General features: G+C 34.0%; 1 protein-coding gene across 1 annotated transcript; it reads left to right on the top strand.

Moving 5' to 3' along the window:
* The first annotated feature begins 1,635 nt into the window (after positions 1-1,635).
* LOC102808298 (OTU domain-containing protein 7B-like) lies at positions 1,636-53,055 on the top strand. The gene is made up of 9 exons (XM_085506907.1): positions 1,636-1,766; positions 18,384-18,555; positions 33,333-33,590; positions 37,425-37,649; positions 40,002-40,100; positions 40,571-40,698; positions 41,313-41,419; positions 42,262-42,596; positions 48,311-53,055. Exons 2-9 carry the CDS (start codon positions 18,465-18,467, stop codon positions 49,663-49,665), a joined length of 2,598 nt encoding a protein of 865 aa, XP_085363033.1. The 5' UTR covers positions 1,636-1,766; positions 18,384-18,464; the 3' UTR covers positions 49,666-53,055.
* The last annotated feature ends 7,893 nt before the right edge of the window (positions 53,056-60,948 follow it).

Genomic DNA, 60,948 nt, shown 5'->3' with positions numbered 1-60,948 from the left:
GGAGTTTTTTTTTCTTCAAGTTCCAAAACAGCCAGTCCACGTGTGAAAAAACATGAGGTGAGTTTGTCGCGTCTATCTATAATAGGTCAACCATTTTAAATTTTAAATCATTGGGCGTGGGTGGAAGATTTGCAGGAAAAATTGTTAGCACATTAAAGAACATTAAAATGTGCAGGTAAGACTCTGTGGAAAATTGTACTGGTCACACTCAACCTGCCACCCCCATGATTTGAAATCGTTCATCCCTAAGAAATAAAGATGCTGTTCTACTTGTGTTACATGTAAACATTTATCAATTTAAAATATGTATAAAACCAACATTCATTTCATAGTCACTCCAGTTTTCACTTTTCTAAAATTATTTATATTTATTTATTTGAGATATCAATATGTTTCCCAATTACAGGTACTCATAAAATACAAATACAAAAATATTTACAAAAATAATATAAAATAAAAAGAAATACCTAAAGTTCAACTTATGGCATTTAAAACAGATATAGATAGAAGAAGATAGACTCGTAAACATGTCTCCTGGACCAGCAATATAAATACAATTTAAAAAGTCGAGAGATTAGTATCTTCCACGCTGTCGCAAAGAGGTAATTTGAAGGGATATACGGAGCGGAGATTTCTGGAGGGAGCATGAAAAGCAATGTTGGAAATAGTGTACGGAGAATCAAAAATATTATTAAGGCATTTAAACTGATAAAAAAACTTTTCACTCCCATAGTACTTCCGCAGACACACCGGCGACCGCCAACATAACTAAAAATAACCCTCGCTCTCAGGAGCTGAGGAATTACTAGTAGTTACGGACATAAGGGCAGCACAGACTCACGGAGGACTGTGGGGACGTAATCGCGGTCCGTCGAAGCCTACTCATAAACGCAAATACTCAGAATTGATTCGTTTTGCAATAAAATGTACTCTTTCGCAATATAACGTTATTGACTTGAAAAAAAGTTGGGGGTTACAAGCCTAAATATCAAGTAAATAATGAGATTTTTGTATTTTACAGTGTGGCTATTTTATCACTATTATAATGCCCCAGGTTTCTATGGCAAAGATATTATGTCATACCTCAAATTGTAGACTGGTGACATAGGCTTGAAAAACATATATCATTATTATTTTGTTGTCCTGAATTATTTCAAAAATCGGGGTTTTAAAAAGTGCCAAAAAGCATTTTTTTCTTTTTCATTGTGGAATTGTTCTAAAAATAGCGATTTTTGAATAATATTTAGTTTCTCAATATACGTCACTGTAACACACAAAACATTGCTTTTCATGTTGCCATGGGACAATATCTCCATGATTGTACACAATAAACTAATTAACTTTTCATGCTATTAATGACCAATTTTTACCAAAATTAAGAGCGGACTTCAACCTCTATGATGTCATGGGTATGTGTCACAAGCACGGGTTGATCCTGTTTAAACGTTTAAACTACTCGTACACTAGTGCCAGCCTGGTGACATGGCATTGTCAAGGCTAAAATATTTACGTATTAGTCACCAACATCAGTACGCAGCTGTGAAACATTTTTTGTTTGTTGACATCCCACTCAAATTCACGTTGAGGGCGGTGGCGTCCAGAAAAGTGACGTAATGAAGTCTATTTGCGCATGCGTCACTTCAGTCCTATTTTAAACAGTGCATATGAAATAACAATGCACGGTGAATTTCTCCGTAAATATAGTACCATTCGCGGTGTGGATATGTCAGGTATATCTGAAACGATCCTTAACTAGTTACATAACGGTAAGTACACGACCGATATTGAATAGTGTTGCTAGTTACGCTCTTACAGCTGTGACCACCGATGGTGATCGGACGTTGTCTGAGCCCCCATGTAACTATGTACCGCAGCTTTCCATAATTTCGTTTGGGGGCTGTCCTCTTGATGCATCGCGTCACACTAAATTGTGACTAGGTCGATGGCTAAGATTTATATTATCTGTGTTTTTCTTTCTCACTCGATTATGAACTATAGTCGAATTTAAAAATATGTTGATTTTGCTTCTCGCTTATTCGGTGACTAGGTAGTACGTAGCAATAACATGTACTGCAAGTAGGACAGTCAGCTGCTTGATTAGTTTCAATTCTGTGTTGTGCATCTTTGATTGATTATTTTGGAATGAGTATATACGTATTATTATTTCCATGTACCGATCGATATAACGCGTAGTATTTTGATCAATGGCGTTAAGTAGGCATAACCCAATCAGTTCGTTTCAGTATCTTTCATTCTATGTAAAGTCAGCTCATCCATTGCCAAGTGCACTGATACTTGACTCCTGTTTGATAATGACCTCATATCCTATCTTGTAAACAGTATGATGACTGGTACATGTATACCAACCAGACTGGTTACTGTAAAACCATTTATTTTCTCTGGTATTCAATTAATCTCACTATTTTGATTTTCAATCATTTTCACTGGCATAAGTTCATGAATTTGTTCTATTGTTATATTACATGTTTACGTTATAATTATCAAACTTTTACTTATCAGCGAAAATAGCTAAGTTAAAACCCAGTCAATAATTAATACATTTACAGTATATTTGATGTGGATTTATACTGACTGGACGGCAAGACACATGCAGCCCAGCTGGGGTCGCCAGGTTTTGCTATTTGGTGTACAATTTACGCTGGTACTGTACTTAAGCATATGTATTAGTGGAATTGTCAGTAGCCAGGTCATGTTTTGGGTAAATTATAACCATTTGGCAGAATACAAAATGTATCATTGGAGTCATAGCTAGGTTACAGATACATTTGCTTTTGTGGTCGTTGTTGGGTAACTCTTTAACCTTAGTGGTAGTTATTTATAGATATTAGTTCTGCTGGTACATGTACATCTATATTAGTAGTAAAAGCAAAATATTATTGTTTGCAGTTTTCATCAAGTGTCTACCAAATCATAAAAACTGCATTTTATAATGCTGAATTAAAAGTTATAGATTGTTGACTATTCAAACCGCCAGCCTGGCACGATCAATTGACATACTGTACCCCAGAAACTAAACAGATATTCCTGTAGGTCTTTGCATATTGATGTCATGTTTACATTTTTACCAACCAGTATGCGAATGTCTAGTAACAAATGTCACTGACTGATCAGTAATTGTTTGCAATCGATGTGACATTGTTACCGGAACAGGAACACATACATGTACATGTATATTTATTAATAACAACAGCAGTGAACATTGTCGTTGTTTTAGTTTCGTTATGAACAAGCGGTTCTTGCCAACCAGTCTCTGTGCACATGCATGCGTATGAATTGTAAACAAGTGTGTTGGCCTATACCATAGTTATACAGCATGTAGGTGGCAGTTTGGATTGAAGCCATAATCTGTCTCATCTATAGCAACAGGTTTGGAATCCCCTGTTGGTGGGTCAAGCATGGTGACTTGAGAATTGGTACAATGCATGATTTTGTTTGTGAGTATTCACTCACTGGAGATGAGGGAGGGGCAGCAGTTGTAGCCAGTTGCTTTGCAGTGAGCAGAGATTAATTAATGATCACAATGAAGTTTTTACTGACCTACACAGGTACATTGTATGTCTGAAATAAAAGCATACATTCACTAAAAATTGCATTTGTATGTCGGATTATTAAAATATGACTTATTTTGACCATAGACACACTTTTGTCTGTTACAAAAGTGCATGAAATAGTACCGATAATAACTTAAGCAAATACAGAAGTCAGATCCAGTTTAATACAAAACTAGATTTTGGAAGCCCAAATGTTTGTAAGAAATTAGCTAGACTTACATATATGCGCCACCTACTGGCTGTCTTCTACCTCTGCTGGGGATCAAATATACAGTACTGTTCGAGCATAACTTAACATTTAGCCAGATTTATACTGGCTTAAAGATAGCTTTGATTGCTTTCAAACTGCCACATATCTGTGCAAAGTAATTTACCTAAATATGTCTCATATTAGTCATATTGGTAAATACTATGAAAAATAAGTTAAAATTATTGATGCATTTATATCGATAATTTTTTATGAAAATGCAAAACCAACTGATAGTCAGCATCGGGGTTAAGTTACCGTCAGACTGTACTGTACAATCTACTGTCATGTACATGTTTTATTCACAGCAAAACCTTTGTACAATTAAATCAACTGTATTTACTATAAACCTGCACACATTTATAAAAAAAAATTATCAAGACCTGGTAATAGGATATTATTTATTTCAAACAAAAAATACATGTTTTTTGAAATGTTGTCCCAAAATTGTAGCTAGAAAAATAAATTTTGATTATTTCTATGGTTAGATATCATTAAATTCAAAACTTTTTTTGATTGTTACCTGTTTTCCAGGTATTCAAATGTATTGTAAATGCATTAATTATTCACTGGGTTTTAATTTCGCTATTTTCGCTGATAAGTAAAATCTGCTAACTTAAAAAATCTACGTGAACATGTAAAATAACAATAAAACTAACTGTTTTGTCAATTCGTGAAATTAAAATTCAAAATAGTGAAATTAAATGCCAGTGAAAATAAATGGTTTTATAGTGATCAGTCAAATTTGTGTGAGGTTGTGAGACATGGAACATTTGCCTCAAAGTTTAATTTTTTGTCCTAGGTTTTGTACTCTTGTGCGAAAAATTGTCTCACAAGAATGTAAAAAAATGCAAGTGACAATTTATTTAAGTGTGGAATAATATTTGAACAAAATAAACATTTGAGTATACTGTCCAGGGGTTTTTCTAGAAAAAATGAACAAGAGGGAGCACACATAGGCGAAGAAGTGGAGCGACCAAGCTAGCACAGAAACAACATGGCGGATCAACCTGGAAATGCCATATTGGAAAGTTTCTGCGCCATTTTAACGGTGTATCTATCGCCATTGAAATATTTTTTGAGTAATTTTAGTGTATTTTGTGCCCAGACACATTGTCAGCTTTTGTTGCTGGGACGTTTTCACAGAGAAAAATGTATTTGAGAAAGATTCCATGTTGAAAGTTCAATTGGCAATTCGATAAGAGGACCCCTGTTCCACGGTTTACATGTAAGGGGAACAAAATACTCCATTTCTGTCTCTAGATCCACATGAACTATGAGAAATTGTCTCATAGTTCCTAAACTGATGGAACAATTCTACCCTGCATATTTAATTCCTGGTGCGAACACTGCATACTAGTTCAAAGAATAGTCCACAGTACTGTTTAGCACAAATTGAAAGATATGGCACAACCAATTTTAACCAAGACCGATTACAAATCACACCATTACCACTTTCAAAACTTTTCGCTTTTAATCTGACATGGATTTGACTCTTTTTTTTTTTTTCACTAAAAATATTATTGAGGATTTATTCAAACTGGCAGTTGAATTGTGATATCGCTCCTACTGTTGTGAACAAACTAAAAAATGGTGTAGTGGAAGTGATGAACTTGAATCTGAACTTACAGAGTGACACTAAGATCATTTCAATGTGTGTGTATTACAGTGGAATGCAAATGTAGTGGCATACTGATGATCTATGTGCTGCAAAACTTTTGTCTCTGGTTTCTTTGAGGAAACAATACCTCTTAGTGATTAGTGTCCACCCATTCAGTCAAACACTGGTGAAGTATTGAAAAGGAAGAAATCATTATACTACTACTATAACTACTGCTAGTTTTCGCTTTTCATTTTTTTTTATTGGCATTTTAATCTGAAAATGGAGCCATAGGATGCATATTCTTTAATAGATTGTTCACTACAACTTTTAAAGTGAAAGTCTATGCAGGCCACATATTGGTCTGAAAAATGACCAAAAATTTAATTTTTTGTTATTTCCAAGCCCAAAATTGTAGTTTTGTGCAACAAGAATGCCATTTTCAAAAATGGTTTTGCAAAAAACCCAGTTGGTACTTTTGTTTTTATTTTTTCCCCGAAAGCTGATCCATATATAGTGCTTTTTTATATCCGAAATGTTAACCCATCTTTAGGGAGTGCCCCTTGTCTTGATTTACTTATTACAGTGTGAGATGAACAGTAGTCATAACAAACACTGCACTAGTACCTAAGTATATGCATACATGCATAGCACTGTGTCCGACTCCTTGCATATGGTAATCTGCAACACGCTCAATCTTTATTGACATGTGACTATTGAGATGTTTTCATAAGATAAGAGAATCGCTCCTACCCAGTACTACATGTATGCTAGTACAATTTCTTGAATGTCAAGATTACCATCTAGAATGTCAATAAACACTAATGTGGCACTATTTTATTTATTTTTGAAAATGACCTTATATTCACTGTCTAAATTGATAACAAACTACTTATATTGAAACAGTTTTGATAATATGTATTTATAGCACTATTAAACAAATGTTAAAGGTGGTTGTCATTAATTATGTTTGTTTGATATGGGTCCCATATTACACACAGCAATTTATACACATGCCAAGCTAATGTGTTTATTTATTACACATGATTTGACTGCACATGGTCATGACTACCTTAGCAGATTTTGTAATATTCATTCCATGGCTTACTTATTCAGGCATTTACTTATGAATATTCATTCCATGGCTTCCTTATATAGATATTCACTCATGAATATTCAAATCATGGCTTCTTAATGTAGGCATTTACTTATGAATATTCATTCCATGGCTTCCTTATATAGATATTCACTCATGAATATTCAAATCATGGCTTCTTAATGTAGGCATTTACTCATGAATATTCATTCCATGGCTTCCTTATATAGATATTCACTCATGAATATTCAAATCATGGCTTCTTAATGTAGGCATATTTACTCGTGAATATTCATTCCATGGCTTCCTTATGCAGGTATTTACTCATGAATATTTAAATTATGCCTCCCTAATACAGGCATTTACTCATGAATATTCAAATTATGCCTCCCTAATACAGACATTTACTCATGAATATTCAAATTATGCCTCCCTAATACAGGCATTTACTCATGAATATTAAAATTATGGCGTTTCAATATAGGCATTTACTCATGAATATTCAATAAGAGACTCCTTTCAGATTTTGTTGATTATAATTTTAAATATGTATTTAATTTTTCATAAATTTTATTTCATTATTTATTTGCTGGTAATTTGTTGGTTATCGTGAAATGTGTACTATAACCAAAATAGAATAAAATAGAGTCAATTAAAATGAAATAAAATAAAATAAATTCATATTTGAAAATAATGAAAAAATAAATAAATAACAAAACCCAAACTAGAATCTTATTTAAATAATCGGATTGGGCTTTGAAATAAATTTGGAGTGCATTGGATAAAACAATACATTTTCAGGCAAGAATAACTATTTTCATAACTATTTTTAGTATCAAGATTATTGTACAAAGTAGGCTCCAGTTTAATAAAATAAAATGTCATATCATGCATCCTCGTCTAGTTTGAAGGGCAATGTTATAAAGAACTTACAACTTTATGAGGATTTAAAATGATGGTGATGATAATTATAGGGCGGTGGTCGCCGAGCTCGGTTCTGTTCGTTGTGGGACTCATAGCAACATATGCAACATGTATAAAATACATTGTTTGTTTACACAAAATTTGAATAGCCCTGTGCAGTGACCATCGGCCTTTAATAATTACATTGCTCATGCATCAGGTGTTACCGTTTACATACATTATATTAATAATAATTCAATTATGGACTTGATATGAATATGCAATGCCATATTTAATTTATTAATTGATCGGCTGTTCACATGTTCATTTTCAGCTTCTTCTGAGACAAATGAACATACATGTATATTGTTTCAGTGTCCTCCTAACCAAGCCATGATATTGCAATTTAGGAGTCAATGCAGAGCTGCTCACAAGATTGTGCCTGATTGGCTATCCAACTCTAACACCAATCAGGCCAATCAGAGAGCAGCTTGTTTGTTGAAAGTTTTTTCAACGTATCAAATTCTGCCTTGTAAATACTGTAAAAAGATTAATTATTCATTGGGTTTTAATTTTGCTTATTTCGCTGACTGGAAAATGTGCTCAATTAAAACCCAGTGAATATGTAAAATTTAGCATAGAACACATTATCTAAATGATAAAACCGTGAATTTAAAACCCACTTAAATATGTCTAAAATGGTAAATCAGTGAAATTTAAACCCAGTGAAAATTAGTCATTTTACAGTATGCTTCAGTTCAATTGCAATTGATGGATGGTTCTGAAATTCTGACTAAATATTCTTCTTGAAAAAAGATTCAGGCTGCTCATGAATATTGCATTTTTCTACAACAGAAGACAAGGAAAAAACCTCATTTTTCTCCAAGGCCACAGATGCTCATCTGATGATTGTGCTTATCAGATTCTGTATCATTAATAATAATAATAATAATCTATTGTAATAATAATCTTAATTCATTTGAGTATGACTGTATGAGGAGATATGGAAGCTTAGTGGAGCTTATCAAGAACTTCTCATTGCAGTGTTTTTTATAAGACTTAGGAATGTAAGAATGTAGTGGGAGCACCACCACCCCAAAAATTATTGTATATGGATCTTGTAAATATAAGTTGTTAATTTTACCATAGACACACCTATAACATTTACGTAAGCAAATATTCTACTAATAGACCAAGTATGGTACCGGTATTAAGGTATAGATGCAGGTTCGTTGTCGCTTGGGAGTGAATTTTCTTCTTTTTTTTTTGCTTTTTATTATCCAAACAGTCTTGGCTGTTAAAATTTCACAGCATTATGAATAGTGGAACATACTCAAAAGACGATTTTAAAATATGGAAAACAGGCACAAACATACTCTCTTTTGAATGCTTAGCAAGATTTAGCAACGCTGTACTTAAATAATCAAAAAAAAAGCATGGTGAAAAAAAAGTAATGACAGGATCTCCATATTATGCACTGTATTTCACTATTTACAAAATGATAAATTTTGAACTGTTTCAGCTATTTTAATTATGAGCATTAGCAAACTTCTTACTGAGTGAATGGTTATGCAAATTAGCAATTTTCTTCACTTGTGTTTTTCAGTTTACCATGGAAGTTCAAATCTAAATAGCTCGCACAATTCTTGTTTATTTTGAGTGACACTTTCACACAACGTTTATCAGTTGTTTATTAACAAGAGGGCGTCCAGGTGTATATATAGTACGTTTTGTTTTCATGTTACAAAGTTGTCAAGTAGGATGTGTGCCGTATATTCAATCCCGGTCAGTATTTCACACTTCGAATGTCATTATCCAAGAATGCAAAGCTTTAAAAATAAGCCCAGACGTCCTTTGGTTCGTAGAGACGTTGTCAAAATAGTGCGAAAACTGACAAAAACTGTGGCAGCTAATTAATTTTCAATCTCTCTGACCAACCAGAAAACACTAACGGAGATAATGCCCGTTTTATGAAAGTGACATTAATCGTCCACAAAAATGGCTATTGTATCACGACGACATGTCAAAATCCATCATACATGGACGCAGACCATGCGAAGTTAGACGGCCAGGTTGAAATGGGCTGTAATATTTTGCTACACAAGGCTATTCGCAGTTTTAGTACTCAGTCGTTCAAACGCCGGTGAGAAAAAGTCAAAATGAAAGACAACTATTGTAAATCGAAACAGGTCTCATTCAACTACGAGCAGACGAGACGGTCGATACAAATTAAAATGAACCCTGACCTCTGGAAATACCTCATTTATAGAGTGCCTTAGTACCAGAGATCGCTGAGCACGGCCGTAAAATGTACTTTGCGTCATCGCTACAGATGCATGCTAGCTGACAAGGGGGTTTCCGATTAAGGTAACCAAGATGGCATCGCAGAGTGCGTGATTTTTCCCGCGGTGATTTTTCCCGAGCATTTTACGTTTGTGTATTTTGCCACTGAAAAGTTAGTTATCGATGACAGCACAGCAATGGTGTTTATTCATTGCATCGCAATGCTATCAGCACGGTGATTGTTACAGCGAAACGAAAAATGTATAATTAGTCAGTTTTATAATGCCTTCGGAGAAAAAATGTGTGAAAAAAATATTTAACAGTACTCCACTGGAAGCTGCCATGCTAGAAGTTTTCGACATGTTGCGAGATAAGGGTTAAAAAGTTAACTTATCATTTACAACTGTATGTTTTTTAGCTCCGCTGTCGACTTTGTCGAGCGGAGCTTATCATATGAGTGATTGTCCGTCGTCGTCGTCCGTCGTCGTCCGTGTCAATGTTTTACTGAATGCTTTGATACTTGGTGTATATGTACCTTGGGTAGACCTCTCTTAGGTTTGTTCATTTCATGTTGATATCTTCAATTTTCTAATTTTGGTGAATATTTTTGTCATTTTTGGTAAAAAGTGATATTTTCGACTTTTTGTTAAAAATCACAAGTCCAATTGCTTTGATATTACATATATAGGTACTACATGTGGACCTCTCTCAGATTTGTTCATTTTGTGATGATATCTTTAATTCTTTAATTTTAATGAATATTTTTGTCATTTTTGGTAAAAAGTGATATTTTCGACTTTTTATTGAAAACCGCAAGTTCGATTGCTTTTATAATACATATATAGGTACTACATGTGAACCTCTTTCAGATTTGTTAATTTTGTTGTGAAATCTTTAATTATTTAATTTTGATGATTATTTTTGTCATTTTTGGTGAAAAGTCCGATTGCTTTTATATTACATATACCGGTATACGTACTACGTGTGGACTTCTTTCAGATTTGTCCCTTTGCTTTTATATAAATCTTGTTCATTTTCTAATGATATCTTCAGTTCTTTAATTGTAATGTGCATTGCTAACAGCGAAGCTATCTCAGCCGAGAGGCTGCTTGTTTTTAGTTTGCAAGACTACATGTAGTTGATAGCGCTTGAGGTAAAGACAGAGTCACGGACAGGAAGTTACACATCGCGGCACCGTAACTAAGGCCAGCAACTCATTTGCATATAACATCAACAGTGACTTGTCAATCAAAGTGCAACGTAAACAAACTTTTGGGACTTTTAATCACATACGCGTGCCTCGGTTCCCTATATTTTAAAATCGATTTTTGGAGTATGTTCCAACAATGACAATGCTCCGAAATTTTAACACTATCTCGCCAAGACTGTCTGGGTAAGATAAAGCAAAAAATTGGAATGTTAAAGAGGTTCTACTTTGAAACAATTATTTTATGTGCACATGCATATAAACCATTAAAAATCGTATCCCTAATAGAAGCTGCATTCATTTTTTTTGAACAATTGAAACCCCTAAATTCACCATTTTTCATATGTGTAGATGCTGTAATAGAAACCATATGCTTTCTGTTGAATTGTACCATTTTAATAGAAGCTGTGGTTTTAATACAGATTTTATAGTACTTGCATATCTTATTTGCACACATCTCCAAAAAAAGCATGTAGACGTAAACCAAAATGGCATTTATTTAAAATAGATGTATGACTTATTTTGACCAAAAATACACCATACTATGGACATGCAATATTGATAGAGCAAATACAGTATATACCATTATGTCTTGTTTTTGCACTTAGGTGGCTGAGTGGGGTGGGTTTGGGAATGTTTGGGGGCATTTAGTTGGTACACATCTTCTCATATAAAATCGTGTAGATTAGTCAGTTTTCAACCTGTTCAAAATGTATACATGTACACACATACATGCATGTGTTACCCACCTGTATTGTAGATATACCTCATCCAATCACATCTACATTTTTTCAAACTTTACATATACATTATACCTTGGGAGACATATACATTATACACGTCCATTTGTTTCATGTCTCGGTTCAAGATGGCCTATTGGCAGCCATTAATGTTAAAAATTTATCAAATTCAAGCATTTCTACAACTCTAGAACCAAATCTTGGTAGTGTGTGGATGGATTTTGTTAAAACTTTGTACATACATACAACCTTATGGGACTCTCATGCACATTATTTTGTTTCTCAAAGTAAATTCAAAATGGCAGACTGTTGGTCATTTTGTTTAAATGAATGCTGTCCTAGAAGTATCTGTGAAGTGCCTTGACTGATCATACACTGTATTCAAACTTTATATACATTTTGTATACCTTAAATTATTTTAACTGGAATTAATTTTCATGGAAAAGACTTTTTGGTGTTTTATATAGAGTTTATTTTCAATGATTATTGAGTTAAATGTAAAATATAGGAAAAAAGGTATGGTAAATTCGCTGAATTATATTTTCATTGAATCATCCCTTCAGCAAAAATAGCAAAATAAAAGTATTTTATAATATATTATATTTTACACAGATCGGGGCAAACTACGTTTATTAATAATGTTGGTCGCATTTTACCATAGCCGCAAAGTGCACTGTCGTAAATTTTGTAATTCGATACCACAAATAGGACTATGCGTTAATGACGTAAGTATCGTCCCGTTCTACCTTAATGAATGCTGTTCCAGAGCCATAATCGCTAACATGCCTTGACTGATTGCAATCAAACTTTAAAACTACAATGCACATTATACATTGTTTATTTACTTTTTTCTAAATTCTTCCTTGAAATCCAAAAGCCAAAAATCAGTAAGGCTTTGCTCTTTCATGCTTGTGGATTAAACACAGCATTTTGTTCTTTCTTACAAATGATTTATCTCTATGGACTTTGAAATCAAATTATCCTTTGAAAATGACAAACATTATGATAATGCAATCATTATTCCTTTTTGTAATCCAAGATTTTCATTGGAAGTGGTATATGCTGTTTTTTTTTTTGCCATTGTGATTGATAATTTCCCAGGTGGCCTTCTTAGTAAACAGATTGAGATATGTTCTTTATTTAAGCAAAAACTAGCATCATAATCATCATACAATCTGTAAGCAGATTTGATGTAAACAAACAATCCATTTGTATTGTATAAATGTACACATGGGACCCATACAGTACAAGACACGATTTTACATACATTACTACCGAGTAATATTTAGAAAAACTACATTTCGATATGTCCGGCCTTTTCAAACATTTTTTGGTGAGGCTAGGGGCTGAAGTCTGAACAGTTTGATGCATGTTGCTCATCACCAGGCTATTAGCCAGGAATTTACAACTGCCACTCCAAAACAATTCAACATATTGAAAATGTACATGTAGATGGTTTTGGATATATTTTGATAAAATTATCAAAGAACAATAGGAAAAAAAATGGTAAAAAGTTGCTAGTCCAAAATCAAAGTTGCCAGTCTGTTTGGTGGGTGGACTGGTGGCTCGCTAAAACCCTGCTCATCACTGCACGAAGCTTATTTGCATACCACTCATTTGCATATTGGAATATATTCAAACTCCATGTCTCTGTCTGTTAGCACAGTTATGTTTAAGTCTTCCGGTGCTTTAATCAATTTATTAAAATGTTTTACGCCCTAAACCTGAATAAATGTTCGGTTAAAAAGATTAAAATAAACATGACTGACTTTATAAACTGACTAGAACTTTTGTGTTCTATGACTGTAAGATGAAGAGAATCAAATCCATTCAAGCCAGAAATAGTATTAAAATATTCACCAAAAAACAAAATGAATGGAGATGTTAGGAAATTCTTTTGAGTGAAAATAGTGTTTAATATTTCTTTTGCAGGTATACATGTATACGTAAACAGAATGTTATTTCTTCCTAGTGTATCACATTAATTCACTACAAAAACATTACTTTGCACAACGTAGTCTGTGTTAAAATTGTTCGTATTTACATTTTACAGAAGTCAGACATTAATAAATAGTTTGGTTGTCACATACATTTTTTTCCACTTTGTAGTTCAGTATCAGGTGAAACAACTGTGGAAAAATGGCCGTGTGTAGTGAGGTGATTAATCACAAAATTGAAGGCTGTCTGTGGCATACATGTAGCTTGTTTGTAGGTACTATTGCATAAAGCACAAAGACCTACAGAAAGGTGATTGGCTTACTGTATACTCCAACCCATCTTGGGCCTATCAATAGTTCCCCCAAAAATTTAATTTAAGTATTAGTGATGAAAAATAGTTCTGAAGGTGTGGTGGTTTGTAAATAATAAAATCCTGTTAGTATTCAATAAAAAGTATCTTCAAAGTTGTCTAAATAATGAATACAACATTATATATTGACTGTGGTGCTTTACTTTATCCAAGTAGTCATTATTATTGTAGATTTTGCTAGGCACTATGTCTGAGAAGGATTTTAATTTAAAATTGACAACCCGATCTAATAATTTATATTTTGCAAATAGCTGCGTTGTATTTGCACTAGTTAGAAGTATCTGCGCTTACATAAATATCCTTTTAAAACAAGCTAGCATAAACAGATCGATATAAGTTTTGCACAAATCTCACCCAAACTCATTTGTTAGTTCAGGCATACTGTACTTGTACTATATTTACTCTATTAGTTATACATATGGCATGGTCAAAAACATTTTTTTTAACCAAATTCAGTATAATAAATACATTATTTGGTTTATGTGGTCTAAAATTAACATTAAGAAATTAAATTAATGTTTACTAAATTCAGGATAATAAATACAATATTTGATTTATGTGGTCTAAAATTTATATATAGAAATTAAAGAAAAGTTATACCAACATTTTGGCATTGAAATTGGTATTTTTTTAAAAACCATGTTGAACAATTATATATTCAGACTCTATAAGGCCCTGAAGAAAGAAAATAACATTTCTGGATTTGTTTTCAAAAGTCTTTGCAATTTCACTGGTGTCCTTTCATTACCAGTTCTCAGTTTTCATCACAAATTCACAAAATCCTACACTTTCCTTTAGAAAATTGGGACAAAATACCCAATTTTTTTGAGTAAAAAGTTGTTTGTTGGCTCCAAAATTAAGGCTCATTTCCAGAAATATTGAAGAATATAAAAAAAAAGTGCATAAAAACTTTGGGGAGGAAGTCTGGTGGTGAAAAGGTTAACCCACCGGATTTTGTTCGTCTTCTCTTTTTAAAATTGTTGATCAAGCCCTCCTACTGTTTTAATTTTAACGCTATCGTGAAATTTTCGATATATGATAATTTGACAGTATTCATGAGAACAACATTTTGCAAAAGTCCCCGTGATATGCTGTCTTGAAGATCCAAACTGAAAAATTTAGCATTTGCACTGTCGCAGGAAAATCATGATCTATAAACCTCTTGTGAAATTTAATCAAATACAGTTCTGTATTTGCTCTATTAGTAGTGCATGTGCATACGTAAATGATCAAGGTATATGTGTGGTCAAAATAAGTAATTTTTTATTGATTCAGCATACAGTAAAATTTGGGTTTATGTTCTTCAATTAAAGGTGCACTTCTGATGGAGCAAATATGGTATGTCCATTTGGTCTAAAATAAGTCAGCAATTCTAAACATAGAAATGGCAAAATATTCCAGAAAAAAATATGGCGTTGAAAAAATTAAGACAGAATGTCTCAGTGGCTTTCAGTGAATCTGTCAAATCTCAAACATTATTCATTCATCAGTGAATGTCTTTATTTTCTTCAGTGTAACCTAATAAACTAGGTGTGTTTCTGAAAGAATTCTGTGGTTTGTTACAAATGCTTTGAACAGATGCTTAGAAAACACTTCTCAATTAGGGATGTACCATAAAAAAGTTTTAAGGGGGGCAAGTTTAAAACAACAAATCTGAACAGGAAAAAAATTCTACAAAAATATTATATTTACACCAACAAAATTCAGCAACTTCATCCTAGCAAACATTTTCATTTGTAGCTCAAACTAATTTGCATCTTCCCTCCCTCCCTTAGTTTGTAATGATCAAACCCTTATTGAGAAAAAATTTGATACATGTTGCATACTCTCAATGCAAATAAGGAATTCATTATATTTGTTTATATCTGATTTTATTTCTCTATATCATGATACCATGATGAATGTACATCAAAATAAACTAATCCCATTCCAGATTACTCTGTACGTTTGATGGAATATCTTCTCGATAGTTGTGGGTTAAAAGTTAACATTCCAAATGTGTTGTAATACTTAAGTTACTGACATATAAATGTACATATACATCTTCAATTAATTGTTTATGTTCAGCAATCAATATTTATTCAAATCTGATGTAGGTAGACTAGCTGTTCCAATTCTATTCAAGTTATTGTTGGTGTGTATGCCTCTAAGGGGTTCACCATTAAAAACTCTGAGGGATAAAGATGGTACTGTACATGCAGAACTACTTTGCAAATTATTTTTTATTTTGTTCAGGATGATGTTGCCTTTCCCCATCAAGTGTGCGGGATTTTTTTTTAAATAAATGTATATATCAAGTCTGAGTTTTCACTGTGCAGTTTCATTTTTGATTCACCCCCCTTAAGTTTCCAATGGTCAACCCTTAACTACATTTGACCAACTTCATAAATGTAAATAAATCAGGATCAGCTATCAATTGCTAAAGTGACATAAATAAAAGTGTATTCTCACAATGAAATTGTTGGCACTTTAGCTAAATTGAGATTCTGTTACCGGTAATTCATGCATGGAGTCAAATTCACTATAATGGCATGTAGCTATTTAAACATGTTTTACAATAGTTTACAGTGACATAGCCTGCTTTAGTAAGGTGCGCTCCAATTGGTCAACAACAACATCGCCTGTTCTAAATAATGTGTGCTCTACCTGTCAGAAGAGAGCTGCTTAAATGTAGTTTTGCAGTTTGCATTGGCTGACAACAATAAAATGTCAGTAATAAAATACAATGCATATAATACTGATGTCAGTTTTGTTTTGTGATCTGATTCAAGATGGTTGAATAGCAGCCGTTTTAGAGCCAAAAATACATCAAAATTCCATTTTTTCACAATTCCTGAACCAGCTTTTGTTTGTGCATGGATGGATTCTGTTCAAACTTGGTACATACATGTATGTTGAACATAATGGATCCTTGATAGGTGTTATTTTATTTTTCAGATTGGGTTCAATATTGCTGACGTTATATTGGGCATATGCTTATGATTGTTTTATGATTCGATTCAAAATAGCCAAATGCAGCCATTTTAAGACGAAAAATACATCAAAATGACACATTTTGACCATTCCAGAATAAACTTTGTACATATGTTAAACACAATGGGAACTTGATGCACGTCATTGTATTTTTTGGATTTGGTTTAAAATGGACGACTGGCGGCCATTTCGAACAAACATTTTTTTTTTTGTCACTGTCAAATCTAAAAGGGCTGATTGGCAGCCATCGTTTATAAACAAATGTGGATCCACAGAACCATATTTCATACATGCCTGGTCATAATATATCTAGTCATAATGTCATCTGCAAGGCATCTCCTGCACTGCCAAGGCTCATTGGTCAATTTGATTTGATTGGTTGATTGAAATTGCCCTATCATGGAGCAGCATCAATCTGAAGATTTATTTTCCTGAAAATTTGCTTGCATTGTGTTTTATGGGCAACCTATTTGCTCTATCAGTTCACATATGTTTATGTAAATTACAGTGTGTGTCTATGCTTTAGTGATCCCAACATACAATAAATGCAATTTTTGGTTTATGTGCACTTTTATTAGAGATTCGCTTTTAATAGAACAAATAAAACAATCCCAGATATTGTACATTATCTGTTTTTGATACTCACATATCTGATACACACCCATTATCATAGTACATACCTGTACTATGTACTCTACAATTTGTACTTTATTTTGCTTGGGAATTATTTTCACTGAAAATTCCCCCCACTGGTTTATTCTAAATCACCAAAAATGAAGAGGCATTATGCATGACCCATTAAGGTCACACATCCTGGTTCTTTCTGGGGTACTTATTTACAACAAATCTCCAAAAACATGCTGGATGTGTGATCATGCATAAAGTGTATTCACACACAATTTAGGACAACTGAATTTGCTATTTTCACCAAATTTTTAATTTCCAGCTAAAATAAAGTGATTCACAGTTTATTGCTTTTACTTTTACACCAGTTTAATTCATGGTTTGGAATAGGAACATCTGGGGTATTTTGTAGTTGAGTCTGGTATGCATTGACCATTGCCACTTGTATCAACCATGTGCTAAAATGTATGCAGAGAATTCGTTTTCAAGATGGCGCTGCTCGCAAAAGTTCGGCTGGATTTTATTAACCTTTAGGGATTCAATGTCATAGCAAGAGTAAGGGTGTTTGTGCCTCTGTACAAGGAGAATATTTGCTCTCTTAGTCTTAATAAATACCCATATTCAGTCAGTTATATATAAAATTGTATTATTTTACAGTATTTTATTCTGCTTTAGTTATGCAAAATACAAATTTTTCGCAAATTTCACAAGAAAGTGAAAATCATGACATTTTGTTGTAGTGAATATATTTGTGGGGTGTTACAACATCGACTTTCATAAAGTTCCCAGCAGTGAAAATTAAACGTTTTGGATTTCTGTTTTTATTTCAGAATCACTTTAAGACCATGTTTGTTGGTTAGGAGAAAAATTCAGAAAGACGGAATAGTGAGAAAATATTAACAGTTAGTAGCATGGCTCACTTGTCAGGACATGACCTAGTGTTGTCTGACTTTGTAAGACATACTAGTGCTGATCCGGGGCTGGCAAGGGATTTATTAGAAGGTAAGACTACATATGTTAACATATGATGAACAAATGTGTTGTTGACATCACTACTGCATTGTGGGAAATTATTCATTGAAAGATAAGCATGTACATTTACATTGTACTTGTTAAAGTAGCATAGTCATCTAACAGTACACGTTTAATATAGTGTTTGTCACGTTTACAAGATCTTACTTAAAACAGAACTAACGTACCCACAATCATAGTACAATGTACATAGTACAGTGTGCAAAAGAGATATGGGCAATGTGTGCAGAAAATAAAAATAGTTTAATGGATTTCTTGTCATTCCCAAGGAAGTTTATTGCCAGAACAAAGCCCTTGAGAAAATATTTCAGTGGCACAACTGTTATTATTAGTAATACGTCTGTCGCTACATGTATTTCAGTTTTTGTTTTTACTTATTTGTTTGTCCAATCAGAGGTCTTCATGAATAATTAATCATATGACATAATGTTCTGTGATATCATTTGAAACAAATTCTATTTCATTCAAATAATGAAGCGATGTTTTGTTGTGCCAAGAAATACCGGTTTCCCCCGTGATCATGCCGAGTTTAATAAGGTGCGTCGTATCTAACTAATTGCACCAAGCTCAACCTTGGGCTCGCTGTTTTGAGGTTGATCTCTTCAAAAACCTGTCTTGCAATGGGACCAATATTGAATCCTTTAAATGATGAACTAAACTTTTGTTGCCGTTTACAACATAAGCAGCATAACCTTAATATTCTTATTTTTTGAGCCAACACCATCAAGACCAATTTTGTGCTTTTTATCAAAAATTAATTAACCAACAAATGTGCAAAATTTTGCACCAAAACTTAGTGTTTGTATAGTTAAAAGAGTGCATGTATCTCTGAACTACAATGTGATTAAACCAACCTTTGTGGTACTAATTGAATACACAAGTGGTGATGTACAGGTTATTTCTTAAATAAAATTCACTTCCCAATATTTGCATATCATTAGCATATTAATACATGGGACCTGGTATATTATTATCAGGACCCACATGTTTTCGCCAATGGCGTGGCCATGTTTCGTCCATGGTAAGCCAGTGGCATGCCAGTGGTAAGGTCATTGAAGGGCTCGCCCTCAAAATAGCGAGCCCAATGTCGAGCTCGGTGTGATCAGTTAGATATGGTGCACCTTATTAAACTCAGCGATTTTTGACAATTTTTGTGACAACCCGATTTCTAAATACGTGAGTAATTTTGCCATGCATGTTAATCAGTCAGTCCCTAGTCCACCGTAGGATTACCAAGTACCAATAACCCATGGTGCCCATGCCAAGTACCAATAACCCATGGTGCCCATACCAAGTACCAATAACCCATGGTGGCCATGCCAAGTACCAATAACCCATGGTGCCCATGCCAAGTACCAATAACCCATGGTGCCCATGCCAAGTACCAATAACCCATGGTGCCCATACCAAGTACCAATAACCCATGGTGCCCATACCAAGTACCAATAACCCATGGTGCTCATACCAAGTACCAATAACCCATGGTGCTCATACCAAGTACCAATAACCCATGGTGCCCATACCAAGTACCAATAACCCATGGTGCCCATACCAAGTACCAATAACCCATGGTGCCCATACCAAGTACCAATAACCCATGGTGCCCATACCAAGTACCAATAACCCATGATGCCCATACCAAGTACCAATAACCCATGGTGCCCATACCAAGTACTAATAACCCATGGTGCCCATATCAAGTACCAATAACCCATGGTGCCCATATCAAGTACCAATAACCCATGTTGCTCATACCAAGTACCAATAACCCATGGTGCCCATACCAAGTACCAATAACCCATGGTGCCCATACCAAGTACCAATAACCCATGGTGCCCATACCAAGTACCAATAACCCATGGTGCCCATACCAAGTACCAATAACCCATGGTGCCCATACCAAGTACCAATAACCCATGGTGCCCATACCAAGTACCAATAACCCATGGTGCCCATACCAAGTACCAATAACCCATGGTGCCCATACCAAGTACCAATAACCCATGGTGCCCATACCAAGTACCAATAACCCATGGTGCCCATACCAAGTACCAATAACCCATGGTGCCCATACCAAGTACCAATAACCCATGGTGTCTATGCCAAGTACCAATAACCCATGGTGCCCATACCAAGTACCAATAACCCATGGTGCCCATACCAAGTACCAATAATCCATGGTGCCCATACCAAGTACCAACAACCCATGCATGGTGCCCATACCAAGTACCAATAATCCATGGTGCCCATACCAAGTACCAATAACCCATGCATGGTGCCTATGCCAAGTACCAATAACCCATGGTGCCTATGCGAAGTACCAAATAACCCATGGTACCTATACCAAGTACCAATAATCCATGGTGCCCATACCAAGTACTAATAACCCATGGTGCCCATACCAAGTACCAATAACCCATGGTGCCCATACCAAGTACCAATAACCCATGGTGCCCATACCAAGTACCAATATCCCATGGTGCCCATACCAAGTACCAATAACCCATGGTGCCCATACCAAGTACCAATAACCCATGGTGCCCATACCAAGTACTAATAACCCATGGTGCCCATACCAAGTACCAATAACCCATGGTGCCCATACCAAGTACCAATAATCCATGGTGCCTATGCCAAGTACCAATAACCCATGCATGGTGCCTATACCAAGTACCAATATCCCATGGTGCCCATACCAAGTACCAATAACCCATGGTGCCCATACCAAGTACCAATAACCCATGGTGCCCATACCAAGTACCAATAACCCATGCATGGTGCCTATACCAAGTACCAATATCCCATGGTGCCCATACCAAGTACCAATAACCCATGGTGCCCATACCAAGTACCAATAACCCATGGTGCCCATACCAAGTACCAATAATCCATGGTGCCTATACCAAGTACCAATAACCCATGGTACCTATACCAAGTACTAATAACCCATAGTGCCCATACCAAGTGCCAATAATCCATGGTGTCTATGAAAAAAAAGAAAATCGTTCATACCTTTGTGTAACTCACAAGTTAACAACGATGACCCATATAACCCAGGTTTTGTACAATTGACAATAGCATCTATTTCCACTGATTCATCACTTTCTATTGCTTCTATGAATATACATCACAATAGTTGTCATGAGTCAAAACTGCTTATATCACTATTGTTGATAGGAATTCTGAATTTTGAAAGATTTTTATTTTCCATAATTGACGATTTTAAATGTAGTAAAAAAAATCAATGAAATGGTCTTGTATATGGATTGACACGGCTAACAGGAAAAAAATTGGAAAATTTAACAGCACTGCAAATTCTTTCTATTTTGCTGGGTGAAAATTGTCTTCAACCCTTATCCTGCCAGCCCCATGTACTTTTACATTCACATGATCAGATACAAGCTAAATGAATGACAAAAAATAAAATTTTGCTTCTATAGAACTTTCATGTTTTTTTCTTTCGATTTCCAAATAGCTTGCCACGAGGAATAAGTAACTCAGCAAAGTGTCAAAAGTGTGTTTGTTGTATTCTTCCTCTACTATTAAAAACACATACTGCATATAAAATTCTATAAAACGGAAAAATACAAATGTACATGTATTTATAGCAACCAGGGGAATACATGAGCTCTTCCACTTGTAGTGAAAAATAATCAGTGCTCTTTCTTTCTGATTTTACTTACAGTCAGAATAGCAATTCTTTATAATTAAACTGATTGTAAGCTGAAAGTGACATGCATAAACATTTTTTCAAAAATGCAGTGTTAAAAGGCAGAAAAGTGCTCTACAAGATGTGCTCAGAATTGTATATTAATTTTTCTAAATTTATCTATTTTTGTGTACACAAAGCTGACAGCTCTTCTGTAAGCACTAATAGCTGTACCTTTTAGAGTCAATATTGTGTTAGTTGGTGCATACATGTATGAGATTACCACGAAAGTTTAGTCTACATCTTGACCATCCATCAATTCAAAATGGCCGCCAGAGTAAAGGTATTTTAACCTTTTCAACACCAGTTCCCTCTTTTCATCACAAATTTACAAAATAGTCTGCACTTTCCTTCAGAAGATTTAGACGAAAATTGTACAAATTTTTGAGTAAAAACTGAAAATTGACTCAAATTATGTCTGTCAGCTCCCAAGAAAGAAAAGAGAAAAGTGCAGAAAAATTTGGGCAAGAAAGTCTGGTGGGGAAAATGTTAATACACAGGTTAAGTACACAAAATTAAAATTTTGATATTTTTTAAAAATTCAAGATGGTCGCTTGTTCACTTACAAATGTATACTCATCAACCAGCTTGATTTACCTGCAGTGTTACAATTTATTTAACCTCTTGTTATATATTCTCAACAGCTGCAAGTAGATAAAACAAGGGTAATTACATGACTTGTTGAATCTGATATAAATGTATTTCCAAAAACTGCTGCAGATGGCGTGCAAGTCTCAGACTTTCTGTTAAATATTACCATTTTTTTTTTTATTTATATGCATGGAGCATATGGACCTAGTGATTAAATATACATGATGTAGATTGGAGGAGACTCCCAGAGACTACATAATGGTGGACAGTTGAAGAGTAATTTGTATTCTCTGTAACAAAAACGCCTCAATCATTAATAACTTACTGTATATTACATCATCCCAGTGTCCTAAACTGCTCACCAAATTCCAGTCATGCAGGATTCCTGTCTCCACTTTATCACTGCAGTCTTTACCTTGCCCTTGATAAAGATGAAAGTTATATCTGCCCTCCTCGCTATATTTCATTCCTGTTTTAAACCTTTTTTTTTTCATGTTTTTACAATAATTTGAGCAATTTTTAGTGATCATATTGGAATGTTTTAAACTTCAACATGTTAAGGTTGTTTCAACAACAACAAAATTTAGAAGTTTCTGGCACAAAAAAAAAAATTGGTCATTTACCCATTCAGGCTGTGAGGACCTTTCAAATAGAAAATACATTTATTGATTTTTGGAAACTCGTGATAATATAGGAATGTATTGGGCCATTCCAGTTTATATCTGCACCCCCCTCCCTGTTGATGAGGTCGAATTTCCAGCACTGTATAATGGGGAAAATACCCCAGAATTCCAACTGTATATGGACAAACAGAATCTGGAAATCCAGACAAGTATGGAAAAAAAAATCCTGGCAGTTATGGCTACTAAATAAAATATGGCCTAGTTTATCTCGCCACATGTTGATTGATGAGGTTTGATTTCCAACAGTATGACTAAAAAAATTCTGACTGTGTATGGTAAAAAAATTGGGCCAGTATGAAATAGTTACATGTATTACTGAAATTAGATAAGGATGGTGGCACGAATGAGCTCATCAACACCGTGAATCAGGACTAGTTTGGATTTCCATTATCAAATATAAAATTTTTAACTTGGTAAATTAGCATACATGTATGATGAGTTATATTTGGAAATCCTACTCTGTATGGTGGCACAATGGAACTCATCAACACCATAAGTAGGAACTATAGTTTGGGATTTCCATTGCTGTATGGTGAATGGTGATTTGGAAATAAAACTTTGTATGACTTATACACCCATAGAAATTATACCTTGTATGAAGTAAACCCTTGCTCATCAACAGGGGGGTGCAGATATAAACTGGAATGGCCCATTGTGACAATGGGCCATAAATTCCTTTTAAAATATACTTAAAGATGCTAAAAACTTTGTATGAACAAACAAACTTATTTTGAGTGTGTTAATGTAGAATTCTACACAAAAGTAAAATTATTGTAATTTTTTGCATATTTGATAGACATATATCAGGTTACAAATGTATAAGGGTTAAGAAATGAATTAAAATTATAGTGTCAGCTTACTTGGGAGACAATTGACAAATATATACAATGAAAATAGCATCTTTTGGCTGTTTTAGATCATTTACCATTGTTTTCTATGGCAAGGATATACACATATCTCAATATCTTCAAAATTTATGTTGAAAAAAAGATAAGTATAAGATTTGATATCTAGAAGTACATGTATTAAATAAATTGACAATATTTTTATGGGGTTTTGACATTTGACATTTTATGCATAATTTACCATTTTCTCAAAAAACAGAATGAAACAAAACAAGTTCACATACTAGTGACTAATATTAAAACAAATAATTGTAGACAGATTTTAGCATAAAATATTGTACCTGCTACTATATGCGCTAAAATCTGCACACATGTAACAGACCCATGAGTAGCATTCTACCTTAATTGTACATACGTCTCATGGGACCCCAAAGTTTGATCAGAAAAACTGCTATGTCCCTATCAGTTTCCCTGGCAACATTGCAGTATTCCTATGTACATTGACTGCTTGTGTTTGTTTTGACTTCGGCACTTTCAATTCCAACAAGCTTATGCTTCTAGACAAAACAGTCTTCACTAGAGTGCACTGAATATTTTCCTGACACACTGAGTACATGAAACAATTTTCAAATACGATTTATAGACTTAAATTCAAAATGAAATCAGGGACAGGATGGCATAAATTATATAAAATGCTGAATTATTGAATCTTAAAAGTGTTCAGTGAATTATAAATTGATTAAAAGTATACAATTTCATTTCAAATTTGAGTACATACCCCCCCTCCCATAATAGTGTAGTGGGACTTTCAATATGCAAATGAGCATGCATACTTTCTATGGTCTAAGACAAAGTCATAACAAACACAGTTGGGAAAATTGCCAGGCAGATTGATTGTAAGATAGTATTTTTCTGATGAGTTTATTTTGGCGCTGCTGTAATAATTTGTGCTATATTAATTACATGGTTGACAGAACGTGTAACATGGAACGTTTCCATGTCCACGTTAAGGGGGAAAAGGGAAACTGTAATGATCGTATTCAAAGACGTTTGGTACTTTCCCCACGTTGAGATTGCACTAATTTGCCCGCATAGAAATTTATTGAATTAATTAATATTTGAAGAAAATTAATTAAATAATTATTATTCTATTATGCTTCTAGAGCCTAGAGCCTAGAGACACCTACGATCGGAAGTATGTGTATTAATATCAGCACATTGCAAGCTGCATGTAATTGGTTAGTTGCCTTATGGGTAAATGTATAGTTTATGTGGCTGTCATACAATAACTTGGCAGATTACAAGGGTAGCTACAAACAATGAATGAAAATGCCAACATAATATACCAAGAACATATAAGATACATGAACACCACGTTGCCATATAAATTGTACATCTTGGAGAATGTTTAGCCTCGCTCCTTTGTGCAATTGGAGGCAAGAGCATGGTTCACAGAAACCGTTTTGTGCTCAGTGATGTCTATAACTTTCAATGATATTGAATGAATGCTAAAAGGATTTATAATAATTCATAATTTTAATTCATGGATGTGTGCATGTAAATGCCATAAAAATACTATAAAATCTGTATTAGAACCGCATCCCTAATAGAAGTCGCACCCATTCTTTTTGAATAATTGAGAATCAAATATTCATCATTTCTCATATGTGTAGATGCACGTATAGATGCTGTATTCTTCCTCTACTATTACAAAACAAAACTATCTGTTGCATTTTACCATTTTAATACAAGTCACAACTTCTAATACAGATTTTACAATAATATGTACCTACGGTATATCAAATACTGAGAAATCAGGCAAAGAAACACTGAATTATTGGAACAAAAATCTACACTGATACAATGTGAACTAAATAATGGCGGCCATTTGTATGTACTGTATTTGCCCTATTGCATCTCCAATAGATGTGCATATAAACCAAAAATCACCATAGAAACATCTCTGTATTTTACATAAGTGCATGCTCTACTAATAGAGCAAATACGGTATCTGTATGTATTGAAAGCTGTGAATTGCAAATTCAATAGGCCACAAGATTGTACATGTCCATTTCATAGTTCTATCTTAATCCTTTGCTACAGTTGTTACTCAATTATGTTCGATTTACATGTAAACAAACAATGTATTTTATACACACGTTGTATATCTCGCTATGACTCCCATATCGAACATGACATGGTGCGACGACTGTAATTTAGTCCCTGTTCAGGCGAAGCCTGGAAGGGGAGTACTAGTTTTACTTTCTTTCTCATTTTCAAGTTGCTGCAAGTTATCTCTCACATTTTCTCAGAGACTCTGCATCAGATGTCAATGAACAAGTCTGTGTTACAAATTCATGAATTCCTGATTTCTGATTCACAAGTTTTACCAAATGTATTCGATCGGCAGTGTATACCACTCAGACCTCAGAACCAATTTCTCAGAACCCAATTTCAAAATAGCTTCCTTATTATCGGAAGTCATCTTTTAGGTTATTAGTCCCCGTTCGGACGCAGTCCGAAAACGGGGACTTATGTTTTGACGTCTGTGTGTGCGTGCGTGCGTGCGTCTGTGCGTGCGTCCGGATTGTATCTTAGAAATGCCTGGACCAATCACAATCAAACTTCACACATACATCATGCATGATATCATACATATGCACGTCAATTTGTTTCATGATCTGATACAAGATGGCCGAATGGCGGCCATTTTTGTGCTAAAAATCATCAAAATCGAGCATTTCCCGGTTGTTTACAGATGGATTTTGTTCAAAATTTATATATACGTTGGACATTATAGGACCTTGATGCACATCATTTTGTTTTACGATCTGATTCAAGATGGTCGAATGGCGGCCATTTTTGTGCTAAAAAATCATAAAAAGCAACCATTTCTCGGCTGTTTACAGATGGATTTTGCTCAAACTTGGTATATACATTAGACATTATGGGACCTTGATGCAAATAATTTTGTTTTTCAGATAACATTCAAAATGGCCGACTGGTGGCCATTTTGTATTAATCAATGTGGTTCTCGTGCCATATTTCCAATATATTGTTTTGACTGATTATGTTCAAATTTTAAATATTCATTATACATCATGTCATAGATATATTAGTTTGACGATCCTATTCAAAATGGCCGAATGGTTGTCATTTTTGTACTAAAAAATCATCAAGTATCAAGCATTTCTGGCATTTATGGATGGATTTCGTTCAAACTTGGTACATACATTAGACATTACGGGTTCCTGATGCATGTCATTTTATTTTTCAGATCAGATTCAAAATGGCTGTCTGGCGACCATTTTGTTTTAATGAATGGGTTTCCAGACCCTGTCTGACTTGTTTTGTCTGATTATGTTCAAATTTGTAATATTCATTATACATCATGTCACAGTTATATGGATATATTGGTTTGATGATCTTTTTCAAAGTGTACTATTTTTGTGCTAAAAAAATCCTCGAATATCAAGCATTTCTTGCATTTATGGATGGATTTTGTTCAAACTTATAACACATGTTAGACATTACAGGTTCCTGATGCATGTCATTTTATTTTCAGATTGGATTCAAAATAGCTGACTGGCGGCCATTTTGTTTTAATGATTGGGCTTCTAGAGCCATATCTCTTAAATACTTTGACTGATTATATTCAAATTTTATATATTCGTTATACATCATGTTATATATATATATATATATATATACATGTATTCAAAATGGCTGATTTTGAATGCTGTTCCAGAGCAATATCTCTCAATATGGACAAGTACTTGTTTGAGGATCAGATACAAATGTCAATCATTTTAATGTTAAAAAAATCATATTCCTGACATGGTTATATTCCAGCTATATTACTATAAACAAAACTATATATCTCAAATTTGATAACTAACGGGGACTGTGCCATGCATGGCTTGTTATTAATATGACCACACCCTACCCCAAAAAATATGCAAATTAGCTAAATCCAGTTATTTCTTTTGATCTCAGCAACCATTGAGCCGATTTTGTTCATATTTGGTAGGATTGCACCTTAACACGAGTAGATGTGCTTTTGACAGTAATGATCACACCCTCTCAAAAATATGCAAATTAGATCAATGAAGTTATTTGCTCTTATCCCAGCAACTATTCGGCCAATTTTGTTCATACTTGGTAGGATTACAACTTGACACGTGTAGATGTGCTTCTGACAGTAATGACCACGCCCTTCCAAAAATATGCAAATTAGATCAATGCAGTTATTTGCTATCTCTACCACCACCGTGTCGATTTTATTCATATTTGGTATGATTATACCTTGGCACGAGTAGATGTGCTTCTGACAGTAATGACCACACCCTCCCAAAAATATGCAAATTAAAACAATGCAGTTATTTGATCTTTGATTTGACCCAGGTCCTGGTAATATACTAAGACCTTAATTAACAAAGAAGTCATGTACGTCTAGGTTCACTCAGATTTATAAATGCAGTTTCTTGAGCAAGTTTACATGTATGACAAATAGTTTTGTTGCACTTAGTAGATTCTGAACATGGGTCTGTGGAAGTTTTTAGTTGTCAGTACAAAACTAGATTATGGGTAATCACTTTATGATGAGTTGTACCCACATAGATTACATATTCATTCACCTGTTTGCAGATGTACTATATTATAAATAATCAAATAACAGGGACTGTGACATTCATGTCTTGTTTTTTTCGAAAAACAGTTTGCACTTAATGTTTTTTGGTAATTTCTTTGTTCATTTTGGACCTAAGGTACAATTTCTATACAATAATTTATAAAATAAAGTTATGCAACTCTCAGTTTTGTCACTGAATTTGCATTAATTAGCATTATCTGAGGTACAAATGTACCAAAAAATACATTTTTACTCGTATTTTACAAATACGTTTTCACGCATTTTACAAATTTGGCTTTTTTTGTCCCAATTGTCTGAAGAAAATATAAACGGGACAATTTTGTAAATTTGTGATGGAAAGTAGGATCTCGTGGTGAAAAAGTTAAGCTTTTCAATCGCTTTGTACGTAAATGAACATTGTATGTAGCCTTCTGCTGTATCATACATGCTACATTACTTTGAACTCAGGTGTTAAAATGTCAACATTGATTTCTCAACTATTACAATGTATTTGTGTTGATTTTGTTGTACTAGTACTAGTATTCCATTTGTGGCTGAAAAAAATTAATTCAGACAAATTTGATAAAGTGGTGGTGAGTATGTTGGCCATTTACTGCCACTTTTGTGTGACTGTTACAGGTTACCAGGGTAACCTACACTTTCGTCATTACAACAATAACTTTTTAGACATTTCGTTTGAGGGTGTTGTTAATTGTCTGAATTTTCCTAATTTATTTCTTATCTTCAGTCTGTGTGAGGTAGCATCGCAAAATTCTAAATTTTGTCAACAATTTGTTTCCTGCAAAAATTGTCCTGAGACATTTTAAGTATTTTTCAGTTAATTTTGGACAAAATACCGGGTAGATATAACTCCCATTGCATATAAAGGTGTTGATAAAATTTAAAAAAAAATATGAAAAAAAACTTATGCAGGTTTTATTTTGATGAAAATAGACTTTGGCTTTTAATTGGTTAAAGATAGTGAATGTGAAATTAAAAATGTTTTTATTAATTAAGACATTGAATTAATGAGATTTTTGTCACAAAGAAGAATTAGTAAATTTACAAAAAAATATACACAATGTATGTTTAATGCATATCTTGGCAATAGAATTTGTCAAGTTTTCACTATCTTACTAAAAAATAGAGCTGACATAATACTTGTTGAATTGCTTATAACTCGAAAAACTATTTTCTGTTACATGTCCTTGTTCACAGACAAGTCTACCCATGAACATGTGTTTTTAGGGTGCATTGTATCGTCGCTTTGGACGCAATTCTGGCCTCCACTTTAACCTTTGTACATCATAGTCAACTTTTGTCAGCATTCACAAAATCAAACCCATAGTTTATCCATTTGTTTCCAAAAATTGTGATCAAGAATTGTAAGCAATGTAAAATCATGTCTGTTTGATTCAAAATTAACAAAGAAATTCTAAAAAAAATGCATAAAAATTTTGGTAGCAGAAATTAATATAGCGTTCAAAAGATTAAATCACTTTCTCGCATAAAAATATTAAACATATTTATGAATTGAGATTTTAACAGTGTCTGACTCTCTTAAATCTGAAAATACAAATTTTTTGGATTGTTCCGCCTGGTGTATTGTACATGTAGCATTTGTCACCCATCACAAACATTCTTGTAATGAATTCTTTTGGATTCACAAGCCAAGCACAGTATGACATAAGTTCAAACTATCAGTGTCTCTCACAGACTTGAAATATGAAAATAAAAAAATAAAAACTGGTTTGCAGTTGTAATAACAAAATTGAAAACACAACTTCACCATTGAATGTCTACACATACTATTTGAAAATGAAATAATGGCAAACAAGCAAAAAATGGGATTTTCTTTATCAGCTTTTTCCTACATGTAAATTATAGATACAGGTATATATTACATGTATAACATACAATGCAGTCAAAATGTAACATGACTCGCAAACTCCAGCTGGCTTTGCTTTTTCATAAAAACTTACAATTTTTGAAGTACGTTATGTACATGTATCGTATTTTAATCAATATTTGTGACTTATTCCATGTAAAATCTGTCTTTGCCGTGATTTGTCAAGTCAGTGTGTTTCATGTTCTTTGGATGATGTTGAGTAGTTCAGCTATTACTGTTACCATGGCATTGATCTATATAATCACTTATGACAAAGTGCCACTTGATTTTCAGCACTTACAGTTGACACTATAGCCATAACCTGTATTAAGTTTTCAGCCACAAGAAGCTGGTCTGGATTTTAAATTATTTATTTTTTAGGGTGTTATAAAACCCCAAAAAATATACAAAACCTGAGTCAGCAAAACCATGAGATAATTGATGAGAAATAAAAAATGTTAGCTTATTTGAAGTAATTACTGACTGTTTCATGAAATTCACTTAGATACTTTTAGGTATTGGATGTGCATCTTCAATAAAAGTGCGCATAAATAAAAATTTGCATTATTGTATATTTGATACAGTATGACTTATTTTGACAATTTATAGACTCACCCCTGTCAATCATATGAATGTACATGTTAGTAAATGCGCTGCTAATAGATTAAATATGGTATGCACTACTAAGAGAGAAAATATTGTAATTGCCTAACTAAAGAATTGCAATGAAATTTTTTTGCTATAAATATGCAAAAATTTGCTCCTGGTTGAAATTAATGGTGATGAATATTGTGAAAAATAAATATTTCATTTTTTTGCACCACATAAAAAAACAGAAACACTGTATTTACTTCGAATATTTATATATTCAAGATGCCTCATCAAAAGAGGCCGCGTTTATAAAACCTAATCACCCGTTGCCCACAAATCGAAGATCAAATATGCACCTGTAAGGTGTGAATATAGTTGCTATGGTAACATGAATGAATAACTGGAAAAGTAAGCATGGATAGGGATCTGATATTTAAATGATATTAAACAATTCATAAGTAAAATTAGACTTTGCTGCTTTTAAAATCGCTCTAGGAAAATTGAAGGTCTAATCTGTGTGAGTTTCATTCTGCTGATGGGCAAAGTCTGATGTAAATGTAGAGTAATTTTGATTTCTGTATGTATACTCATTATTAACATTTCTTGTGATCTAGCATCTAGATAAGTATCATGAAAAATAAAATGTTTGGAAATTGATCTCGCAAGAAATGACTATATATATAGTTTAAGGTGAAAGATCATCATATTAGTCACATAAGTATAGAAATATAATTATAATTCATATTTTTGATGGATAGTATGAAAGGTTTCAATTACGTAAGACGGACAAACCTAGAAGTGACAGATCAACTCAATGTACTGTGTTACATGTCTGATAACAACTGATGCAACTGTCTTACTTGCACTGCAAATGAAATGGATGTTATATTATAATCAAACTATTGATAGTTGCTTGTAATTAAGGTCATTTACCCATAGCAGGTAACATACATGTATAACGACCATTATTAACAATGACAATTCTTTTAAAATCTTCCGTCACCTTAACCTGATTCCCCATCATTTTCACAATGTGTAACCTTGGTTATATACTTGATGCAACTACAGTTTAATAATAAGGCTCATTGAATTGTGCCCTCTGTGGGAGTATTTCATAGAACATGCTCAGAAGAATGTATGACTAACATTGTTCTGAAAAAAATAAAATAAGAAAACAGCATTCACTTGTGCTGAATGATTGGAATGTTCAGCTGCTAGCAAAGTGGATTGTACCATCGACAGTCTAATTGCTGTGCTGTACTAAAATATAATTCAAGGAATTCCACAAGAATACCAACTGAACGATTCTTTTGTTCTTTGACTTTGACCTCTGAGTCCTCAGTCGCAAGTATTTAGTGAAGTTTGTTCTGTATTCATGTGGGGAAGAATTAAAAACAGAAAATAAAATTCCATCTATTTGCTTTATGTAAGCTTAATGACCATATAAGTCTGCAGAACATTGACAGATTCCCAGGTTTCCAAGTAAAATTTCTAAATGCATGTCGTTATGGTAACATTGTTTTTCTCAAAAGTACAGTGTAATGCTTTTACAGCGATGCGTATCCATATATCTCTAATCTGTCTGCAGGCTGATTTCAATAAAAATGCACATACATTATGTAGACTGTAGTCAAAACATGTACAGTAATTTATTTGCAGACTTGTCCTTTTTTTCCATATTTGAAAGATGAAAGATATAAATATATATAAATATCATATTGATGCGTGCCACTGAAACTACTCTATGGCTACAGATCAACACAATATGGTCAAGTTTATTGATATTTGTTTGTTTTTGTTTTTTTTACAGCAAATAAATGGGACCTTGAAAAAGCAGTTTTAACATACAATGAATTCAAAGTAGTTGAGCCAATAGCTCCAGCCAAAGTTGCAAATAAAACTACCTCCAATGCTGGTACCAGCACTACATCTAGTACTAATAGGAATAGGAATAGCAGACTACCGCCCTCTACAGATGAACTTGAGAATGGTAGGCATATATCTGGTGGTAGGAAAGGATTTCTTGAAAGGAGTTGTGCAATTGATGCAACACCGGACTCCCCTCGAGGTAAGCTTAAACTTAAGGTCAAATGGCTGCTTTGAGCAATTTACCTGTTCTAGTTATGATGTAATAAATGACATCATCAACAATAGTAGTTCGTGAGGACATGATATTGGATTATTGATTATAGATCTGAGACCCAAATGGTCACCTACATTTCGTTAATAGTGAGAGAGCAACAAGACATTATAATTGTCATCTATGTCACCATAGTATTTTGAACAGTAGACGTGATGCCAAGAAGGAATAAAACAATATTTGAAGTGACAAAAACAAGTTTTGTGGCTCTCTCGTTCTCAATGAGATCTTTGTGGTCATTTACATCTAAAGATGGTTTGTGAATTATGTCAACTTGCTGCAGGTCTGCAAAACATATGGCATCAATAGTTTTCTATGTTACTTTTTACATGTATATGTGCATCAGTCATCACATGTATATGTTTGCATTTTTATTACTACTGTAAAATCTGTATTAGAAGCTGCGAATTCTATTAAAATGGTACAATGCAACAGAGTGGCTGTAGCTTCTATTAAGGCATCTATAAGTGCATCTACACATATGAGAAATGATGAATATTTGATTCTCAATTATTCAAAAAGAGTGGGTGCGACTTCTATTTGGGATGCGGTTCTAATACAGATTTTACGGTATTAAATTTCCATGTAATTTACATGATGTTGTATACCAAACATATTGTAATTCAATTAATTAAACATTGATTTCCACACAAAAGACAAACATTTATTTTTGTTTGACCAGTTTTGGAGAAAAGTTTCAGTGTTTACGTTAATGTAACAGCATGTGCTGTCATAGAGAATGCCCTGAGAATGCCAATGTAAAATGATGTCCTTTATTAGTGTTTAGTTCAGTGTTTCAGAAAGTTGTATTTTTGACATTGCTGGTAGGCATTTCTTGCTGTTCTCATAGCACATAATGTGTAAATAATAATTAGCCAATTTGCATAGTAAACATTTTAGTAAATGTCACATAAATTTTGATATGCAATTATTACAATTGTTGACATTTTTTAATTGGTTATGGCTAAGAACAAAATGCAATTACTTATTGTATTGATTACCTTGTATTGAAATTTTGTCATAAAAACGAGGATAGCTAGACTTCAGGAAACAAAAGATCAGTTTTACCTATCTATAGAGGGTGCTATACCATTCTTGTCAAGCATTTGTTTTTAAAGTGGATATCACCATCTTTATTGTAACACAGTCCTCAGCTTGTGTAAATCGCCCATTTTCCAAGCATGAACTGTTTTGTTTGAAAGAAGGATCGTATTGCTGGTAAGTGTTTCCAAATCAGCATTTATTCTGTGTATTCTGGCATGTACATTGTGAAATGAATTACAGATACAAAACATGCAACCGCTGCAGTCTACTCAGTGTGCATTGAAGTCATAATCTACTAAATAAATTAATTAATAAACAACCGTGAAACATTTGACATCTGTGATCATCAGATCTCTGAAATTGCAAGATATTGAAATGACATACATGTACACACAATTCACAAGTCTTGGATTCTTAAATGTGGATTTAATTAAATTTGTTTTACAAAAAAACTGTACACACAATCTGTCTAATAAGGATAACCAAAAACTAAAAACCAAAAACCACCATATTGAATCTGCAAATATTCAAACTAAAACCCTCTTGACGACAGGTTTATTTAGTTGAAAAACATGATTGGACAAATTTTGACATTTTAAAGTCAGCGTACACTGTACATGTACTCTGTTTTGATGGAGGGAATTTCAAGTTATTTTTTTTTGTTTTACAATATTAAGTACAAATGTTGTCACAATTGTAAAATAAAAATAAAATCATACTAGGAAGGTAAATTTCTAAGTATGTGTTTGCTTGTTATTGTAAAATGATGAGTGTTTTCCCTATTTTTAGCACATGTTTACTCATTTTGGGAAATGTACATAGTGTATGCACTTTGATCAAAGTATCGCCCATCATTAGGAGACTGTGTAGTGTTGACTTATTAGTTAAAATGTAATTTGAAATCTCTCCATAGTCTGTAACTGATTATTATTATCAATCTTTCCCGTCAAATAACATGTGCATGTGTTTTTCAGTGTAATGGTAATTATCTTATCAACAGCCATAACATACCAAGTCGTATAGAGTTTTGGCTCTTTCGCTGTAGTTGTTAGGCTGGCCCAGTCATGGTAATTTTATTGTTTTATACGATAATTTTATACGATAGGTTTGTAGAAACTCTCACGTTGACGCACAATTATCACGACTGGTCTGTTATGCTGCGTCCTCTGTAGTTGTCACCACGTTTTTGAGATGATAAATATGAGTAGCATGAATTTTAAGTGCCAACCAATAGGAAAAGCTGCTTTTGATCCAATCTGTTCTACACATGCATGGCCTGATGCATAGAGTATTTTGCACAAACGCACACATACTATCCTTTTTTGAAGTGTTCTACTCGCAGGTTTGACAAGTAATAGCAATGGGTATGCTGCAGAATTGATCAGTTTTGGTAATTTTGCGTCGGACCATGATTTAAGAAAAAAAATTACAACATTGCATTGGTTGTGCCAGTCTATGTACCGGTAGTTGTGTAAACACCTTGGCAGTCATATCACCAAAATCATGCAAGATTTTTGCACCTTTTAACTGTCATGTTAATGCACTGGCAGTTATAGTACCAATAACAAACCATAAACAAAGATATGTTGTATTTCAGTTCAGTCTAGTAGCATCACATAACGATATGGACAGATATTACATTACTGTCACTGCCATATTGTTCCAAACACCAAAACAGCGACATTGCCAGTCAGTTGCTGACTGGTTTGCTATTAAGTGATTAAAACTGGTTAGATCAAATCATTTGTAAGAGAGTGCAACATTTGGCTAAGTAGTATACTAGTATAAGACACTCCATTCACTATTATGCCAAACTCTATTATGCAATGCACTAGACACGCACCTGACCTGACATGTGAGACTGCCATTAGCCATTAGTCGTATATCAATTAACACAATTGTATGAAAAGTTTGAAATCTCCAGTTCATGCGTGTTTAACTGGTTCTAATCACGTAATGACTTGAGATGCATATAGCAAAACAGCCAACAACTTGCTGTAGTTATCTAAACTAATATGCAGTAGTTGAAGGACACTAGTTAAATCAACTGAAAACAAACCAAATCTTTCACAGATAGGATTTTCATCACTCATCCTCGCAGTTACATGTACAAGTCCGTTTGTCTATTTCTTTATTTGTTGGTTTTGCAAATAATTGATGAACTACCAGTAAATTGTTTTTGTTTTTTTAAACTCTAATGAAATCTTCTTATTGTGCATATAAACCAAAAATCACATTGCTGTTTACTAAATCATTAAATTATGACATATTTTGTAGTAAGTGCATGCACTACTAAGAAAATATTGATTCAGCAACACGAAAACGAAATTATGAATTGTGGAATCTAAACATATATTTCTTATTTTTTACATGCAAACATAATTCATGGTGAGAAATAAAAAAACAATTAATTGAATTATGTTTGATATCACGCTTCTATTTCAACAATGATATACATTATACATGTATACAAAGTTAATGGCATTAAGGCACAAAGTGCTTCGGGAAAAAACCTGTCTCTGAAGCGTCACGGCCCATCATGCTTTGACACTCTCAGTATGCTGGGGGGAGGGGGGGTTGCTTAAACAACTTGCAGAAGCACACTTACTAATGTAGGTATTTGAACTAATCAGAGTCTCTTAAATATCTAATTAACATAATTGTTTATTACTATCAATGCATGAATGTATTTACATTTCTGTTTTTTTTTTTTTTTAGAGAAGCGTTTAACTCGTGGCATCTCCAGAGCCAATGCCCCATTGGTGGATAGAGCGCGGCTGGAGAAAGACGGGAAAGACGAGGAAGGGCACTCGCATATATCGGTCGACACTCCAGTCTATACATTTGTGTTGCCAGACTTGACTGTTTTTAAGGATGAATACAGAGCTTTTCTAGAGAAAGATCTGATTGAGATGTCTTCGTTAGTTACACTAGAACACAATGGTGAGCTTATTTGCATATTGTTCTCATTATCGGTACACTAAGGGTAAGGAAATCAACAGCCATGTCACAAAACTCAAAAATGGTATTATATCCCTTGGGGAAAGAGACTTTTTTGCTTTTTTTCCCTTCCGGATTCTTTTTATTCATTCTTATTTTGGAGCAGTGTTTGCAATAATGGTACTGTAAAAACATTTATTTTCACTGGCATTTAATTTCTCTATTTAAATTTTTTGAGCAATTTCACTGGGTTTTGAGTTCATAAACTTGGCAGGAGTTCTATTTTATATGTTCTTGTGAATTTAATTTAGCGGAGTTTACTTATCAGCGAAAACAGTGAAATTAAAAACCAGCGAATAATTAATACATTCACAGTACATGTATATACCGGTCTCTATAACCTTTATATTGAATAGTACAGTACTATGTTGAAGAATTATGTGTATCATATTTGCAATCAAGAATGAATTTTACTCTGAATCCAGAATTTTTTTTTTTAATTTAATTTTTAATAGTGGACAGGGTTTTATTCCAATAAAAATGTTTTAGTCGGTTTCGTAATTCTCTTTAGCATTGAAACATTATCTGAACTCTAAATTATTACATGTTTTTAGAAATCGACACTTAGTAATCATTATGCACTATTTACTACTTATGTCTCAGTAGGCAGTCCTCGTACACACTATAGCACAGATGTTTATTATCTAGTCTATAAATTGAATCAGTTGGGATTGGACAGAGCCACTGATACGTGGAATAGGCTGGTTGAATTGATAAAGTAGTCTGGGAGAGTTATTCCCTTTCAATATTAAAATAATGTGAACTTTTCTTTTTTTGTAGCTGAAATGTATTGATGCTGAAAATAATCTTTTGGATCTTTTAGTTTTTGCCGCTATCTCATGATTTAATAGCATTCATTTGCAAAAGTCACTTTGACTTCATGTCTTACAATGGCACTAAATTAAAGTGATCTGGAAAACCAATTTGTTTGTACATGTGTATAAAACTTTCTTGTAACATTGCAATATTCACAGAGGAACATTGCAAGCAGTGGTATTTATGAATTTGCCTCATACTGTTGGAATGTAAGAAACCTCATTTGAATATCAAAGTCCCATTTTCAGTGTATTTGATGGCGGTGCATGAATTTGAAATAGAACTGTATGTTTGCTATCAAATGATAGTTTAATTTACTGTGTTTTTTTAGGTTTCAATAATTATATATTTTCTTATTTTACGCAATTATTTCACTCAAAATCTCATTCCATTTTGAAATGCTTAAATCCTGTTCCTGTTAAATCCTGAAATGGTTTCATTCACTCGCTCTTTAGCTATGTGTTTTCCTTTTGATAATGGATGTGCCCAGGAGCATCGGCTCATTGAATTAAAAAAGTTTGGAATTCAAAACAATCACTGCTAGCAAATGTTCCTGAGAATATTGCAATGTTGCAAGGGAAACCCAGGGTACCGGTAGTAGTTTTTGTGATCAGTTTATGTATTAAAGAACCTTTGTGATGTCTACAATTAACCTCCTAAGACTCTGAAATCTTTGCTGTGACTCCCTAGGACCCCTGTGAAATCTTCACTGTAACTTCCTCCGACCTCTGTTAAATTTTCACTGTGACTCTCCAGGATCCCTGTGAAATCTTCACTGTAACTTCCTGGGAGTAAAATCTTCTGATATATGTATTAGTATTTATCTTTATTTATTGCTTTCCTAGGCCACTGGCCCATATACAAACATATCAAACCAATGCTTAAAATGTAACAGGTACAAGTAGAATATGACAATATTCTTGGTTATTGATCACATGGAATTAAATAATAATTAATTTGTTAACAATTGTTTCCTAACTTCAAATGCTCTGAACACAAACACACAAATATTTCGTAGAATAACACCATTTGTTGCTTGAACAAGCCTTTGAAATTTATCCATGGTTGGTTGGAATGAATAAATAATGTTGGGGGATTAACTCACGTCTTAATGTGTTATAGGCTGGGCAAATCAACAGAAAATGATATTCATCCTCAACAAAATTAGCACGACATACTTTACAGACTCTTTCCGTTGAAGACAAACCTTCGCGCCGACCTTCTTCAATTCTAAGTGGTAATTGCTATGCAATTTCACAATTTTTACTGATTAAGGAAATTCATTAAACTTTGTCTTCCACAAATTTTGTATTTTTATCTGTAATAAAATTGCATAGTATAGATTTTATTTTTCGTTGATTTTTTTCTTTAGCGAAAATGTTAAATGTAATGCTGGGATTCTGGAAGCCTTCAAGAGAGGAAACTGTCATGTACAGCTGCTATGAAATTTTCTAAGCTCTGACTCATTTTCATTCACAGTTCGACTTAACTGGTGGGCCGAAACTGGAACATGCGAGAGACTGTGGCCCATGGCAACAACAGGGGATGGAAACTGCCTATTACATGCTGCATCTTTAGGTAAAGTGACTAAGTGACTACTGTAGCATGCAATGTTCTATATCTTCTTGCTGTGTTGTTTTATCTTTCTATTTCAATGTCACATGAGAATCGGCCATTTGATGATGACTTGCATCTACTTCAACTCAAACCTTATGGGTCTCTGCTGTAAAAGGTGATAAAAAAGCTTTTTATCTTTCACCCAACCTTCCACAATGGGGAATGGTATCACTGGAGACCATTGCTATAAAATATCCATTTCACTTCATGTGTTGTTTCTTCTGCGAAAATGTGTTGTCAGTATCAATAACGTTCACATACTTTACTAGAAAGTGACCAGCGCAGACAATGTGTCTGGATTTGGTGTTTGTGTCATTACCCCGATTGTCCTAAATACGTCATATGGTATGAATACCATAGAAAACTACCACAGCTGAAACATTAGGAACAAATATCACAGTTTCTCATATAATTGGTTGACTTTGTTTTAGGTTTGTGGGGCTTCCATGATAGATTGTTAACTTTACGTAAAGCACTCTACACCACCATGTCAAGTGGAAGTAAAATGGCAGCACTTAAACGCAGGTGGAGATATTACCAAACACAACTCAATAAAGAGGTATGGTTCAACTCTACTTACAGCTTCAGTGCACAGAAGAAGAATGTGCAATATTACTTTACTATCATAGTAAATAAAAAATAAATAAACAAACAAACAAATAAATAAACGATTTATTGATAAATAGATATAAACACACAAACAAATAGTAAAACACAAATTCTGAAAATGAAGACTGGCTGGATCAAAACAACTATTCATACATGTACCTGGCACTAATTGTGAGTAGATAAAAGTGCTAATTGCTGCTTAGATTCTGGCCAGATTACCAATCACAGCACAGATCAGTGTTAAAGATCTCTGAATTTCCTGATTCATTTCACTGAAAGTATATAATAAGAACAATAAATGAAAAAAAGGACTGAGCTATAGCTAAAGTCAGTGATTGCCTCTGTGGGTCTGTAAAAAAAAACACTGCTGAGCTTATTTATACCAAATAAACACTAAAATTGCATGTTATGTTACAAATGGCGCTATCAGTCTTCTGATTTAATTCTTCATTGTCATGAATACAATGTGACCACACGTGGACCAATAAATGTAACTGTGGATATATTAAAATATATTATAGATTTAGTGGTCTTTTCATTATGCGTTCCTCTTTCCATCAACAGTCGGGGTTAGTTTATAACGAGTCAGAATGGGAACAGGAATGGGACAACTTATTAAAACTGGCAAACACTGAACCAAGAAGAGGAAGACGAAGAAGCACCTTACAGAGGTAAGGAGTTATTGTCATCTTGTTTGTCATTGTTCAGTTTCCTATCACATATGTTGACCAGTGATGTACATGTATGCTGTATAATGACAATTTCCCATTGATTATGATTGTATAAGTTTAACCGATAAAACTATACAATACTGAACATTGTGTAAAACATGTCAAAGTCAAACAATATACATAAGACAAGAGTGATGCTTTGAAAAATGCATTATTTCATATTGCTTTCCACTCAGTCTCTATGATATCATGTACTATATTTGCTTCATTAGAAGACCATCACCATTAATTAAATATGTACCAATTATTGCATTTAGAAAAATTTGTTGGACATAAATCCTACTCAGATCTAAGAATTTTAGCCAGATGGTACCTGGCCTTAACTGGTCAGCAGAGAGGGCTGTTCTTCAACTTGAGCATGATTTGTTTGGGCAAATAAACCCTGATTTTTTCTAAGTTAGGTTACAATCTATTGAAGACATGTATGACTATGTATTTGGGGTAATTAATAAACAGACTTAATAATATACTTGTGGTGGGGCTGCAATGTTTTATCTGCAGACACACCTCAGTGATAAGAGTAAATAAAGTACATGTGTTACTAATAAAGCAATTATGGTCACTGAAGGAAAATTCTTGGGGTGATATGCCAAATCGATTGCTTTATCATTCATTTCATCATTTTGCTTAACCTTGTCATTAATTAATAACATGATGTAATGTTGTGTGACATCGCTCGTAATTATTAGCATAGACGATTATAGACGATGTTAGTTGCATCCCCGCATTTAAAATTGTATAGTTTTCTGGTCATCATTTTTAAGTGTTTATCTCTGTTATAGCCCGCTAATGACATTGTCTGAAGACCCAAATCAACAGTCGGAAGAAGAAGACAACTGTACATACGACAGTCTGGAGGAGTTCCATGTGTTTGTCTTAGCACACGTTTTACGCCGACCAATTATAGTGGTTGCTGATACAGTACTACGAGATGCAGATGGGGAAGCCTTCGCACCGATTCCTTTTGGCGGCATCTACTTACCGCTTGAATGTAAAGAGACTGAGTGTCAAAAATCACCACTCTTACTGACGTATGATGCAGCTCATTTCTCAGCTCTGGTTGCTATGGACAACGATACTTGGCCGCCGCATGAAGATGAAAGTAGGAAACCAAGAGGTGAAACAAATATTTTGTATTTATTTCCTGCGTCTGAGTTTCAATCGCATTTGGGTTCCTCTTCTCATTTTTTCATCAATATTAGCTAGATTTTAGTAATTTCACAAATCAAAATTGCCTGCTAGTAAACTATGTTCTTTTTAGCTCCGCTGTCGGTGTCCGTCGTCGTCCATGTAAACTTTTTACTTTTTCGACTTTTTCTTGAAAACTACAAGCCTGAATGCTTTGATACTTGGTGTATATGTACCTTGGGTAGACCTCTCTTAGGTTTCTTCATTTCGTGATGATAATTTCAATTCTCTAATTTTGGTGAATATTTTTGTCATTTTTGGTAATATTTTCGACTTCTTCTTGAAAACCACAAGTCTGATTGCTTTGATATTTAATACATCTATAGGTGGGGTATTACATGTGGGCTGCTCTCAGATTTGTTCATTTCGTGATGATATCTTTAATTCTCTAATTTTGGTGAATATTTTTGTAATTTTTGGTAAAAAGTGATATTTTCGACTTCTTGTTAAAAACCGTAAGTCCAATTGCTTTGATATTACATATATAGTTACTACATGTGGACCTCTCTCAGATTTTTTCTTCTTGTGATGATATCTTCAATTCTCTAATTTTGGTGAATATTTTTGTCATTTTTGGTAAAAAGTGGTATTTTTTACTTCTTGTTAAAAACCTATATATATATATATATATATATATATATATATATATATATATATATATATATATATATATATATATATATATATATATATATATAGGTACTACAGGTAAACCTCTCTCAGATTTGTGATGATATCTTCAATTCTCCAATTTTGATGAATATTTTTGGTGAAAAGCGATATTTTCAAATTCTTGATGAAAACAGCAAGTCTGATTGCTTTGATACTATACATATTGTTTATTTTCTAATGATATCTTCTGTTCTTTAATTGAAATGTGCATCGCTAACAGCAGAGCTATCTCATCCGACAGGCTGCTTGTTTCAAATGTTAGCTTTTTGAATACATTTCTTCTCGGGGGAACCCTGAAATATTTTGTATATCAAAGTAGGTCACTATAAAAAAGGATTATAGTGCAGAGGAAAATACTGGTTTCTCTGTCAAATCAGACATATTGATCCCATGTCCCTTCTAATTACGCTTTGTTATCTACTCAGTTAAGCATATTCGATCACCTAAAGTAAGATTTTGTTGTATCATTTAGTTTAACTGTTTTGTTACCGTCCAGACCCCACAGGAAAATACATGCAAATGAACTAAGATCTTGATTAAATATTGACGTTGAAGATTACGTCTACTTCGAAAATCACTACTCATATACGGTATTTAGTTCTAGGATTTCAAAAAATAGGGGCAAATTCCTCCATTACTTTACTAAAAAAGTGGGGGAATATTTTAAAATAAAGGGGAAATTTCCCCCTCATTCTGAATACATTGTACAAAGGAGGTTAAAATCCTGACTCGATGTTGAACTTTGCTAGTGTTCTGACACTCATTTTTTACCTTGCCCATACCATCAAAGATGGAAGGGAAAAGTATATTAAGGGAAAAATTTTGTCCGGCGTTGTTGTTGTTGTTGTTGTCGTCGTCGTCGTCGTTAATAATTGTTATTGTGTGCATAATAACTTTACTAATTCTATTCCAAAGTTTCCAAACTTGGTCACCTTATTCATCAGTATAAAGTCTTCCCTGAGTTTGAACAACAGATGTCCTGTATGAAAATATCATGCAAAAATTGAGAAAATCTGATAAAATATTTTGACTGTTTCTACTTGACTGATCACTGGTGATACACATCAAAGGTCACTGATCTCAGTGGAAATATGCATTGTTGTATGTGTTCAATGAAGCAAATGATTTATCTTGTAATAATATCCTTGGTAATGTATCTCAGAATCCCATACTGGGTTTCAAAACCAACTCATGGAGAGATTGCACAGTCTGATACACATTTGAAAACCTACTAATAAAATCTTTATAGAAAACAAGATGTCAAAAAATCAATATAAGCACTCCTATGAACTGGGTGCCTAACTTTGATCAAGATCTGAAGCTAATAGAAAATCTGTTTAGTTCAAATTTATCAAATCAAAAACAATACATAAAAAATACATTAAAATCAAAACATTTCATCCACATTTTAAAAAGAAAATTATTCTAAAATATATGTATTCTGTATTTGACAAACAGTTCATTCGACAAATGAAAACTCACAGGAATATGTTTCAGCTATTAGAACAGAATGATATAGTTTTTATAATACTAGTTTAAAAACGCACTTCAAAGATTGCAGTGTTTGAAGATGTAGATTCTCAGGAGGCAACAGTACTGTTGACTTCTCCCTCCACTGGACACCAACTTACTATTTGTTTAAAGTTGATTTGCATACAAAGCAGAGCTTGCAACATGATAGCTATTCATAAAGGGTGTTTTTTTTTTTACTTTTCATATAATACAGTAGTCACACAATGAGGCAGTTCATATTTGTCTCAGTGAATCATTAATTTTTGACAGACACCTGTACAAAATACTTGGACTAAATTCAGCTAAAATTTTCTGTTATCTTGCATGTTTTATGAATCTATTCACATCTAAATGCAGCACTTTTTTTGCAATGAGACATTTGTTTTTATACTAAAATATCTGAATTACTTTGAATAAAGCTGGAAATTATGTCCCTTAAAATAATTAAACAAATAAGGCACCAATGTTTTTGTAAGATATTTACATCTTTTAAGGACATTCGGTAGACTGATTCCCCACTGTTGGTTCAACCCCAAAACTTGTTTGTATTCAAAATTAATTATGACAATGCATATTTATATTGAAACAAACTATGATAAAGGGAATTATATTATATAACAAAGGGCAAGGTCACCAGAGTTCAACTATGTTTTTATTAGCTCCGCTGTCGACTTTGTCGAGCGGAGCTTATCATATGAGTGATTGTCCGTCGTCGTCGTCCGTGTCAATGTTTTACTTTTTCGACTTCTTCTTGAAAACTACAAGCCTGAATGCTTTGATACTTGGTGTATATGTACCTTGGGTAGACCTCTCTTAGGTTTGTTCATTTCATGTTGATATCTTCAATTCTCTAATTTTGGTGAATATTTTTGTCATTTTTGGTAAAAAGTGATATTTTCGACTTCTTGTTAAAAACCGCAAGTGCAATTGCTTTGATATTACATATATAGGTACTACATGTGGACCTCTCTCAGATTTGTTCATTTTGTAATGATATCTTTAATTCTCTAATTTTGGTGAATATTTTTGTCATTTTTGGTAAAAAGTGATATTTTCGACTTCTTGTTAAAAACCGCAAGTGCAATTGCTTTGATATTACATATATAGGTACTACATGTGGACCTCTCTCAGATTTGTTCATTTTGTAATGATATCTTTAATTCTCTAATTTTGGTGAATATTTTTATCATTTTTGGTAAAAAGTGATATTTTCGACTTCTTGTTAAAAACCGCAAGTCCAATTGCTTTGATACTACATATATAGGTACTACATGTGGACCTCTTTCAGATTTGTTCATTTTGTGATGATATCTTCAATTCTCTAATTTTGGTGAATATTTTTGTAATTTTTGGTAAAAAGTGATATTTTCGACTTCTTGTTAAAAACCACAAGTCCGATTGCTTTGATATTACATATATAGGTACTACATGTGGACCTCTCTCAGATTTGTTCATTTTGTGATGATGTCTTCAATTCTCTAATTTTCGTGAAAATTTTTGTAATTTTTGGTAAAAAGTGATATTTTCGACTTCTTGTTAAAAACCAATAGTTCAATTGCTTTGATATTACATATTTAGATACTACATGTAGACCTTTCTCAGATTTGTTCATTTCGTGATGATATCTTGGATTCTATAATTTTGGTGAATATTTTTGTCATATTTGGTAAAAAGTGATATTTTCGACTTCTTGTTAAAAACCAATAGTTCAATTGCTTTGATATTACATATTTAGATACTACATGTAGACCTTTCTCAGATTTGTTCATTTCGTGATGATATCTTGGATTCTATAATTTTGGTGAATATTTTTGTCATATTTGGTAAAAAGTGATATTTTCTACTTCTTGTTAAAAACCAAAAGTTCAATTGCTTTGATATTACATATATAGATACTACATGTAGACCTTTCTCAGATTTGTTCATTTTGTGATGATGTCTTCAATTCTCTAATTTTCGTGAATATTTTTGTAATTTCTGGTAACAAGTGATATTTTCGACTTCTTGTTAAAAACCAATAGTTCAATTGCTTTGATATTACATATTTAGATACTACATGTAGACCTTTCTCAGATTTGTTCATTTCGTGATGATATCTTGGATTCTATAATTTTGGTGAATATTTTTGTCATATTTGGTAAAAAGTGATATTTTCGACTTCTTGTTAAAAACCAAAAGTTCAATTGCTTTGATATTACATATATAGATACTACATGTAGACCTTTCTCAGATTTGTTCATTTCGTGATGATATCTTCAATTCTCTAATTTTGGTGAATATTTTAGTCATTTTTAGTAGAAAGTGATATTTCTTGTTAAAAACTGTAAGTCCGATTGCTTTGATACTATACATATTGTTCATTTTCTGATGATGTCTTCAGTTCTTTAATTGAAATGTGCATTTCTAACAGCGGAGCTATCTCAGCCGATAGGCTGCTTGTTTGGGTACACTTGCTTTGATTTTCATTCAAATCACCTGTATCCAATGATTTTGGTATACATGCTTGTTTGTCGTAGCCGATTGTTGTTTCTATTTTAAAAAATGAAGTAATTTCTTTGTAAACTCATAGTAGCTGCTGACATAGAAAGTAGAGCAAGTAAATAACACCGAATAAATAGTAAATACTACTAGTGTGTCAAATCAAAGTAAACATGTACTGTGTGCTTGACTGAAACGGATGCTCACGTACGACACCTAATTGCCTAGCTTGTTTTATTGTATTGAAAATATGTACATGTACTTTGTCAGCCATGTTGAAATAAGTATATATATATGAAATATGTACATTTCCGAGTATGTTTGGTATTTTGAAAAAATAATGAGCTACGAATGTAATTTATGTATTGCAATGTTAGGAAATTCCCAATCATTCCCAATTTGCAGATCAGATGGCAAAGGCTGTTATTGATGATTTCCGGTTGTAAATACAACATTTATGGGTGAAATAGGCTACAAATCGTGCTCATATTTTCAAATTCTATGTGGTTGGTGATTCCTTAAAATTATCAGCCAGCAAATTAGAATTTAGAATCCCCAGAAATTGAAACACTTAAAGTGTGTGGGCAGCTAGTCCTGATCAAATGTTTTATAAATTCTATAAATTGCTATACACTATGTATGTTTGTAACAAAAACAGTTCAGTTAACAGGGTTTAATGAATGACTACCTGCATATTTAAGTGAAATGCATGCAGTGATAAATTTTTAGTTTGGATTGAAAAATAAATTTTGTTGTTTTGCGTTTTGTGTATAATAATTATGACCACACAAATTATTGCAGGTCAGTCAGTGTCAAAATTTGTTTTGATCATAAAGATAGAGACAAACAAATAAAACTATTGACTTTATTGCCATATTTTTTCTGTATGAGTATTTGTTGTTTCCAGTGTTGAGGTGACGCATAACATATAAATTCTTCACTATGGCCTGATTGTAACATATTGTCTACTTTTGTTTTCAGTTGTCATTCCCCTCACTGACGCTGAGCGACAGCTGCTGCCGATCCACTTTGCTGTTGATCCTCAATTAAATTGGTTATGGGGAAAAGATGACGAGAATGACGAAAGAGTGAAATTGCTGGAAAAAACTGAGGAAGAGAAAGTCTATTTGTTGAACCGCTATCTTGATGTGGTTCTTGTGCCGGTGAGCTTCTCAGACCAAACGACTGAGAACCATAGAGACAAACCAGATGACAAATTTGAAGGTTCCAAATCTACCAACTGGTCACAAGATTCACTTGATAAAGTGCCAAAAGGAAACGGCAAAGGACCTAAACACAAAGTAGGAATAGCAAGTAACATGAAAGCCCTGTTTAAAAAGAACCTACCTGGGAAGAAAAGCAAGAAGAAAAAGAATTCTGAATGCAGCGATGACGGCTCAAGCAGTGGACAGAGCAGTTTGTCGGGTAATTCTGTGGAAAAGCATAGAGATAAAAAGTTCGAAAATGTGGATGATCTGCAACAGACAAACTTTATTGTTGCTGCAAAATTGAGCACCAAGCGACACCACTTTCAACAGGAAATGGTTGAAAATTACATGAAGCACGCTGAAGAAAGATTTCTAAAGGACAAGGACTTCAAGCATAAACATGCGCTAGAGCAGAAGAGACTACAAGACATGCGAGGGAAACCGACAAAATGCATCACACCTAAATGTGACAAGTACGGGACTGAGGATACCAATTACCTGTGCTCTTCATGCTATGCAAGGCATAAAAAAGCATCAGTCTACGCACACCCAGCGAGGTCGAACTCTTATAATCCACCAAAAGCACCTACTCCTTCTGGAGCTGATGTTGGCCTTCATGTTCCACATCAGCAACATTTAGAAAAGAGGCATAGTACATCAGAAAGTGCTTCAAACTCTCGGACTGTTATCGATGAGTACATTGATACGTTAAACGTTAAAACCCACGTAAATCAGGGATCTAGTGTCGTTACAGATATCAGTAAAGGGCCGATACCGATTACAAATCCTGCGCACTCTTTATCCACAACTAACAGTAGTCACAAACCAGATGCAGCCACTTATGAAAAGCGCTGTAGTGAGAACGATTTGAACCCAGCGATAATGGATCAGGTACATTTTGGTGCAAAAGCGTCGTATCTCACTGATTCGCCAAAAGCCGGAAATCTTACTCAGAACCCTGCCTACAAAGGTGTAACTACATCCAAGATATCAAAGAAGAAAACTGTGCCAAAGCAATGCAAAGCTCCAAATTGTGCTTTTTATGGAACGGACGAAACTGATCATTATTGCTCACGGTGCTTCCAAGAAAGGAATCGTACCCGAGCTATGATGTTTAGCACCAAGTAATGCATACTTTGTATTTACTCCTTTAGAAGTGCACCTCGCCGTGTGTGAGTACTTGTCAGCAGTATCTAAATATAACAGCAAGAATTGTTACAGAAAAATTTTCAAATATTGGCACACTTTTTACATGACTTTTTGTTGAGCAAGTACATGTACTAGTTTTAGAATACTAGATGACTATAGAGGGCAGTCTACCATGGGTAATCGAAACATGTGCATGCTGAACAAAGACTCCGGATTAGATTTGTTAATTGAAAAAAAAACAACAACAAAAACAGTTTTTATCAATGCATTTCCAGATCTCACATACATTTCTTACATTATTTCAGGTCAAACTGACTTTAATACCGGAAGTCATTTTTTATGGAGAAGGGCTATTAGTTGTCAATTTTATATTTTCAACAACTGAAATTATATTCATAGAATACTGGACGATAAATCCACTGTTGTCATAACGATTCACACATCAATTTACCTGCATGACGACTTTATCATGTTTTGTTTCCACCGTAGCCAGCTCAAAGATCACCAAAAATGGACTTCAATGGTTATAGCGCCACTTGGTGTCCAAATAAAGTTTTTAATAATTGCAGCATTCCCGAAAACATGTAGTTGCAGATCCTGATTCATTTCATAGCTTATATTTACTTATTGCATTCACCAAGTTTGTGGTGATTTTTTGGATCGTGTAATAATTTTCAGGAGCTCCACTACTGGTGGAGTGATACAATATTCATATGTTAACTGGTCAGAATGAGTTATATCTACAAACACAGTTGTGCACTTGCTTTCTCAACTGTATATGCATCATTATTTCTGCAAAATTGTAAGTTGCATCTGATACCATGATGCGAATAGTCACTCACATAGGGAATGGCACTGTCACGGGTTTACGAAACGTAGTTGTATCGGTACAGGTTTGAATAAAATTGCTTCACTTCAGTGGCACGCCCATAGATGACTAATAAGAATACTAAAATTGGTATATTAAAAAGTACTATGATTCGTACAATTTGATTTAAAAAAAAATCTGAGCTTGAAGTTAAATTGATCTTTTGTACACATTTTTAGGACGGTTATTTGGATTATGTGTGAAAATGCAAAAATGGGAGTAAAAAATTGATTGGTAGAACAATGCTGCAACAATATTACCTTAGTTTTATTAAAGACGGCAAATGAGAGAGGTGTAGAAACCCATTCATTACCGCCATCAACTCTTGTAACCAACCACAAAATACTTCCATACATGTGCTTAATTTATGTTCTGCATAAATGTTATAGATTTTTTCGGCAAAATGTTGGTGCATTTACACATTTTTATTTTTTTTTTTAAATGTCTTGGTACATTTTTGACCAAATTATAGAATTTCTCATTACCTTCATCACAATTTTTAAAAAATTATGCAGGGTTTATTTTATGAAAAGTATAAAATGTTTAACTGTGATGAGAGAAAATCTGATTGTGGAGAGGTAAACATTGAGTTTTGTTTGGCATGCATGTGTTTCGGTGATCCAAAACTCTTCATCTTTCACCAGGACCCCTTATCACTGTAGTTTTATTTTCTAAAATACTTATCTTCCTCATAATTATCTCAATAATTTACAGGCTATTGTTTGCTTTCAATGCAAGTAAATCATTTTCTAAATCTAGCCCAAGTTGAAAATTTGTATGATACTTCAAAATAATCTCCCATTTTAGTATGGATGTGCATATTATGTAAATTTATGCAAATGTTTGATATGGTGGCAAATATTGTAAGTACATTTTGTATATGTACCTACCCCGGGTAGACCTCAAATAAATGTTAATGTATCTGCTGATAATTTATGTAAATATTATAAATATGCCTAATATGTATTGTTATGTAAATGAGAATATGTACATTTAAATGTATACTGTATAGGGCTTAATTGTTTCCATCACAACCCAGTTGATTTAGAACCTAGTGAATATCCTGGCAATAAGAATCTGCTAAATTAAATCGAGCAAATATTTCCTCTTTTGCAGTAATTCCTCGGAAGCAGGATTTGTTTTACAGTACTTTTAGATAAAAACATGCCCACAATTTCTAAAGCTTGATGTTTATATTTTGGCCCTATCACGATTGGTGACAAAGTTTCACATAGTATGTAAATAAAAATTATGATTTATTAATGTGACTGTATTAGAGTCCATCTCTAAAAAATATGTAATGATTGTCATGTACTCTTTCTGCTTCTTTTTCATGGTTTCACAATGCACAGTGCTGCTTCAAGCAAGAAAAATATTTTCTATCTTTTTGAAATTTGGTCAATCATGACCATACAAGTTTTTTTCATCATAGCTATGTATCTATATCTTTTCAAGCTGTGGATTGTCTAGAAAATATTTCTTCACAAAAATATCATTTACTTTAATTGCTTTTTTAATGATTACATTAATTTACTCTGAGTTACATTACATTCAATATGGCTGTCTGTCTGTTCAACACTTATTGTGTTACAGTCAACATGGTCGCCTGTTTGCATAGCATTATTACATTACATTCAATATGGCTGCCTGTCTGCTTAGCATTACTACATTACTTTCAATATGGCTGCCTGTCTGCTTAGCATTACTACATTACATTCAATATGGCAGCCTGTCTGTTCAACACTTATTGTGTTACAGTCAACATGGTTGTCTGCCTGCATAGCATTACTACATTACATTCAATATGGCAGCCTGTCTATTCAACACTTATTGTGTTACAGTCAACATGGTTGTCTGCCTGCATAGCATTACTACATTACATTCAATATGGCAGCCTGTCTGTTCAACACTTATTGTGTTACAGTCAACATGGTCGCCTGTTTGCATAGCATTACTACATTACATTCAATATGGCTGCCTGTTTAACAAAACATTGTGTTACAGTCAACATGGTTGTCTGCCTGCTTTGCATTACTACATTACATTCAATGTGGCTGCCTGTCTGCTTAACACTCATTTTGTTAGTCAAAAAGGCCACCTGCTTGCTAAGCATTACTACATTACATTCAACATGGCTGCCTCCATGTGTGTTTTGCAGAAAGACGTAAAAGATTGTGTACACTTTTTGCTAGTGTGTCTTGGGCAAAAAATGTAACTATGAACAGCAATAAATCCTTTATTGGTATAATTTCATTTCAACAAAGAGCTTCCACGTTGTCCCAAATTGTTGTATTTACGGTATTCCAATTTTTTTGATTGGTTAATATTCATTACAATGTTTTTTCAGGGGGCAGATCTATTTGAAGGGGAGTGGGGGCAATTTATATACTCTATTCATAAGGTACTGTTCAAGTTTGAGGGTTAAATAATGAAAATATACAATTCTCTGGGCACTGTACATTAGTAGTTATTATTGATATTAAAAAAAAGCAATAACAAAACATGGTATGTGTTTTAGCTGTATGTATGCATTTTGTTCTGTTTGTTTATCTACCACAATTGAGATGGGGTGTTCTTAACAACCACATGGCTGTGAAAAGGAAACTTCACAAAATCATGGACTGTGACTCTAACTTTATCGCCAGTGCTAAAATATAAAAAGTGTCTTGGATGAAAAATAATAATTAATTAGTTAAGCAACTATTATGCTAATATTGCTATTTATTTAATGTAATATCTGCAAGAACGAAAAGTTCTAAATAAATTGCAGCTTATAGTAGCCTGCTGCAAAAGCACAAAGTGTAGCAACAGCTGTGACTCCGTGCTTCTTTATGGCTTGGGTTCGATAGCGAATAAAATCTACACTGAAGGTCCGATGAAGTCAAATTCTTGACACCAGATTGAGATTGCCCGCTAAGTCAATTACGTCACATCTAACTAACCACCATTCTTGAGTTCTTGGAACAAATTTGCTGATTAACTTTGAGACTTTCGTGTACATGTATATAAAAGATTACCAATTATCGTTGCTTGTCTTATTCAAAGAGTTATGGGTATTGAATCATGTTGCCAACTGTTGGCCATTGTATAGTCCATAGTTTAGGTAAACTGTTCACTACTCGGAGAAGTATTGAACCTCATCTTAGGTTTTGTGCATGACACTTTTACTTTAGCAGTCTGTATGGGTCTCTACAGCTATGTTTCACATGATTCAGACTTTGCTGACCATACAGGCATAACATACTGACGCAGCTCAGAAATTAAGGACCTTTCGCAGAGATAATGTTGATACCATATCTAAGTTTTAACCAACCATGACATTTAAACCAAGAGAAATTATGTCTGAGGGTAAAGGCAAGTCTAACCAGAAAGGTGAAAAGTCACCTAAATCTTATAAGTCGAATGTGTGTCAAGAGATAATTACGAGAAGATCAGATTTTTGTCTCTTACTGGTGAAGAATGTTTCATTCAGTTTATGTCAATGTTATTGTGCCTGCAATGGTTCTGATACGTTCGTCCAGGTGAATTCCGACCTATTCATAGGAGATGGGACAACTTTGCCTTTTCATTGCCTTGGATGAACCAAGGTGTAGGGGCAAATTTCTTTCACAGTTCATAAAGATAATTAAAGATTGTGCGTAACAGTTATGGCACAACGACACTGCATCTATCCTCAAACTCAATTCCTATCACAATTTTAAGTCGGCGCTATTTGCCCTCACTATCACCGTATTAGAATAGAATTCGTGGTTTTACACTACTAGTACATGTAACTCCATTTACAACAGACTTATCTGGTTACAACAAACTTATTTATGATAACAATTAAAACCAGTTAGTTATTTTTTGTTCTCAGCTAATTTCTCGTTCTACGTTATATATAGGGTGTAATGAATTCCCGGTGATACGTTCTCGCAACTTTTAATTTCGCGTTATGCGTTCTTTGACTTTATTTCGCGTTCTCTGTATTGTACGTTGAATTGCGCCACCAATAGTTTAAAATCGGTACACCTGAGTGTTTTTTTGTTTTTTTTATACACTCGTGTACTTGTATTATAAGAGAGTTCTTCCCATTGGTCAATTCTTCTTATACTGTTCTATAATGATTACAGCAAGTTACAGAAATATTGGGGCAGCCAATTTGCAAACTCGCTAGCGAATTGGCTAACTACTTGGGTTTTGACTATAGACAGTTGGCTTTCGAAGTTCGCTAGCGCCGTCTTGTTATTATATGAGTGGTAGGCGAATGTACCGGCGACTGACTAACTATGCCGACCCTACTTTAGGTCATTTTTTTATTATCCAAGAAACATTCCGAGCGCCTGTGGTTTGCTGGTGTGTCTAGGAAATACTTGAGGTTTCATGTACGTCTTTTAACGCTAACACGCTTTATTACATGATAAATTATAGTTTTCTTCTAAATTGTCCTATTGTTTATTGATTCCTTATTTCGTCATAGTTTTCCAATAGAATATTAAAGGGTTCACGACTTTTAATAATGTTTAGTAGATCAAGAAAAAATGTCAAAGCGTTTTTTCTCCTGTTCCACAGGGATGTGTATTATTAGAATTAATTTTGAATTATTCATTTGAGAACAATTTTTAATGTGCAAATTATTTTCATACTTATGAAACCCCTTCCCCTAATATTTACTGATTTCTATTCATTTGTAGATCACGAGTTACAGTCATTATTTGGCTATATATGCAATATACAAACCTGTTTTAGGTTAAAATCTGTTGATATTAATTCCCTGATTAGCATAATATAGTAGATTTTTGGGGTTATAATCTCATTTAAATAAAACTTGCTACATGGATGGTCTGTTACATTGCACAGACCTTATTAGTTTTACACTAAAATCTGTTCATATTAATTATCTGATTTGCATAATTAGTTTTAAACTTTTCCATCAAGTACAAGTAATTTCTTTGATATTTTATTTATTTGACAAACTATTTTTTGTCATCTTTACTTAATTTAGTTGTTTATTTTGTATCAGCATGCCAGATCATTTGGGAACACAATTAAAGAAAGTTTGAAAAGATCATGTAATTGGTTAGTCTATTACTTCACCAATCCCTCATCGTTTTATCCACCAGCCACAAACCAAGTTTCATTTTGAGACATTCCAAAGCTCCAACCATTACCAGTTGTACGCATGAGAAAAGAGGATCATGAGAAACTGGGCTGTTCACAATGGGAAAGTTTTTAGGCAAAGATCAATCCGACAAGAAACACACAAAGTATAAGGCAGGTACATTGCCACTGAATCTGTACGAGAAGATGATACCAATTGGTGAAACATAGAGAGAGACATCATTTGTCAGATGGGCCAGCAGTTGAGAAGACCACATCTGAGAAAACTGATGAGCAAAGAGAGGAATATAGTAGCGATGAAAACAGTGGTTCAGAAACTGAGGAAATAGATAACACGAAAGAAGTGAATTTTATGAATTACTGAACAAAGAGAAGCAGTGTGTGCAAGATAGGTTGGCACTTGAACAGAAAGCAACTAGGGAAACTGTTGACGAGAACAGCAGTTTAGAAACGGAGGAGATAGATAGTTTCAAACAGGAAGATCAGTTAAGAAATGTATGTCTAACTACTAGATCTGACCTGCTATAACAGTTAATGTCAAATATCTTTAATAAAATGCTTTTATATTCAACAACAATTCCTGGTGATTGGTGAATAGGTAATTGGAATTCCTCGAATTCCTCTTTAAATCTTGGTGATTGGGAGGGGGTATAAATGGGCCTGAAAAGCAGAGTTTGAGTGTATAAACTTAATATTGTATTAATTTTATTTGTTCTTTGGGTCAATGACCTTTTGCAATAAACATAATCAAAGATACTGTGATCATGAGTTACGCGAGTTACTAAGTATTTTGATTGCGTTGGTTTAATTCACACCGCCGCGAATGTGTCGATGTTTTACAAAAATGGTAGCCCTGCGTACAGTGCTGTGTGTACGGGGACGCGTTGGTTGATACTCCGTACACACAGCACTGTACGCAGGGCTACAAAAATAAATGACATGTCTAGTTATGCCACTGCTATTCAGTTGTAAATTGTAATGAGGACGGGTGGTATCCAACTTGAAAATGATGCCAAAATACATTACAAGTAATAACTACACAATGCATGAATGAATGAATACAATAAATGTATTATCCAACATGTACCATTGACATCTTTCACTGTTTAAGCATCATTTTAAATAGATATGTGTTGATCACCAAACAATTTTATTTTTATTTTGTTTCATGGCAACTTCTGTTAACACGATATTAGGCAATCTGATTAAAATCTGATGTAGCTTTAATTATTTTGGCTATAAACTTATTTTTATTTTACTTTCGTTATAAATACCTTTTTATTTTATTATTTTACTTTGATTTTATTTTGTGATTTTTTTTTAATTCCACCCTACATACCTTGTTGGCTTTCGGAATTACCAAAACTTAAAAAAATAAATACTAGATCAAAATAAAATAAATATACACCCCCCCCCAAAAAAATAGGATCTTATTTTAATCAAATTGGATGAGAAGGATAGCAGGTAGCGTGGCCGAGCAATTGAGGGCGCTCTTATTTAGAATCAGTTGGTCTGAAACCCACCACGACCATGTTCTAATGTTTTGCTGAAACGTAGAATATATGTTGTGTAATTCCGATTACGTTTCAGTGTTGCATGAAATGTACACAATTTTTGAAAACATTTGGTTGTGTCCAATGAATACAACCTCCATTTGCAGTTAACTAAAACTAGAACAAATTGTTGGTCATTCAATGCAACTGCATGGTTTTGCAATGCATGACGGGTAGTGTGACCGCGCGGTTTAAGACAATGTTTGCAGAAATGTAAGTTGTGCAATTGTAATTCAGTTACGTTATTTCATGTGATGTTCGTTGGGTTATTAACATTTGAAAATAACATTAAAGGTTGGTGGTCGTCGTGCTGCGCATGTGTGACATTTTTGTTGATAAACATTGATTTTCCCACAATCCAATGCGCTCTTCTAATTGAAATCACAAGTATGAGGTTTGACCTGGGCACTAATTACCACCAGCAACTCATTCAATACCTTCCAATCACATGAAAATACCTAATCAAAGCTTGGTAACGTCTTAGTTTGTACTCGTTGATCTGCTCAACAGTAAAAGTCGCCAACTTTGTTTATATGAGACCCATATATCTTACGCATGCGTGGCGCGACGACTATCGCCCTTTAAAGATATGCAATCACTAATTAAGCGTCACGTGAAAAAAAATACTGTGTATGTATGTTTGAGCTTCAAGCAATAAATTTATTTATTTTTTAAAACACTTTCTGTAACCATGTTACCTGATAGCGTAGCCGAGCGGTCTAAGACGCTGGATTTCGTCACCGGTCATTTATTTTTATTTTATTTTTTTTTAATTTGAGATACCAACAGGTTTCCCCAATTACAGGCACTCATAATATACAAATACAAACATATTTACAAAAATAATGTAAAATAAAAAGAAAGACCCAAAGCTCAACTTATGACATTTAAAACAGATGTCTTAAAAGAAGATAGACTCGTAAAAATGTCTACTGAACCAGTAATATAAATACAATTTAAGTAGTCAAGACAACGAAGGATAAAAGAATATTTTCTGAGATTACTGTGACAAAGAGGTAATTTGAAGGGATATACGAAGCGGAGATTTCTGGAGGGAGCATGAAAAGGAATGTTGGAAATAGTGGAATAGTCGATGACGTGGATTAGAATCCAGCCGTTTACACTTTCTATTGTTTTACTGAAATGAAAATTATCAGTGTCCTCGTTATAAAAAACGTCCACAGTTGTACTTAATAGTTGTTCACAGGGATGATAGTCGTTGTTTTTATTAATCTTTTGCCAGCATTTACTAAGTACTCTCTCCTTGTCCTGAACAATCTGCGTTTTTAAAGGGTGGTGGTTGTGGGGTATAATAATACGCTTCAGTTGAACTTGATGGCAGAATAAACAGTCAATGTGGATGCAAAACACGGTATGGTTTATTGCTGGATAAACTGGCATACAAACATGTAACACATAAATAAGGAGCCCCGAAACTCCAAAACTAGCCCTTTATATAGGTGCGTATCGAACGTGAGAGAAAACACGTAAGCGGTAAATACAAAGTGTAAGTACGCGGGAGAAAAAGATACAATACAGAGTAAATGATTGGCTGAAATTAAATGATTCTAATTGGTCAAGAATTACTCAGAGGAATCCTTCATGCGAAAGGTAAACGAATTAACTATAGCGAAATGACATGTAATAAGAATAATATTAGTAATATAAAAACGAATACAAATATATATTATGAATCTCCGACAGTGGTCGCCACGCCACGCATACGCGAGATATGGGTCTCATTTAAACAAAGATGGCGACATTAGCTGTTGCGCAGATCAACGAGTACAAAATGAGAAGTTACCAAGCTTTAATTAGGAATTAGTGTAAGCCGCGCCCAGGTCTATCCTCATACTAGCCCTGCGTACAGTGCTGTGTGTACGGGGACGCGTTCGGTTGATACATGTTCCCACCACAGCCCTGCGAACTTCCATAGACAAAGTCTGGGACTTTGAAAAATATAACTTTTATAATGAAATAATATGCCCAGGTACCAAAAACGATGATCGATTACCAGATATATCCAGAACTCCTAGTTCGGAGTCCAATTGTGGATGAAATCGGCTACTTTGCCCTAAAAACAAACGCATTCTCTCGCGTGAATGAAATTAAAAATGGCGGCGGTTGGTGGATAATTCCTCCGGTACCTACGCGTTTACAATTTGTCCGTCTTTACTAGTCGTTTTTTTAAAGACATTTCAGTTTCAGATAACTTTATAATGGTTGCTACGGATAACTATCGTCATTTCAACCGATTTCGGCTGGGAAACTACTTATTTTTAACTTGCGCACCAATTACGGTGCGCTCCCGGACTTTGTCTATGGAGGTACGCAGGGCTGTGGTGGGGACATCTATCAACCGAACGCGTCCCCGTACACACAGAACTGTACGCAGGGCTATCCTCATACTTGTGATTTTAATCATTAGAAGAGTGCATTAGATTGTAGGCCCGGAAAATCAATGTTTGTCAACACGAAGTCTTAGACATACGAGAAACACTATCAGAATGCCGGCTGCATGACCATTATTGGTTTTCTTAATACTGTAAAACCATTTATTTTCACTGACATTGAATTTCACTATTTTGATGTTTTGAGCATATTTGGGTTTTATTGCTACGTTCACGAAGATTTTATTTAGCGAATATTACTTATCAGCGAAAATAGATAAATTAATACACAATGAATGATTAATTACAGTACGTAAATAGTTAATCATATTCTCGACGGCCATAAATTGCTGGCAATGTTGAAATACACAATTCCCCTGGGAAGAAATAATATCATATTTGTCAAAAGTTGAAGTTATGTTGCAAAAATCTCTATTGCTTTATGGAAATTTCTGATAAACAAGACGTTAGAAAACTGCGGTTGCACGGCGAAATCCGACAATTATAAATAACAATTCTATAAACCAACAATACCGTTTTTAAAGAGAGGGCCACCAAACTTGAACGGCCCGTAATGCAAACGAATATTCACCGTTCGGACTGTGAAGTTCTACCCAGGACACCACGGACACTGAGCGTTCTACCTGCGTCCGTCTTCACGTTGGTGCAGTTGAGTATATGCCCCTCCACGGGACGCCAATAGTAATCTGGAGGGGACATGTATAATTGAATTGGGGGGCTGGATGAGGGCTAGAGTAAGAGGTGGGGTGCAAAAGAAACTCTTTATCGCACAGCAGCACTTCTGGCACAACAAGACGACGAAACGTGTTAAAGTAAGGTCTACTAGAAAATAATTATTTTTTTAAATACTGTAAAATACTTTATTTTAGTTGGAATTAATTTTCGCTGAAAAGACTTTTTTGGTGTTTTGTATGGAATTTATTTTAACTGATTTATGATGAGTTGAAAGTAAAATATAGGAAAAAAGGTGTATTCGTTGGATTTTATTTTCACTGAATCATTCCTTCAGCGAAAATTAATTCCAAGCGAAAATAAAGTATTTTACGGTACATTATTATCCTTGCATTATTGCACATGCATTGATCGAGTTTTATTATAATAATCGCGTAATTTTCTTTTGATTAAGTTGAATAATGAGCAATAGCTCTTAGCAGCAATCCAGGTTAATGGAATATCATTTCCTAAAATTATGTTGTAGTCTGTAATTTTTGCAGTTAAAAATTGGAAATTACTTCCACGTATTAATTGGTAGCCTGACAAGTTGGCGTAGGTGGCGCCCTGGCATCGCAGCAGTCCAGGGCGCCACCTACGCCAACTTGTCAGGCTAATT

This window comes from Saccoglossus kowalevskii, chromosome 13 (genome assembly GCF_978046115.1).
Source record: "Saccoglossus kowalevskii chromosome 13, keSacKowa6.1, whole genome shotgun sequence".
NCBI lineage: Eukaryota > Metazoa > Hemichordata > Enteropneusta > Harrimaniidae > Saccoglossus > Saccoglossus kowalevskii.
Note: the sequence above shows the minus strand (reverse complement) of the source record. Positions and strands in the feature narration are given on the sequence as shown.

Excerpts from the sequence above, each read along its gene's own strand:
- LOC102808298 (XM_085506907.1), top strand. The coding sequence starts at position 18,465 with ATGGCTCACTTGTCAGGACATGACCTAGTGTTGTCTGACTTTGTAAGA. Across the intron at positions 18,556-33,332 it reads GGCAAGGGATTTATTAGAAG|CAAATAAATGGGACCTTGAA; the intron begins GTAAGACTACAT and ends TTTTTTTTACAG. Across the intron at positions 41,420-42,261 it reads CGAAGAAGCACCTTACAGAG|CCCGCTAATGACATTGTCTG; the intron begins GTAAGGAGTTAT and ends TCTCTGTTATAG.